A 60948-nucleotide genomic window follows, 5' to 3' on the forward strand; every position below is an offset into this window, starting at 1 on the left:
GCCACTTGAATCTTCTCTGTGGGTGAATGCTTTCAAAACAGCCACAGACCTAAAGTAGTAAAGATTTGTACCTAAGGAGTGTTTCAATAGCTACAGGTTGTCCAAAATCCTTTGGTCTCATCACCAGCTGAGTGTCCATGTGCTAAGCTCCTCTAGCAAGATCATCGTGGTGATGTTGGGATCAGGTGAGCTGGCAAAAATGGTGTGTGTTCAGCAAAATTCAGTGTTTCTTTTTTTCCTGTAGGAATTACTGGCATTTCAAGTACCCACAGTGGCACTGCAAGCCAGACCAGCTGTGCCTGGTTAATTAACTCAGTGCTCAGATGAGGTTGGTTCACAGAAATGGGGTGGAAGGGATGAGTCAAATGAGGTTTTCACCACAATTTGGGAAAAAAAAAAATTGCTGCACTGTAGAATTTTGACCAACGTCTCCCTCAAACCTCCCATGTGTAACACAAGAAGGCTTGAGTGATTTACCCTCTGGTATGACCTCAAAGCAAGCATCGTGCTGACATCGGCATCTGTGTGAGGAGTGAAACAAGAAACCTCGCAAAGGGAAACCAGCTCTCATCAGTCAGTTCCAGCAAGCATCGCAATGAACTTGCTTGATGTCAAAAAGGATGCCACAGCTATAAAACACCTCTTCAGTATTGTCTTGGATTGCATTGCTACTCATGCCTTAGATTACTAGCCTGGAAATACTCAAAAGCAAACACTGTGCATCCCTTCCAGTGTATGTGCTTCCTTCCACACAGCATGACCAGTTTCCCATTTCTTGTCTTGGATCTGCTTCACAGACCTTGTGCCAGAGGCTGACCCAGCTGAAATCTGTGTTTCCAGTTCTGCGGAGAGAATCGCAAGTCTTCAGCTTTTTTTGTTTTCCTGCCTTTCTGGCAGCAGAATACCTTAAAAATCCCTGTTTTCTTAAAACCTTACTAACTCCCAAAGCGACAGGCAGTGGCCCGTGACGGTCAAAACAGCAATGTTTCTTGGAGGATGTTCCACCTGTGGGAGTTAGTTTATTCCCCTGATGCACAAAACGAGATTTTGACTGCCTTCCATATAGCAAATATGCATGCTGCCAGATTGCCATCTTGATTATATCTGTATCAACCTGCTTAAAATACCATTGTCTGCAGTGAAAGTGCAGGATGTGGACCAGATGTTTAAGTTGCACCTGTATGCTCCTGCTTCCAACACAGCAAACTACCTCTGCCTCAAAACCCAGCCCTTTCTCCCCTCCTTTTCTCTTTCTGGCCTCCTGTGTGGGTGGAACTAGGAAGTTTTCTGCCAACTTCTGGGTGTTGTTGTTTTCCTTTAACTTTACTGCAACTTCTGGAAGGCTGGTTCAGGCTCTCTATGTTGCACAATCATTCCCCTAAATCTGAAAGTGGGCTGCTCATTTCAGCATGTCTGTCACTTGGCCTTTTCTCTCTCTGAGAATCAAATAAGCAATATTCCATATTCCTCCTTCTCTGGTGAGCAGAGCTTCTGATGCCCGGCCTAGGGTTAATCGTAGGGTTAACCTAGTCATGAAAAAATATTCTGGGGAAAATGCAGAAGATTTCTCGCTTGGTTGGATCGAGCAATCTTTCTTTTTTAAATTCAGTGTCATGGGCCAGCCAAACAGATCTCTCTTTCACTGTCACTCTCCTGCTGTAGGTCAGCAACATGATGTGCTTCTCGTTCCTTGCAACTTCAGGGCAGAGCAGAGCTGTAATTTGCTCTAGCCCTTTCAGAAAGTCAGCTCTACTTTCCCTTTGCTTCAGCGGTGAGTTAGGGGAAGCTGACCAGCAAGACCCAAAGCACTTCTGCTCTTGCTTTGGCTTGTCAGCAAGTGCATTCTCAGAGGGGGCGAGAGGTGCCTTCCTTCTGCACCATCACTGTTGCAGTGGTGCTCAGAGTGAAGGAATGGACTAGAGAACCTGCCTCTGCAGCCGAAGATGTCCTGGCAGTTGCTGACCCAGTTAGGTACAAGTGACAGCTCCCCTGGGCTCCTGTATCCCAGGGGGAGTCACTGGAGTCACTGAGGCTGGAGATGGGTCAGTTAAAAGTTTCCCTGGTGCCTCTAGTCCATGGTCTGAGACACTCATCTCTTTTCCTGAGGGATTCCCATGGGGAAGGTTGAGGTACTTGACTTGAGGATGCTCCCTCCAAGGGAGGGAGGAAGAGAAGGTACCCAGTTGCTGTCTTATAAGCTCCATGTGGGGCAACATCTGTGTCCCACTGGGGGAGTCAGTGAGCCCAGAACTCTAAGCAGAGGGTATATAGAGGGAAAGAAAAAGCAAGAGGACTAGTAGCAACAATCTGAATGATAAACTCTGGCATCCTGATGCCCTAAGGACACGGGGCTCTCAGCAAGGCTTCTGCATGCTCTGCTCAGCACCTGGAACACAGTGTGGCAGCCCAGCCACACACGGTGCTTGTGCGCACCAGGGCAAGGTCCCCTTGCAGAGCCTAGAAAATGCTGCACAGAGCTGCTCATTTCCAAAATATGTCCTTCACATCACTTTTTACATCACCTGCTGCTCATCAGTTGTTGTTTAAGAGATGACCAGACCCATGCTTGTGTCCTGTCCCAGCTGCTGGTGGCTCCAAGGTGCTGCCAGGTGTCATACTGCAGAGAGGGCTCTCTTCACAGGGAGCGGGGCTGGTAGCTGTAGACTTTAGGTTTCAAACTGCTTCCTAAACTTCTAGGATAAAAGCCACTGGAGAAATGTAAAATATTAGTGGTATTTTAAGAAAGCGTGTGGGTGTGTAGACACAATTAATTTTCCTTTTTATAGGCCTACATGGAATATCTCCATCTCCGACAAAGATGCCTAGATCTGTGGTGTGCTGGCATCCCAGACGAGGGCAACACTCTGTTTGTGTTAACAGAAAATGCCATCGAAATTAACAGTGCACGAACGTTGTTGTGGTCAGACAGTGTCAGCGCAATAAATTACCGTACGTGTGAGAGGCGGCAGGCTGGGAGTCGCTCTGTGCTCCATCCTCCCCGTGCTGAAGCCGCTCGTTCTTCCTTGTTAAATGCACACGGTAGCAGTCATAAGGGATTTTTGTCCTGTTAGTCCCCAAAGATCAGAAAGGAGCTGCTGCAAAGCAGAAATATACTGCGCAGGATTAAACAGCAGAGGGTATGCGTGCTCGCGCACACCCGGGCAGCGTGTCTGCTCTTGTGCTCTGTATTGTTATTGACACACTGCACCTTAATGGCTATAATGTCAATGGGCACTTTGGGACCTTTACTCGTGGATTATTAATGCATTAGACCACAGCTTTTATGGGTTATCATGTCAAGAGCAGTGGGAGTGGATGCCTGCAGTATATGGGCAGAATAAAGATATTTTTTAATCAGAGCTGCGTATACAGCACAGCCCTGTACTAAACCTCAGAAATCCCATTTGCTGCTGTGCCGTACCTGCTCCCAGCATGTGTGATCTCACTGCGGCTTGGAGGGCAGCATGGAAACAATGACAGCGACCAGAGAGGAAAAGGGACTGGAAATACAGTCCGGGGAAAGGAAGGGATGCTTGCTGCTGTAACCAGGCAATTGCGCATTGCTGTCCCAGGCTGGGGGAGATTATTTCCTGGTGCTAGCTGCTGATACCCTGCAACATGAAGATTAATAGGCTCTTTATTTTATTGTTAGAAACTGCAGGTGCTGCTTTTATTTATATAAATGTGTGCTGGCTCCTGGCTGTGGGCTCAGCCCAGGATGAATTCTCCCGTGGGACTTCAGGGAGAGGAACTTTCTCATGCTGCCTCTGCCTGAGAGCCAATGTCACATTGCATTTGAATGTGAGCATGGGATGCCTGTGTGGCCTTTTAATGGAAACTACAGGTACCCAGCACTCATCAGGGGCTAGGTTTTATTGTTTTAAAGGGTGTTTTCTGAATGCAGTGTAATCTGCAGGGGGGAGTGATGCCTGGGTGCAAGCAGTTGCAACCAGACTCTCTGGATGATTTTTTTTCTGGGTAAATCAGGTGTGTATATGTACAAAGTCTTATTTGATGAGATGCTGTGGTTAAATCTGTAGGTGAAGTGAAAAGGCCAGTATAATGAGCACAGACTGCTGTGCTCAGGGCCCTGCGAGCAGCATGGCAGGAGCAAGGACACACTTAGTGTGGTCAGGAATGTCCTCCCTGACATCTCACCAATAAAGGTGCTTCCAGGTTAGGACATCAGAGCAGCAAGTATTGGGCAGCTCAGCCAAACTTACATGAGTGAATATAAATGGGTTTGTTTCTGGCAGGAATTGTCGTCTTCTCACAGTCACTGCTGCTCCATTATGATGAGACCTGGAGAAATTATTCTAACAACCACACTAGCTGTTGGGTGATACAAATAATAATAAGCCAGTGATAGAAACGGAAAAAAAAAAAGTATATCACAAGTTTTCACATCCTAGGAGGAAAAAATATGCCTAATACATGACTAATAGTATGAAGCAAGAAAAGAGAGGCACAGGGGACCAGGGGGATGCTGGTTCTGCAAAGCTGGAGGATGCAAAATGGTGCTGACCCAGGAGGGAGGGTTCTTGTTTGCAAACTGCTGTCCTTGCTCTAAAGGCCAACGTCTTTCATTTTCTCAACTTCTCATTCCCTCAATTTCACATCTCAAGGAGGCAAAGAAATCCCCCAGTTTTCTTGACAGTGCTGAGTGGAATTTGACTTTTCATCATGTCATATCTGGGCCATGGAAAGGCCCCTGCTTTTATTGTGTGACGACATGGAAATTACCAAGTAATTACAGGATTATGCAGCACCCTGTAAATTAAATGTTACCTCTTTACCTTTTATAGAACAAAAAATAACCATGTAATTACCTAGTGAATTAAGCTGTTAAGGTCTCATGGTAATTATACATGGAGTCAAAAGCTCCAAGTTCTTCTGGTAGTTACAAGTAAAGAATTATCTTTCATTTTTAAACATATGTTGCAGTTGGATCCCAAAGCCTGCGCATTTCCATTTTAATAACACTATGGCCTGCCCAAATGAGAAGAGGCATATGTCTCCCATCTGAGTGTGCAAATAGAGTGAACATGTATATATAAAATAGATTGGACATATGCAAAGCTGACCCAGGTTCATACCAGATAAATTATATGGACTGAAATGGAATAGCAACAGAGGTAAAACACGATTAGTCGGATGATAACGTTTAAAATTATGTTTAGTTTCCTAGCACTGGAACTTGTTTTCACGGGAAGCAAGTCAGCATGATGCTATTTTTATTATACACATGTGATTATATTTTGAAAACAGACAATCAAACCAGCCATCGGCAATCTCTGTCCCCTAAAGGGAGGCTGGGGACTTGCAGCGTGTAGGTGGCTTTTGCTGAGCATCAGCACAGAGGGGATCACTTGCTGTGGGTGGGAGAGCCCTGTGAAACAAAACACACTGGTGGTCCCTGTGGATGCTCCTGGCTTGGGTGAAGGGTTTTGCGATGGGGCCAAACAATTTTCAACAGCTCTGGGGCAGAGCTCTCAGGTGTGATGGCTCAGCCTCAGCCCCTTCAGAGGCAGCCGGGGAGAGAAGTTGCATCAAATAGCTGCAAAAGGAGAGGGGTAGAGAAGAGCGAGAGTTTGCTGCCTTGTGGCAGAGCCCAGTCCTGCCAAAAGAACTGCAGCAATGTGTTTTCCTGTGTAAAAATCACTGCCATGTGGCCTAGATCAGCTCAGTGGATGGGAACAGAGCAGCAGTGGGACCAGAGAGCATCCGGCTGCTCCTCGCAAACAAGGAGGAGATGGAGAGGAAAGGTCCTGGGCACCAAACGAGCAAAAAAGGGGGCATCAGACAGGTGATTGCAGGTGCTGAAATAGATGGTCAGGTTTTTATTCAGCATGAGGATCTGCAGCACTTATGTATTGCCGCTCTTGGTCTGTACATCCTCCGCTCTGGTCAGAGCTGTCTGAAAATGCCCTCTCATTCTTTCATTATTTCAAGATTCACATGGGCTTTTTTAACTGTCCCACATAACTTTTTCTTGTTTAATTTTTAACCAGAAAATGAAAGCACACTGAAGCGCTTCAGATTTTCTTCATTTTTTTCTCTTTCCAGGCTTTTAGGAAAAGTGTTCAAAAAAAAAATCCCAATGAACATTAATGATGAAATAATAACCACCTTGAAAGTCCTTTCAGATTGGAAATAGGCATTTTTATATGTTCCGAAACCAGATTCTTTGGCTTTATAATTTTAGATCCCTAAATCTGAAAAATGGGATGTTACAATATGTCTAACACAGTCTGAAAGGTGTAGCTCTTCAAAGAGGCGTTATGTGCACTTACTAATTTCATAGCTTGCTTTGAAATATGTAGCATGTTACATAAGTGTTCACTGTAGTAAGTGTGGAAGAAAACATTGAACCTGGATAGGGAGCTGGGTTTTTCCTTTAATGATGCTTAACACTGACATTTTAACTATTAACATTGTGTCTGTAGTTTCTATTGCAGACCTAACTATTTCACCTACAAGTCATCCCTATTCCAAACAGTAATTGCTCCAGGTACCAAATGAATTGAAGTAATTATCTTCTAACCTTTTTTTTTTTGTATTTTTTCTCATTTTGGTTTCGATATGATTAACAATTCTCTATAGCACCGTGTTTCATCGTATTTAACTCCCGCAGTAATGCTGCATGCTGAATGCAGTGACATGCATTTGCTTCAAAGAGTCATTTATATCCCCTGCAAGCAGGTAGTCTTTCCCATAGAGATGCAGGGCTGTTTTGGCGCAAACAAGCTTTTTTACACGTGTTTGTTGCATGATTTCTTTCACCTTGTGTCCATCAGTGTTACTGCTTTGTAGTTGCTATCCAGTGAATATTAAAAAGCACCCTTTGGGATTATATCGGAAAATGTGCAAAAAAAAAAATCGCGCTCCATCTCATTCCTAGTCTCTTGCGTAACATCCCTTCATCCTGACACAGATTACTGCGAGCATTGTACTCGCCCAGTTCCTCTGCCTTAATAGCCTTACGTCTCATTCGAAGTGAGATCAAAGAGAGAAAAGTACCAAAGGGCTTACATTCAATTAACAGGAAAGGGGCAGGCTTTATACGTGCTCAGCAGAAGCTCTGATTGCACCAAACTGCTGACTACATATCATGTACTATCGCTATCAGCATGTGTAATGCCAGCCTTTTCCCTGCTGTGCTGAAAGGTGGTCTGGAAAGGCAAATGACATTTTTGTGCTCTTCCTGTGCTTCATTGGGATGGATAAAGCTGGAGATACCGATTGCAGAGATGCTCAGGAGGGTGGGGGGCAGAACCCCCCTTTTTTTTTTATTCTGAGAACTCCAGACTAAAAAATTTGTCAGCCCTGACCGATATATTGGACAAGTTGAATTTTTAATGATGTGCTGTTTCCTGCTGCTCTCTTACGCGGATCTCAGAGTTGGAGGCTTAGCCTGCAGCAGTCAGAAGTCCTAGGGCAAAAGCTGAGACTTTTTGACCCTTTCTGTATATTTGGAATGTATCGCAATGAAACAATGCCCCTTGTGTTTCTCAGAACAATCCTTTTCTTCCCCTCTCTGCGTATCTGGCACCAGCAAAATCTGAATGAGCACCTGACAGCTAGCTTGTACCCAGGGATTAGGAGGAAATTGAGGGAAGGGGTCTGCTCCATTGGGGATGCTTTGCACTTTCCTCAAAGAAAATGGGACCAGTCACTGCCACGAAGATGCGATACTGGAAGGAACAGACACCTTACTCACTTTGGCAGCATGGTTTTATGACTTTTCCATTTTACCCCATTAAATGCAGAAGAGAGAGCTGCAGAACTTGGAGCATAAACATCAGGGGGAAAAAATAGAGAGGGAGCATTAAAAAGGTGGAGCATGGATCACTGAGATTTTACTGGTTGAGCACTGCTGAAGTGAGAGAGAACCCATCCCCTATACAGTCAGTGCTCATTGCTGTTGGCTCCAATTACATGGAAACTTCACATTTCCCCATGTTCCACATATGAAGTTTGAGAAAGACTTCAGTCCCTAGTTTGGTGTTACTGCTGGAAATTTTATTTTTTTATAGCTCTGAGAGAGCATGGATCCTTACTGGTAGCTGAACACCCTCTCCGCAAAGCTGATTGCTGAGATAATTTCCAAACAGAGCTGTCTGAGCTTAGGTACAGACTCATAATGCCCTGCTTTACATCCTCTTGACTTGACTTCTAATGCAGAAGTTGCAGAGCAGGAAGCTCCTCACACACACAGGGATTCCGTAGCTGCTCTTCTTGCCAGGAATATTCTCAGCTGCTTTAACCTTTCAGAATTTCCTGCTTTACTGTGGGAGATGACCACTCCACACATTTCTCACAGGTTAACAGTGCTATAAAGAGCTCAGCTGGTCAGTGGAATCAGAAAGCACTGAAAAGGTCAAAGCACGCAAGTACTACAGAGGTTTCCCTCTGATGTGGAGTAGCCTCTGACCTTCACTTAAACCTTATTTTAAATTATTGCAAATTAAGCTGGGCAACTTAACTTGTGCTGTAAAAATCTAAACGAATCTGGAAAAACCTATGCTTTACCATCAATGTCAGGTATGTCCTCCAACACACATCTGCCTGTGAGTCTTTCTTACTCAACTGAGATATACTCAAATAAAGCACCAATAACTTCACTAGTGCTGAGTGACTTACGTGCATTTGTACCACTGCATAGACATTCTCTTGAACAAAAGCACATCCGACTGGAGCTCTTTTCTGCAAGGTGTTTTTTAATCTTCCTGGCTTATACAGGACTTACAGCTGTAATATACGGTGTTTGCATAGCAGTCAGAGCAAGGATTTCAGCACTGTAAGTCCATCTCCTGCTTTCCATCAGACAATCGTCTGCACACTGGTGCTCATGTCAAAGCTTTTGACTTCAGCTGGGCCATATCCAGTCTCCTGGGCTCTAGGGACCAGATGCCCACCAGTGATTAAATGCAATGACAAAACCTAGGAGAGCTCTACAGCAAAGCACCCCATGGCATTCTTCATCTCAAAGCTTCTTGGTCTCATCCATAAGGTGACCCCAGACACAGGGGTGCTGACTAGGAGACCTGTGCTTGGGGTCCTTTGTTGGGCCCCCAACCTCAGAGCAAACCTCCGACTTGTATGTCAGCTCCTCGTTTTTGTGTTCTTTAATGTGCCCTTTGTTTCCTTCTGCTCCCTATGTACCTGACCCTTTCTTATTCCACAGCAACAAACGTGGAAAAAAAATTTGCTGAGGTGCAAACCCAAGAGTTTCTTTTTTTCCAAGCCACATAAATCTATATCCCAACAACTGCAGCTAAAGCAAAGAGACGCCTTCACAGGAACACACCACAAAACAAATTCTTAACTCCAGAAAGAGCCCAGCTTTTCACCAATTTTGTTGATATTGAGATAGGGCAGTGGTGCTGCGGAAATTATGTGCCCTGCAAGCAGCTCAGATTCACTCAGCGCTGTGGTCCAGAGATGGCTGCTCAGTGTCTGATTTACTGGCCAAGAGGATACTCCACTTTCTGAATTCCCATGGAGATGGCCTGATTTCCATAGCAACTGGATTCTCTCTTGCCTTTCCCTTTAACAGGTAGAAACACACTTACATCCTGAAAATGCTAGATTACTCGGAGTATTTATGTACTTTCAGATGCCAGTACACTTTCTGGACGATGTGCTGAAATACAGGCACCTTAATTATGTTTTTGTATCTAGCTTTTGAACTGGCAGTGACATTATCTTCCATCTCCTGCTCTTAAGTTTTGTTGTGATGTGAGCGTGAAGTTTTCCTTTTTGCTTTCTTTCTCCTCTTGTTCTTTATTAATGCTCCGGTTTGCTATTGGACAGGCTGCAAAGCAGAGTGATGGCTGTTGAAGAAAGCTCTTGGGGAAAGGAGGGTATTGATAATACCAAAGAATAACAGTATCCAAAATGCATGTGATTGTATTTCTAGAGAGGGAGGCTGGTTGAATCTCTGCCCCAAAGATGGATTAAAAATGCATGCTATAATTCAGCATGTCAGATAGGAGATCATGTTGGCACTAAGTATATACATTGTTTGTCACCTGTTTGCTGTGACTTTTTAATGGTTTGAGGTTTTGATTTTATATGCTAACTTGAAGTGTCCTCTGTTTAGCTCTGTCCTTCATCCAATGCATCGTCACTGCTCCTCCCTTCTAGACTATGACTTGAATAAGTACAAAGAATAAAATCCACAAGGAGTTGGCTTGACTGGGAAGTTCCTTATAAGCATTGTGGAGGGATTTATAAGGAATAAAAGAGGCTAGACCCTGCAAAACATTTCCCCAAGGATCTTCTGAGAACAGATACAGAACAAGGGGCCATGAAAATAGTTTTTGGGGTAGTAGTAACATAGCACATCGGTCTGGTTCCTCAGGGAAGGGACTTCTGCAGGTATCATGAGCCATGTGTGGGAATTACAGGGTCTGAAATGGCAGGACCAGTACCTTGCTTTGGATGTCTGGGGGACCAGAGAGTTAGACTACTCTGCAAAACACCCCGATTATGTGCAGCCTGGACTGCCTCAGTGACTGGTGCAAGAGCTCCTCTGACAGCACAGTCAAAGGAAGGGGAGCAAGAGGTGATGAGTGCAGATCCTGTCTGCTAGGGTGGCTGCAGTGAGTGAAGGGCATTCCCGGCACGTGAAGCTATTTGTGGGCCCAGCGAGAAGGGCAAAACCCATGGGGAGCAGAGGTCAAGCTGTGCCGTTGCAGAGGTGTCCCCTGTTTAGCCATGAATCACAAGAACACAAGAGGTGTCTGCAGTGGGGATGATTTTCAGAGATGTGCCATTCACCCTGCAGATTGCCCCAGACCTTCCTCTGCCTCACTGCCACCTGTCCCTGAGTGTGCATTGCCCTGGACCCAGGGGACTGGCACTGAAATAGTCAGCTGGAGCAGTCCAAGATGCTACAAGTGCATCGGAAGGTCCTGACAGCACTTTGCCAATTCACTGACCCCATTATGTTCTGAACTGTGGGAGGTTACACCCGAAATCAGCCTAAAATATTGGCTGATTTTCCTGTGACCCCCAGTCTGACCCCACAGCCAGGTTTACATTTTTAAATCTTGCCATCAGTGCCATGTTCACTCGCCTCTGCATCTCCTGCTGGGCTGTTCAGCTGCCAGTAGCGTGTCCCACCTCCCTTTCACATCCCCACCTGCCTGCAGACCCTCACCCACAGTTGTGCAAGGGTTTCCCTGCCTCTTCACCATGAAGCCATCCCTCCTCTCTCCTCCCCTCCTCCTCTCCCCCTTCCCAGCTGATGCTGAGAGCCAGGGAGGAAAGCATAACAAATTGAAATAAATGAGAGTGGTGGAAGAAAGGGGGAGGTGAGGAGTGAGCTGCCAGGCCCCGTCACTTTGAGGGTCCCAGGGGGGAGTGGTGGAGGGCAACAGCAAGGCCAAAGCCTGGTCCTTGGCTGTGTTGGGAGCCTTATTGCCTGTGACCTTCAGAGTGCTTAGTGCTGATGAGGAACATCCAGGAGACCAGAGCGGGGCTGGTTTGGGGGCAGGAAGGGCACACGTGTGTGCAGGAGCATGGGGAGAGCGATGTGAGCTAGGGGCTGCCTTCAGGAAGGGGTGGCAGGGATGGAGGGATCAGCTCAGGGTCCCCATGAGCATCTCGCTCCCTGGGAGCAGCCTGAGGAAACCCGTGATTTGGGCTCCTCAGAGAGATGCCAGCTGAGGGCCCATAGAGGGCACTGATTTGTCAACAGAGAGGAGAGAAAACACACATTTGGGTAGGAAAGACAGGCATGAAGGGCCCAGGCATTCTTCTGTGGCTTCTGTAGGCGGGTTATTTCTGAGTTAATGATGGACTGCTTCTTTTTTTACTTCTCTGGGCTCTCTTGGAAATGCAAACATCACTGGGAGGTGGGAGAGGTGGCTTCCCCTTCCCGTTTGCTAGAGGAGCAGATGGTCCCACAGCTGATTTCTCCTTGCTTCCCTCTGTTGGTAAAAGATACGTAGCCTAGCTCTGAGAATACCATTTCTTGGCAAAGATGTTCCTGAAAAATAGCAGGGAAATTCCCAGTACTGAGCTTTCGTGTTTCTTCAGCCTCCTTTTTTTTCGTTTCTTTAATTCCACCCACAGTGGCAAGGTGCACAGCTGCAGCTGTGTTTAGTTACTTGGAAGCAGCGTGTGGTGCAGCCACAGGACTGCAGGCTCCTGCCCTCTGCCAGGTCCTGCTGCAGCTTTTGGGATCTCTGCCCTTCACCCTACGGCTTCACCAGCCTGCCCTGGGGCTGGTAGAGCAAATCCCTTAGGGCAGCTCAATTAGCACAGCCCGTACTCACTGTGGGGCCATGGCATGCATACATAGGGGTATGGGGAAGAAGACAAAAGGCTCTCACTGTCTTCCCTTCCCCAGCAGCTCTCCTACCTGCTCCCAGCTCATCCCACTCCTCCGGTGCCAGGGAGGAGGCCCATTAGCAGCAGCTCCGCCACGATGTCTCTTTAAAGGAAGTGTCAGGAATAAAGATTTACCTCCAGGTTTAGGAAGACAATTATTGTACGTTAATTAAATATGAAATGACACTTAAGAGCATATCCATTGCCTTAACAGCGACTCTCTGTAATAATAATAATACTTAGCACTTACATAGCTCTCTCCATCTATACAGCGCTTCACAAACATTAACTAATGAATCCTCACCACCTCTGTGTGAAGCTAAAGAGGCTGCTGGCACGACGGGGAGGGGATGTATCAGGGGAATAACCTCCTCTTGGCCTGCTGATGCTGCTGCTTTTCAGGCTGCTGTGGTATTCATTCTCCCTCCTCTGTCAGCCTTCCCTTAATTGTGCTTCAGCCAGGTTGCGTGGAGGAGGAGGACGTCGGCAGCACGGGGAGGTGGTGCCCACGGTCAGCGCTGCAGCAGGAGCTGATGCTCTCCTGGGCTTGTCTGCAGCTGGAGTGCTTAGGCTGTGGCTGTGAGAAACGAGGTTCTGGCTTTGGACATAAACATCTGTAAAATGCAGGAGCCCATACTAGGGCTGAAATAGTTATAGCATCTGACTTTCTGCAAATCACTTCAGGAGAAGCTATGTCTTGCCTTCTGCAGTCTCCCAGCCAGGAAACCTCTCCTGAGCCTCCTTCACCTCCCCAGAATGGGATTTTGAGCTGAAAGACCATCTCTCATGGCCAGTGTACCTCTGCAGGAGCAGACTGCCTCCTGACAGATGTGCTCACACTGCCCTCTCTGAGCTTTCTCCATGCTGGCCCATCCTTCAAGACCACCATTTAATGGAGGAGCTGATAGATGCTACTCTACATCTACATTTCTGTTGTATCTACCTTTTTTTCACTGCAGCTGCCTGTGACTGTATAGTATCTCTCCTGGAAGAATCTGGAGAGAGAAGAGAGAGGTCTCATTCTCTCCACAAGAAGTGGCCTTGACTCTCCAGAGATCCCACCACCGTGCATTTGCAGCACATTCATTCCCCCATCTCCCACAGCAGGCCTGCCCCTGCTCTGAATTTTAGGCTGCAAAGTCCTGTTTTGCCTGTTCTACCAGCATTTTACCATTTTCTTTTTCCCAGGAAACACTGATGGGGCACAATGTCCATGCCTTCTTCCACAACTAGGTTGTCTTACCATAACCACGAGAGCACGGGAAGGAAAGCAGGATGGCAGCAAAGTGGCCAGGGCTGTTCAGAGGGAGGAAAGCAGTTATCTATCCCTTTTCATGGAGGGATTTTCTGCACAATCTGCTTCCAGACTCTTTTTCTTTCTTTTTTTCCTTTTTTGATTTTTTCCCCCCAAGCTCATTCCTCTTAAAAAAGTAATAAATATTCAAAACATAGTTGCTCAGATTAACAGCTATACACCAGCAGTTTCAGCACCTACAAAGCCAATGCCTGTGCATGTCCGCTAAGCAGTTGTCAAACTGCATTGCTTTGTAACATTTAGGGCTGGTTTGGAAGGAGGTCTCAAGGCTACACTGTACAAAACACTCTGTATTAGCCAAGGGGGAAGAAAAAGACAACATGACCTAGAAAATCTTGTCATCTTCAAAGTTTCCTGATTCTACTGCTGTTTATTTAGCACTATGAGCCCACCAGATCTGTTTCCAAGTCATTGAGTTGTTTTTGTCTTCCAGAAAGGTCTTAAGCAAGCCTCTGAGTTTGAACATGCTAATGTTTTCAGACATAGTCCTGTCAGCACCAGTGATTTCAGCTGTGTTCCCAGATAACTCCCTGGTGGGCTTCTTAGGGTTGCATTGAGATATGAAAATGTCACCCGGTGCTCCCTGTAGCTTGGTGCAATATCAAAGATTGCCTCTAATGTTAAACAGAATCTGAATCTTTCTGCATAGATCACAGTTATCTTGGCTTCCTGCATTGAAGAGCCCTTGAGAAGTCAGTGGGAAAATGTATTTTGTGTGTGAGAGCTCACCTGTCTCAGCCCTAAAGCTACAGACCAATGGAAGCCAACCTCAAATAATTTATTTATGCCTCAGTCCTTCCTGTCTCAAAAATTGCCTTCCCCCTGCTTTTGACTTTGTTTTGCAAACCCAGCCTCAGACCTCGGGAGCTTTTGCAAATCAGGTGATGCCAGTAATTCTGGCACCTTCTTTTAGTCTGAGGGAGGTGACGAGGCTGGGTGTGTTTGAGGTCAGGTCTGCAGCAGTGGGATTTTTTGGTGGTTCCTCATGAAAAGCCTCCATGTATGGCATGACTCCATGGGAAACCTGCCCCACATGTGGAGAGGATTGCATGGTGTGCACCTGTTGATTTGCACCTGTAAAAGACAAGAGCAAAATGCACTCAATCCAAGTCATCCAGGGCTCATCCCTCAAACCCCAGGAGGCTCCCCCAGCCCTGGGTGCAGGCTGGCTGGAAGCAGCCGCTCTCCCACTGCCATCCTCACGCCCACATGGTCTGGAGCTGGGCTCTTTCTCCTCCTTCACGAGTTAACAAATTGGCCGTTCCCTGAGAGAGGATAATTTCTTCTTAATGGTAGCCATTTCTCAGCACGTACTTTGGCTGCCAGCTTTTGAAGGTAATTGCATTGTTATTTAGGAAAGTCAAAGGTGCATTCTTCCAGAGAGGCTCTGGCTGCAAGCAGGCATGCAGAGGGCTGGCCAGGAGATGGTTTGGCGCGCTCTTGTTACAGCGAGGTGTCACTGCAGGCAGCCAGAAGACAGGGATGGATGTACATCTCCCTCCCCACTTCCTTTGCCTCCCCAGAGAAGAGTCAGTAGAAGCTTTCCACTGAAAAAAATCAAGATGGGCATTCCAGTGTTGAAAATACACAAGACAAAATGTTCCTTTTCTGATAAGAAAGTGATGTCACAAATGACCTTATTAAAAAAAGGTAAAATGCTTGTTTACTTAAAGCACTTGTTCAAAGAGAGCAAGGAAAAACGTGGCTTTAGGATATTTTTCTTTCTCCTTTCTCTTTCCTCCTAAATGAGATTGAAATACAGTTTCACATTTGCAAGGCCCAATGCCCTTTCTGCCAAGAAATCCATTGACAGTCCAATCAACAGACATGTTCTGGTTACAGGAATCAGGCATCAGTCAAACGCTTGAGAGCCAGATCCAGCAAATGCAGCAGATAATAGTATTGAAAACAGCCGGTGGGGGAGATGAAAAAGTAATTGGAGTATAGGTAGGAGCTGGTATAAGCAGGATGGATCGGCATATTGCTGACACGAGGAAGGGAGGAGGCAGAGGGGGAGAGCTAATGAGAGGGGTCGTTCTAATGATAGAAGTAGTTCAATGTGTCAGGCTTTTGTTTTTCGAGGGCTGAGAGGATTTATTTGTGCGGAGGCAGCCCAGCCCATGGGATTTGTTTGCCACCTACACCGAGAGCAGCTCCCGGAGCTGGTTCAGCCCTGGGACTTTGCAGGATGGGTCCATAGCAAAAGGCCAGGTGGCATCCATGGGAAAGGCAGCAGGGATGGGCTGGCCGTGACGGTGCTGGTGTGGATGTGGGCAGCAGGGGGAGATTTGCAGTGAGGGGCAGAGTGGGGTTGGCGGGCGTACCACGGGGTGAAGGGTTTTGGGAAGCCCCATGCACTGGGGGCTGCAAGCTCCCCAGGGGGACTCGTTACTATGAGCAAAGCAGCGTTGCTCTCTGCATGCTCAGGGGCTGCATCACTAAACACAGTCGTTTCAGTCTCTGCAAGCCCTAAAATTTGCTGATTTCATCCCAAATGTAAAAATCTAGAGAAGACAGGAGTGAAAATGAACAGAATAGAATTTGATTGTATGGACTATATCTCCTAATATATTCCAGAGCCCTTGCTAGTAAAATACCCAGACTCTGATTAGAGCGGTGAGCATGGGAGAATTACTCACTTCCTATGGGTACCATGACGAGCAAATTACCTGAATTCCTTGTAAATCTGCAACCCTCTTTTGGGACTCAGCACTATGGAAATTGCAGGAAGGGGCTGTTGATCTCATACGCTGTGGTATGCACTCCCTCACACTGAGGCTCGGGTGGGTTCTTCCTACATCGCCCTGCCCCATCCAGTTTATTTTTGCATCTCTTTCAGTTCAGTTTCTCTGCCCCACTGCCCCAGGTGCTCAGCTCCATCCCTTGCTGTTTTGGGGGGATGCTCCTACCTGGGCTGTGCTGCATCCAAAGAAAAGGGGGGGGGGGGGGGGGGGGGGGGTGCAGAGGAAGAATTGAACACTCTGTAAAGATGGCACAAAATATTCCAAAGTAATTCAGATCCGACTTGAGCAAGTGATAAATGAGAGCAGCACGGCAGTGACAGGTCAATCAAATATTTATAGAACTTCATCCATTAGCATTGCAGCAGCGGAAGGAGGAATGAAGTCAGGGTTCTCGCAGACCTGCGAGGGGCATGAGTACTGCTCGGCTTCCCCAAAATCTGTCTGCATGTACCTTGTCCTGAAGGTGTTGGGAAAGGCAAAGTGGTGAGACATGCTGAAAAGAGGTCGGGATTATGCAGCACCGTATGTTCGAATAAATTCCTCTGATCTTCTTGGGTGGATTAATTTATTTGCATACTGGTGGAGAGGTCCTTGCACCAAAAAATGGGAAAGCAGAATGGTGTTTATAGGTAGATGTGTGCGTGTGTGTACATGCTGGGAAAGGGCATCAGGTTTTGCAGTTCTCTGGAAAAGCAGTTGTTACAATCAGTGAAATGCCAGAAAAGGTTAAGCCACAACAACTCTAAACCACCCAAGAAACCTTAAGGAGAGAGCAGAGTGGAATCGGAAAGCCTATTTTTAGGATCACATGTTATGATTTGATTAATATTTTAGGAGGCAGTTATCATATGCTAAGAAGCTGAAGGATTATTAGCAGCATCCTAATGTGCCTACTGTCAGGGTTTTAACAAGGGGATCCTAGCCAAATTTCTCCCTCCTCACCTTTGAACAGTCCCGTAAGCTGAGGGTGCAGAGAAGTGACGTGTGGAGGCACTGAAAAGTTCAAAGGGCTGTGTGGAAAGTATTTGTGTGATTTCCACACTTCGATGAACATGCCCTGCTACGGCCCATGCTGAGACAGGAGGCAGCAGCACGTTGCAGACACCAGCAGAGCCAGGCAGCAGCAGGCTGGTGAGGGGAAGAACCACCCTGGGCTCCAAGAGGATGAAAAAGTGTTCGAATTAAGGCTTGCACTGAAGGTTTTTTTCAGCCCGTGGATGAGGTCTGTATGCCTGGTGTGTCTTGCATTCCTTCTCAAGGTTCCCCCACCTCCTTCAGCAATTTGGGAGTCCCGAAGCGCGCTCTGCACATACTGCCTGTGCTTAACTGTGCTGGGTCTGGGACTTGTGCAGTGCCCCTTCTGGTGCTATTCACTCAATTCCTGTGAATTCAGGAGGAATGTGGGAAGGGAAACGAGCCCTTTCTTCTTCCTTCACTGATCTCCTGACAAAGTTTCATTCATCTGGCCTGGAAGCAGTAGGGATGGTGCATGCCGGAGGCAACCACTCAGCCAGGGGGATGAGGCAGAGCCCGGCACTTGCAAAGAGCCCATTTGCTGGAAATTGATGATCCAAAGTTGCATGGGGAATTTGTATGAATGGAAGGAAAGACAGCCAGTAATTGGGATCGGTGGGTGAAGTGTCAGCAAACAGAAGAAAGGGATACTTCGGTGACAGTGATAAATGCTAGCAGCTTTTGGTCTCATCTGGAGGAGCGAATTGGAGCAAAGACTTCGTAAGAAAAGGAAGGAGTGAAAAGACAGCAACCTGATGGATGTTACAGTGGAAAAGGGCTCAGAAAACAAAAGTTCAGCAGAGCATTTTTAGGGCAGTGATCAGTGGCAAGCCACAGAGGTCCTTCCCCGAGGCTGAGAGGGTCACCGTTGGTTACATCCCCAGAAATAAGTCACCAGGCTAGAAGGGGGATCTTCTCAACAGCCCTTCCCTTCCCACACTTGGTCATTTCCCAACCCACCCTTGTCCTCTGCTGATGGGACTCCCTCACCTGCCACCTTGCAGCACCCACAGCATCACGGCTGCTGGTACATTGAGCCACCAGACCCCATGTCTGCAGCTGCAGATCTCCTGGCAGCTGCCGTGGGGCTCTCCCAGTTGAGCAGCATGGGCTGAGTGAAGCCTCTGAGCCTTCCACGGGTGCAGGAGCCCGAGAGCTGCAGCTGGGTGTCTGGGGCCAAGGGAAGAGGCAGCCTTGCAAGCACGGGCTCTTGGCAGGCGCTGGCCCACTGACCGCTCAGGGCTGGTTTATTTTTGTCAGCCAGCCCAGCAGATATGACTCAGGGAGGAATTTGCCTACAAACCAAGCATGTGCAATAACAAGATGCCATTTCCAGAGTCATTTCTCTGACCCTCACCAGCGTTTCAAAACACGTCTCGAATGCAATTGGCACCTTAGTGCTGCCAATTTTAGAAACGTTTTGCTTTGGAGGAAGGACTCGAGCACAGAGGTGATTATCCCTCCCCTTCTGGCAGCTTCAGGACTTGTGCGGCTTGCAGGGAATGTCAGAGATGAACAGCATGTAAAAGAGCTCCAGCAAATGCTCTCTCCCAGAGCACCGGGACGTGCCTCTGTCCTGCTCCTTTAGACTATTGAGGATCTTTGCCCCTTACAAGAGACAAGACCCTGGCTGAGGTAGCACAGACATCCATCTAACATGCCTGGAGACAGCAGCACCAGCGGCAGAGAGAGGGACTGATCCTGCTGTCAGCGGTGCCAGCAGAGTCAATGGGAGTCGATGTTTACTTCTGTAACACAGACTGGCGCAGACACTGATAAATGTTATGAATTTTAAAAATTGAGATTCACATTAGGTTTCTTTAACTCGTTTTAGATTTTCTGCTTAGCTTTATTAAGTGGCTTTTAAAAGCAGTTTAGCCGCTCTGGTTCACACTGCTGCAGCCCTGCCTGTCTCACCCTGGGAATAACACAGAGCCCGGGGAGGTGCAGGGAGCTGGGAAGGTACTGGGCAAGGAGTGGTGTGTCGGGTGGTCAGTTGGGTGGTAGCACTGAAGGAGAGTGGGGTAAAGGTGGGAGCAGAAGGTGAGGGATGGTCCTTCTTCCCTCCGTGTGCCTTCCTCAGGCTGGTCCCTCAGTCCTACCTGGGTGTCATGATGAACCCACAGGTGGGTTAGGTTTTGTGCTGTGCATTTCTCATTATCTCCCTCCCCAGCAGTTCTTCATATCCCCCTACTCATGCAAGCCTCTTCCTCCATTATACCAAAGTGCTTTGCCATTCTAGGGCCAGAAAGAGCAAGCCATAGTTTTGCTTTCTAGTCTATAGGTTAGGTTTGCAACCTCTAATCTTCCCAGCTTCTGTCAAGAGAATATCTCATCAGGCATCATGCAAAGATGCAAATCCAGGGATATTTCCTCTCCCCTCAAACACAGGCAGAGGAGTACTGCTGCAGAGGTTTGGCTTTCTGGGTCCAGAAGGACCATACAGACAGGCAAGCCTAGGCACTTTCAGGCAGCAGATCTCAGGCTGATCTCCTGCACATTAGTGTAAACCAGGAGTAACCCCAGTGGAGTGAACTCAGCTTCCTTCTGACTTTTTGAGGCCTGATCCAGCTTCCCCTGAAGTCAGTGAGAAGATGCCAGCTAACTCTTGGATCAATCCCTGCTCGCCTTGCTGTAATAACCATAAGCTGCAGGAAAACAATACGCATCTCCCCTGTTCCATCCCAAAGTCTGCCTGCCACCTGCCATTTCATTTTGCATGACACAATTATCATTTTTAATAATGTCACTGCATTTTCTTGGCTAAAGAGCCTCTGGAGACCCAGTCTGAAAGAAAAGCTTCCCCATCTCCTCTTCTCCATGCCTGCAGGTGTATCTGTATCATAGCAAGCCCTTCCTAAGCATCTCTTCAAAGACACTCACAGCTTCGTCTCCTGTAATCTAGATGCACTTTTGACATCGCTAAATAATTATGCAATTACACAGTAAACTGGTGGTGGGAGATATGCGAGTGGCAAATCTCTGTTCTGGTGATTAAAAACAGCTACCTTGCCTATTGTGAGAGGCAGCAGAGCTCTGACTGCCTGAAAACTGAAGCAAGGGGACCCGGTATGGACAGGAGAGTAATGCTGATTTGTGGGAGATGAACCTTTGAGATAGAGATTTACTCACTTGGGATTTACTTTTTAAAAGATGACACAACTCCTCTGCTAGGGAGGGGAACAGGGCCAGGCAAATAAATGCCTGAGCTGCTACAAGCAACCAAAGGTGACCAAGTGCTACAGGACGAGGGTTTGCCTCAAGGGACTTAACCTTCTTCCCCTATTAGCATTTTATTTTTTTGTCCATTGATTACAACGGAAAGGAAGAGATGGAAAACTCATGTAATTCCCAGTCCTTGGGGCTGTGGCCTGGATAGTAAGTGCCATCTAATCTAATAAGGATGCTTTGCAGGCTGGTTCATTTGGGTTGTCCTCTATCCTTTGGGAGCCTTGTCTGGACAAGGAGTACAGAAAGGAATTAAAACTCCCTTCCAAAAAAAAAAAATAAATCCATTCAGCTGATTTTTCTGCTCTCTTTTGAACAGTGACCAGCTGTTTCCCAAGAGCTGGGGGACACCTGGTGACAACAGACTGACTTCACACAGGGATGCTTGTGCCACTTTGTGGGAAGATTGCCCAGCAGCAAGGGGCATAACCGGCCAAAGCCAGTGAGTGTCTCAAGGGCACTCCTCCCCACCACTGCTTTTCACCTCCTGTTAGGTTTCCTCAAGCCCCAGCTCTCAGGGAAGAGAAGAGAGCTGGCTGCAAACGCAGGCTGACATTCCAAGTGGTGGTGGCAGGTGGGAAATGGATCCATTATATCCCAAGATGAGGCATCTTCCCATCCAAATCTACTCACTGGCACAGATAGCCCCGGAATGCTGTTTAGATGGGGGATTTTATTCAGATGGCATAGGAAACTTATTTTTTCTTGAATTTAATTTTAATTAATTGTGCTGCCAGGGGTGAGCTGAAATGGTTCTGTTTTTAATTTTTTCTCCCCACAGTGGATGTCCTTAAACTCCTTCCTATAATGATAAGGTTGTAGCTTGCAAAAAGCCAGTCTGGATTTATTATTCTGCCTCTTCCCTTGTCCCTTCTAATCCTAGAGAGAACATTGCAGTGACTGCTGGTTAGAAAATTAGTTAAGTGAACTGTATACTGTATTCTCTGCCTATATCACTCCTTATTAGGGAGAAAAGATAATACTCTTCCCCCTCTCCTGTCCGCTCACCCTGTATTTCATCTACAGCTCATGTAGGGAACATTTCAATTGACTACTGCAGCCTGCTTGCCAAATGATGCACAACTCAAAGCCCTTAGGATAACTCTGGACTTTTGGTGCAAAGTGCCAAGAGTGCGATGACATCTGCAGAGCAAGATGGGGGAGGTATTTGCCACTGATGCACGGATGCTAGCAAAACAAGCCTGTTGGAGTAGATTCTGCACTAGGCAAGCAGCAGTCACCTGCTTCATGTCTGAGCACTGCCCCTGCAAGCAGTATTTCAGATGTTTGTAACAAAGCACTGCGGTTTCCCTTTGGGTCCCTATGGGTGGAGTCCTCTAACCAAATGTGCTCAATTTGGTGGGTCCCAAAGCAGAGTAGTGTCTTGGTGGCGGGCTCTGCCCCATGTAGACAGCCCCTCTATTCAGGAAAGACATGGAAAAAGATGTTTTCCCCTGTCTGCAGCCTGGCAGCATGATTTCTTGTCATTAGGGTATTGCCCACTGTGAAGTGCTCCTCCTCTAGATGGTTTATGCGTCATGTTTGGAGATCAAACCCATAGGAGGGCTGCGGATGGGGAAATGTACATGGCAGTTGACCTCTTTAGCAAAGTGTGGACAAGACACCCTATAGCCTGTTTAAAAATATTGTCAGAATTAAACTGTATGTGTAGCGGGTAGAGAGCCAGAAACGTCCTTGTAAAACATTATTGCTATGCAGTTAATAGTGGATTTTGCTTGTCCGTATGGACCAGTTAAGGGAAGGAATTTTCCCGAACTAAGTCAATTTATTGCGCAGGGGCCATTTTAAAGGAATATATGACAAAGGGATAGATGAGCCTGTTATGAGAATAAACTCCCAGAGAACTAAAAGGACAGCCCCAAGGAAGGCCAACCTGATAAGAATGGAGAGCTATTAAATGAAGATACTCTTTGTGCTCCAAATCCAAATATATCTCATGCAAGAGTAGAGCTTTCTAAAACAAATCCCTGTGACAGATGAAGGATTTAGGCACAGCCAGGTTGTCTGTTTAATGAATTCCCAGCATTTACCCCATCAAGGGAGGAGGACCCAAACACTGCTGTTCAGAACCTTTTTCATGTGGATTAGAGCAGCCACAAATGACAGAAAACTAATTTTGCCTTGTTACCCTCCTTCACAGCTCATCTGTCCTACTTTTTACTTATAAAAGAATGAGTAATTCAAACCAAAAAAAAAGGCTCCAATATTTATAGATGCTCTGGTCTCTTTTGGGCTCAGTGAATATATGTGAGCCATGAGCCTAATTGCATATTTTAGGCACATATGTAATTCTTCAAATGTTTCAGAAAAGCCTTGCCTCAGCAGTGAGGAAGGAGGCTCAAAATGAAGTCATAGACCCTTTCCCATATCAGGCCACAACCTATCCTGCAGGGAACCCTTCTTGCCTTATTCCTCCATCAAGCCTTGCCTGTGGACAAAGCTTCAAGAAGTGGTGGAAAAAATAGGCATAGTGGATTGTCTGATACAGCAGAAAAAGCAGCAAGGCACAGGTCAGTCCACTAGGGTGTTGTTTGGGCTGCAAGGAGTGTCAGCCACCTTTCAGGTGGTAACAAACCGTACAGTGAAAGACCACGTGTCATGCTGCAGTCAGTTACTGCTTGCTTTGTTTGGAAGGTGGGTACTGAAGCACGGCTCATGGAACATTTAACAGCTGACCTCCACTCGCTGCAGATGCCTGGCCTCATGGCTAGCCCCGAACAGTTCACAAGAAACAAAACCATAGGCATTTTTGTAGGGTTTATTTAATGAACTGATCCACCTGAGGGTTGACAGAGAAGCCCTTTTTGTCTTAGCTCGGAATGGGAGCCCTTGGTGCCTCTATCGCTAGAAGCAGCCACAAGACATCGGTGGGGTTTTGTGCTTGACCCAGCTCCTTGAGCTGTCCCCTCTGCCCTGGCTGTGCAAAAGAGACTCCAAAGAGACTGATCTGGCCATAAAACCATAACAAATGCTTTAGTCCCATATGCAAAAGTCTCCATGTGTACCCAGCACTGTGCAACCCAGACTCCCACAGCAATTTCTGGTGCAAAGATCCACCCACCCTCCAGCTCATCACCCTGCAGCCATGGGAGACTGACTGCAGGGGTGAGCATCCCACCACCACAGCTCCTCCAGGAGCTGGCACCTACCAGCGATGATGTCTTTGTTTGCTGGCTACCTGCCCTGCAGGATCTGCACCTCATGCCGCGACCACCTGGGAGGAGACAGATGCTCAAGGAGGGGTAGGTTTCCCTTAGCTCTCCTGTCCTATCAGGTCTGTGAAGATGTTTCTGATATCTCTATATCTGAACTGGCTTCAAATGCCTATTTTTGGTGCCTGAGTGTCACCCCGGGAATCACTGGAGAATGAATGAAACTCCCCTTGGGATTCACAGAGGAAAAATGCATTGGGGAACCTACTGCGCTATGTCCAGATCCAGATCAGATTTGCAGAGCAGCCCAACTGTCTGTCTTCATCCCTGACCTTGTTTCCTTCCCCTTGGCACCAAGCAGTCCTCTTTCACAGGCTAAATAGCACAGGAGATACTGGGACTAGGTGTTAGCAGCCATCCAAGTGAAGAGTTACTTTAAATCCAGGCTGACTTTCTGACTGCTCCTCCCTTTCTCCTGAGCCACCAGCTATGGAAATTTTTCATCTCTGATGGAGCAGATTAGCTACTGGAAATGTCAGAGAGAGGCTACAGATGGCTGCACTGTGGGGAAATATTTCCTTGCTAGTCCTGAAAGCTGCTGAACACCGGACCCCAGGAGAGAAGCTCCACAGTCCATTGCATAAAGTGCCTTGGCCTGTGAGGCTGATAATGCTGAAACACCCCAATGTGCTCTGTTTGGTGAGATCCGCTAACAGCAGCGACTCAAACCTACAGACAGCTTCGTGGAGGGAGGCGGGGCGGTGTTCTTTTTTATTTTTCCTACTTCCATTTCTTTCTTCTTTAATTTTGGTAATGGATCAGAGTCAAATGAACAACATCTGGCAATTAGCACATCCCTTGCCTGGCTCCGATCTGCCACTAAGTTCTGAGTGTTTGCCTTTATTTTTAAATGGGTGGCTGTCAGAGAGAATTAAATGGTGCCTAAAGAAGCATACAGACGTTATAATTAAAGGCACGCCAACCTTGACAGGTAGCTGGGAGTGGAGTTCAGAATTTCAACTTTTCATGGGAAAGGGGGCTGTCAGCACGCGCATGTGCTGTTGAACTCCATGTGTTTCCCCCAGCTGATCTATCCCCAGGTGCTTTTTATACACCCGTACTTGCAATTAATTGTCTCTTTGTCTGCTCCATTTCAGCAGCACTCCATCCCGGTATTGCAAAAAAAAAGAGCATACTTTAAATCTAGGAATAAAACTGGCATCCATTAGCTGTGATTGCGTGTGCTTCTGTGGGGCTTTGCTGCTAACAAGGATAGAAATGATTTAATGGAAAACAGAACAGAGAGCATAAACCTGCCAGCACACGGAGCATCCTGAAGCCACGTAGTCTGTAACCCAGGGCAAATGCCTTCCAGCTAGGAATGAGATGCCTGGAGCTCTGGGCACTTTACTGCCAGGCCATACCATTATAAACATGGTCTTACTTTGCTCCAGGTTTTCTTGTTCCACTCCTAATTCAAACAGGGCCAAATCCTCCTCCCTTCCACATAGACCCATCCGACCCACAATCCCAGACGACTCTTTTAAGGGATAAAGGAAGTGTGGAAACTGGAAACTGGGTTCATGTGCTGCCTGCTCAGCTTTGACCTGGCGCTGAAAGGAGGGCAAACATCACCGTAATGGGATCTAACCTGGCCTCACACCCCTACTCAGAGGATTGCAGCTCTGGGGTTGTCAGTCCAGCATCTTTCCTGTAGTAGGCTTAGGGCTATGATTCACAGGCCCTGGAGGTGGCAGACTCTGGTGCCCTGTTGGCCTTGGGGCCATTCTGGCCTCACAGAGGAGGGCAGAGCTGGTGGGAAGGGCTGTGCTGCCCTATGCTATCAATAACTGCAAATTCGGATATTACACCAGGCAGCACCAGTGGGCAGAGTGCAGCCTATCCACACCTTTCCTTTCTAAATCTGCACCTGAGATGATCGATGATTGCTCTGCAGCCTCTGCTGCAGCCTCGATGAGCCTCTGCAGGCTCAACCTGTAGTTGTTTTTTTTACCAGATCTAGTTGCCACAATATCCCAAACAAGGTAGCTTCAGGACAGCAATGCTGACAATTTGACTCTTAGGTTTTCAAGCAAAGATTCAAACAAACTCACTCCACCAATCCTTCGCAGTACTTGCTTTGCATTCCCTGTTAGTGTTTAGCAACAAACTTGTGGACATGCCTCCAGCTGCCCACCCATCCTGGTGGAAACCCAAGGTGAATTTGGCACAACATCAGATAGCATCCTACAGAAGAGGGGAGCAGCGCAGCATGGTAAAGGAACCATAAGGCCGATGATCACTTGAAGTTGGCTGCAGAATGCCTTGCTTACAACTGTTAGCAGTGCTTCAGTGCTGGGGAAGCCTCGAGGAATTACCCACAGCCCCCAGGCACCTGGCCCAGCACCCCCATACTGGTCTGAGAGCACCCATGGGAGTCATGGCACGAGTCTGCCTGACCTGGGGCAGCCAGGAGGCTGTGGCAGACTGCTTTGGCACTGGCAATGGGTACAGAGAGCAACAGTGAGGGCTCGAAGCCAGGCTGATCGGTGGCATTGTGCTGGGAAATAACCCACCTCCCTGCTTTCTTGCAGCAAAAATGTCTGCAGATGAAAAATGACAGAAGGAAGGAAAACCTGGAGGAAAACACTAGAGGGATGTAATTCTCTCTCCCTGTCCCACACCTCCCACCCTACTCTACTTTCCTCATCCTGCTTCCAATAGGTATTTTTTCATCCCCCCCCCCTTCCCTGCTCTCCTCCCCAATCCCTCTCCCTGTCTCTGATGGATGGAACCATTAGTGGAATCACTGTAAATAATGTGTAAAGTTAGAAGTTACAACAAGGTATCTCATTAAAGCCGCTTCACTCATCTTACTTCCCAATTAATGTTTAAGGCTTCGCTGGAATGCGGTGACAATATGTCACAGCATATCATCGTGGCAGGCGACAGGAAGTTAATAACCCACTGGCCCTTAAAGGAGCCTTTAATGTCAGCTGCAGAGGAGTAAACAACGCTGGTTTCTCCCCCCCAAAAGTCTGCCCCCACCCCCCTTTTTTCTTTCTCCTCTTTTAATTCTCTGCAGGAATGAAAGAGTTTGTGCTGAAATAACATCATTATCTCGCAAAGCCATCTTCCTGCAGAGGCAGAGCACAAAAGGTGTTGCCCAAGGGACTCTGGGATTTTCGGCGCTGTGGCAAAGTTGCTCCAACTCCCCACCCCGAAAATTCGAGAACCCACGGAGTGCTTGCCTTCACCGCTCTTTCCGCCTCCGCTTGGGGCCTCTTTCCTTTTTTAATAAAAGAAACTCCCTCATCCTTCTTTTCTTAGCAGCAATTTCTACCCCCTTCCCACACCTTCAAGCCCCTAAACACAACTTCACAGCATCAGCGTAGTCAAAAGTTTCCTTTCATGTGTAACGGTTTTATCTACTATTATTGTAACTTTCTTTGACTACGCTGCTTTCTGGGGGACGAGTCATCTTTGCCTTTCATTCCTCTGAGCATCTGTTCATTTTGAGTGCAGTCGCAGCTCTTTACCCTCCTGTTGCCACGTGATGGGGCTTGAGCTCTCCTGGACACCACTTGTCTCAGGCTCCAGATGGGATCCAACCCCAGCAGCTCCTCAGGGCAACTCCTCTGGTTTGTCCCAGACCTGCCAAAACTGGACCAGAGCTCCTGAGTTCAGAGGAGGTGGTGTGGCATTGGTGTCAGTAGCCCAATTCCCCCTGGGGATGTAAAGATTCGCTAATCACACTGTGATACAACATAAATGGCCCATTATTGGAAAACCGTTTTGTAGATGTATTTCTCCCATGAGGAAGAAGAACAAAAAAGTTAAAAAAATTCTAGAATAAGTATCTGGGACCTGGTGACCTGCATCCGAAGCCCTGTTCAGATCTAGGACCTTGTCCCTACACCTCACTGGGACACCTGTATACGTGACTAATTCAACCACCCCTTCCTGCCTCCCCACACTGCGGGAAGTGTAACAGATTGGAAGTTCACATAGTGCTTTGGGATCGTCAAATAAAGGCACTGCAGACTGTAAATGTGCTCAGTTCCTTCCTCTCTTCTCCAGCTCAAATACATTATTGATTTGCTCATTTACCAGGGGCCACTTGTCAAAAGTATAACAGCATTAGCAGCACTTGATGTAATAGGGGAATGGAGAGGTCTGTGATTAAGTTTAGACAGCCTTGTTTGACTTAGTTAATTGGTTAAATATATTCAGTTACATGTGATGCTTCAGATTTTCGGCTCCAATAAGGTATAATATTAATTTTAATTAAAGCTCAACAGAGTTGGCCAAATATTTCTATTTTCTGAGTATTTTTCTTAATCATATAATTCATATTCTGCTATTACAGGGATTGTGGTAGCAACTGAGGCCTGGAACCTTTTTGTTTGACCATTTTCATGTAAAAGATGAAGTAGGTAGTCTGCCATAGAGATGTGAATTTATTAAAATCTTTCTATTCTGAAAAAGAAATGGAGAGGAATTAGTTAAAATTCCCCTCCACTTCAAGACAAGATTAATCTATGTCTTTCCAGAGAGATGATTTTCTGCCTTTTCTTAAAAATCTAAAATTCACATGAAAGCCATAGCTGCAAGAACTTGTACTTCCTCCTAAATTTGCCAGGAGCCTTCATATCGCCTGTCAACCCTAGGCACTCCCTGGTTTGGTGTTTCCTTTCTGAAGATTGGCATCCATCACAACAGGAGGGTCAAACAGCATCCTACAGGCTCCTTTAGCCAAGCATCCCAAAAAGTGGGACTCTTACCATAAATCCCTGAGTGTCTACAGAGCTCTCATAGTTCCCACCTTATGAAGGATATAGGACGCTGAGCCCCACCTCCTTCAGTTCAGCATTCCTCAGGGAAGGGGATATTTCTGCCAGGGACATGCCGGCATGAAGTTGGATTTGCCAAGAGATTTCCAAGTTGCCAAGAAATTTCAAGAAATTTAAATTTCAAGAAATTGAAATTGAAAAAATTCCAAGAATTCTTTTCTCAGCTCTTTCCTGGAGAGACTTCAGGCTGGCTTGCCTAATATCTATTGTCCCTGGGCCATAAAGGTCTCCATCCAAAGCACAGCTGGAATTTTACGAGGAAATGTGCAAGTCCCAGTAACACTACCAGACTGGTATAACTGGAGCAGATTCACCTGACCTCCTCGGCATAGCAAGGCATCCAGCAGGTGTTCAGAAGGGGGGGGGAGGAGGCTACCTCCGATGAACCTTGTTGACGTAATAATTACAAGAGTGGATATTGCCTTCCTAATGACAGCAATTGAAAGTGCAAATACAGCCGCAGCGCATTAAAAATAGCCCACTGCTCCCATGAAGCAGCAGCTGCATTTGAGGACTTTTCCCAGTGCAGAGCTCACAGGACCGCCCCCCCCCCCCCGGCTTTCCTGCCAGCTCCCCACCCCTCTGCTTTGCATTTCAATTATTTTTCCTTCTCTCTCTCAAAATGCAGACTGAAAGATCTGAAAGAAGAAAGATGGAAGGCAATTCTTGTACTGCCTACCAGCCATGTCTGGATTTCTTTATATTACAGGCGGTCAATTAAAAAGACGTGATATTTTTCTTTTACAGTATTGGGATCCAGCTCTGCAAGCCTTTAATTATCTTCATAGGTGGAGCCAGGACTGGGAGAGGGTGGAAACAGCATCTTTTCTTTCAGCTGATCCATCCCTGAGAGGATTCAGCTCAGGTATTTTGAGCCTCGTGATAAAAAAAATAACCCATTTTTACATGTTTTTCCTCCTCATCCCTACCGTAAGACCATTAAGGTTCTGATCTCCTGACATCCACAGGACCTAAATGTCACATACATATATCAGCATTTTGTTAAATGAGGGCCCCAGCTTGGCCCAATGGTCACACCTTATCTAAAATGTGACCTCATAAATGTTCCTTAGAGCATCTGTACATGGCATCTGTACCTGACATCCCTGACATGGCTGATAACCGTCAGCACCAATGTGTGCTGGTGCACTTCTGACTATATTTAATGACACAGCCCAGCGTGACTTTCTATCACCTATTGATTGCACATCTACCCCTTAGAGACAACACGGAGGGTGCCTGTAGGGGAAGATGCTGTGGTCTTTTTCTCCCCAGAGCTCTGGCAGGAATACCCCAGGTCTAGATGGCATAGCTCCGTATCTGCTTAGATCTTCCTCTAATCCACATTGGAGAACCCCATCTCCCCAGGAAGGATGGTTGAATGGGCAGTCTCCAACAAGAAACAGAGGAGAAGACAACGAAATCCATTACACTGTGTGAAGGATTCATTGAAAGCTGCTGCCTGGGCTGTGCAAGGGCTAGCAGAATAGTACTGGTACTGCTGTTGAGCACATATGGGAATGGGATAATGCATAAAAGCAGGCTGCAACTCCCAGTGTATCAGCCCAAAGGAAGAATCCTGACATCTCATTCTTGTTCGGGGTGTCAGAGAACCTAGGGTTATGTTCTCAGGGGAGTCAGCTGTGGGGCCAGAGTGGAGCGAGATATAATTATGGAATAATGCCTGTTCTTCTCCCACCACTCCCCCCTTTCTAAATGAACTGTCATGTCACTAAAACTGTTTCTGTGTTCCACAATCAGTCCACTTAACGGTAACAAAGCAGTGCAGATCTATCAAACTCACAATGAGCTCCACTAATGACCGCTGAAATTACCAAAGCCATCCTGCTTCCCAGCACCCTGGCCCTATCTCCGCCTCTCTTCAATCATTGTTCTGCCTGGCCCACAGGGAAAGGATTGTGTCAGAGGGCATGTGAGGCCACATCCAGCCACCTGGCATGTCACCCTCATGCCTTGCAAAACTATTCTTCCTGGAGCAAAGTGCTGAGGCTGTCGGGTTTATGCCTTCCTCGCTGCAAGGGGGATGCTGGGGAGGGCTCTGGGCATTTACTGGAGGTACCAAGGGGAAACCATCAGAGCTAGAGCCAGCAGTGAAATACCAGCAGAGTGCATTGTTCCTGGTCCCTGATTATGCATTAAGCTGCATTGCTAAGCACATCTTTTTTTTTTTTTTTTTTTTCTTTTTTTTTTTTGTAACTGCTCCTCGGAAGTGCAATCTCGCTGCTATTCAGATACAATGTGGCTTCTATTCTCTCTCCCAGTTTTAATTATGTGTCCGCCACTGCTTCTTCTCCAAGCTGGCGGGCTCTGAGATTCATAATTTCAGCCTGACACCATAGTAACCACTTAGTTTGATTCAAGACTCTAATGTCATCACTGGCTGGTCTTGAATAGAGCAGGGAGAGAGGGTGTAATTTGAAGGCAGCATCACATAGAAACTGCAATTATTTCTCCCTTTCGGAGGGAAATGTAAACAAAAGGTCATCGCTGGTCAGTGCTCTTCATTTCCATCCACACACACACTGACAAGCTGACTTTTTTGTTTATTATTTATTTCCTCACCCACCCACATGCCTCCACACCAACACCAGGAGCAGCAGCCAGTGTTGGTTATCACCCCTGCGTAGGGATGTGACTACATCCCTCAGAGAATCCCTCTGGTATTTAAAAATGGCCCCAGATGGCTTGTAAAATCACCTCGGGGTCCCAAGAAGACCCTGAAGAGGACTGTCTCCATGGGCATGCAGACTTTATGGCCTTCTGCAGCCAGATGCTGCAGCAACCAGCACATGCTGATAGATAGCCCTGGCCTCTGGGTTGTCTATAGAGGCAAGGATCAAGGATAAATAACCCTGTCCTTGCAAGACAGGGGGTTAAAATCTCTTCTCTCTCTTTTCCCTTTCTTCCATGCAGATCCCATGTAAAATTTCCTATATCTTTTCCCCCAAATATAAATATGTGTATCTTTTCTGGAGACCAGACTCTGTGGCTCCAGAGTGACCCTAAGAGCTGTTTTGTCCTCCACCAGCTCAGAGGGCTGCCTTGGACTCACTCACACAGACTTAAAACAAAAGACCCACAGGGCAACAATGCCACCATCAACCCAGTTATTATCCCATGGACTGTGGTTTGCCATGTCTCTGGACACAGCCTGTCTCTGATCCCACTGGGGACGGCAGAGACACATAAGACGGATATCAGCAAGACAGATGGATGTGTGCACACAGCGAAATGCAATTCACTCGGTAGCATTCGCTGCAAATCCCGCTGCAATAAATGAAGCTCTCCTGCCCTCCCCCAATGGCTCAGTGATAGAAAGGAGTTAAGTGAAAATAAATGCTCATATCAAATCACAGGTATTGATTTTCTGAGCTGGTAAATGAAGGCGCTTTATCTCCGATGGGAGATTGAATGTCTGTGTGCCATGCTTTGCTCCATTTTCATAAAAAGGAAGGCATGGTGGAATTATTTTACCTGGCTTCTCATAAAGTGTAAAGGGAGCAGATTCTCGTGTCAATGACAAGAGGTATCAATCAGGAAAAATGCCATGAAGACAATGGAGCCGTTGAGGATTGTCAATGGAATAACAAGCCTGGGAGGCTGTGCTTGGACATTGACTCGTCCTTCAGCAAGTGTCTTTCCACATCTCTGTGGTCGCTGTCCCCTGCCAGTAACCTCTTCTCCATGGTTTACTTTTTGTTTGCTAGAAGTTAAGCTTACATCTACATCAGTTAATTCTGCTGTCTGGTTTAAGATGAGAACAAGGGTTTCACTGCTACTTGTGCCAGTTTTGAGCTCTAATGAGTTCTGAGCAGGATGTGATATTGAAATTATAGGTACATTACATTTAATAATCCGCAGAAAAACCTTAAAGGGAGTTGTCCATGGCCTTGAGGAGTGGTTTGGAAGATCAAAGCTGACTGATGCAAAGTAATTCACGTAGGCAGGAGAAGTCGCACTCTCTAAGGTCCTTTGGAAACGCAACCTCTTTTTGACCGGGTTCATCTACACAGGCATGCCTTGAAATGAAAAAGCTAAACTTCTGCGCCTGAGATCTGCAGATCTGTGTCCAAACCTTCCATCTTATCTGGCAGTTACCCATCTTATCAGGCAATTTTCTGGCACTAGCAATCCATCTCTGCAGCCGTCCACCCATTTCACTATGCAGCCAGACCTGATGTACATTTCTGTTGATATTTTTTCAAAGTAGAAAAGATCAAACATATAAAAATAGATGCAAAGAAGCAAGTCATTAAAAAGCAGACCCCATGCCTCTGCAGCAGCCATGGGATTCTTCTGGTATAAAACTGTGCTGCTGAGCACACTTTCACTGCCTGCCCTTCATGGCCCTGCACACCAGGCAGATGTGAGAGGATCCAGCTTAACCCCGTGACAGGGAGAGAAGAAACAGCAGGTGGATTTCAGCCAGAAGAGACTTTTGCATGGGGGACATTAAGAGACACTTTGTGTTCCTGACTTGGAGCCTGGCTACCTTTTATATCCCCCTGGTATTAAGCAGACAGACAACTCCTGAGTGCAGAATCTTAATTCACAGGGATATAACCACTGATCTTAAACTTTGAGGCTTGTCTGTGTTGATGTGAAGGGACTTGGCATGAAGTTCAGAGTTCCAGAGAGGCGATCCACAATGACATGGCCTGAAGCTATTGCTCTCTCCACCCCTAGACTGGCAATTTCTACTGACCTCTGAGGGAGCAAAACCAAGCCCTAGTCCATCAGTTCAGTGGAGAAAAGATTGTGTGTCCTGTCATGGGTTTCCCAGCACCGATATGGAATAAAAAAATAGTCTGGTTGTTGATGCCTATTTTCACTGCATGGGAACATATATGGAGGACAATAAGAGAAAAAATTGGCTCTTGATTATAAATGGTTCAATCTGAGATGTGGGAAGTGCCAGTATGGGTCTAAAGAAGCAAATTCACACTGCTGGGAAGAAAACCCACAGTACATGGGAAGCATGAACATGACCCTGTAAGGGAATGTTAGCCTGATGCTAGGTGGTCTTTGCTGTGCAGTTGTAATGCAGCACTATGATGATAAAAGAAATCATTTTGTGACAGCATCCTCTGAAATTTACTTTATTATTTCCTGGTACAGCCCTTCTCAAGGCAGACTGTGAGCATAGTCCAGTAGTCCAGATCTGCTCAGGGAGGTGGTCACTTGAAATAAGTGGGTAGAACAAGACATTCTTTTATAGATCTCGGTTGAAGCAGTCAAGTCACTTTTGCCAGAGCCATGGGGTAAATAGGTGAGATTTTCTTTTTATTGCCAGTGGGAGGGTTGAACATAAGGCATTAGCATTCTATTTTGGTAGGATTTCTATTTTCATTATGACAATTGTTTCAAGTTGCCAAGATTTGTTATCCTCTCTTTGCATCCGTTTCTTTGGGTGGGTGGTGGGTTAGTTTGGCTGGTTGGTTTATTTTTTTCTTTGAGGGGGAGATTTGTTGTTTTTGTTGTTGTTTGTTTTGGGGGGAGGGTGGAATGAAGGAAGAGGACAGGTTGCTTTTTTTTATTACTTCCCCACCCACATGTCTAAGGTCTCTTTTCCAATAATGTTCTTACTGCAAGAAGTGGAAACGTTGCCCTGTACAACCTCTCTATAGAGTGCGAACATCAATCCTCTCTTATTAAGCTGAAGCTAAAATGCTCATAGACAAACCGTTAAAAAGAAGAAAGCATCTATGCTGTGGTGGAAAAGGTAAAATGCAGTAATTGTCCAAACCTTTCAAGGAAGAATATCTCAGTAGGGAAGGGAGGACCTTTTTCTTTTTTGTGGCAAATTGCCAGAAGACTCCCAAGAAAGCTTACTTCACCAAGAGATATTTATTTTTAGGCACAAAATCACCTTTATCACCCTTCATTTCTGCAATTTTTTTCCAAATGCAGAGAGAAGAAAATACCTTTTCCCACCCAGCTTTGTGCACATGCTATCCCTCTCTAATGTTGCTGCTCTTTTTGAGTACTTTCCGAATCTGATTTATTTGCAGTCTCTGAAAGAAAAAAGAAAAAAAAAAAAAAAGGAAAAGAAAAGGTATTCCCTGTCATGTCTATGTGGGCAACAAGAACTAGAGCATGTGTAGACATATAGGGTGGATTAATCTGATTAAATTCAGGCCTCTAAGTCTAAACTAGTCACCCAAAGCTCCTTTCTTACAGTAGACAGACATCTCATCGATATACAGTCAATGGAACCAGAGGTGCAATTTATCTCATTGCAAAGTAGATGCCCAAAGTAGGTCACATGAATCACACCCCTAAGAGCCTATTTCCCCCTGTTGACTAAAGAGGGATCCTAGCATGACCAAACCATTTGTAGATACCTTTTTTTTTTTCTTTTTTTCTTTTTTCTTTTTTTCCTGCTGTGCTGTACCTTGTGACTTCAGGTCATTCTCTGTTTCCGTGGTTCCATTTCCTACGCATAGCACTGAAATAATGGTTTCTTCCTTCCCCCTGTTCAGGATCATTTCCTGAACCAAGTGCTAGGCAATGAAGGGTGAAGACATAAAAATATGGCCCAGTGAGTTGTTGATCTCTAGACCTTATGCACAACCTTAGTCTGGATAAAAATAAACATGAAGGTCTGAAGGCTGGAGAGGTATCTGAACTTGGTCAGGAGTAAGAAATGGGTTGACTGGGTATTTTGGTGGGGAAAATGCCTTTTTCCTCTCTCTGCCATGAGATGTTTTAAATGACCTTTAGAAAAAATGCATCTGGGAACTCAAGCAAGACAGCATGAAAACAGAGCTGTGAAATGCACACCAGCCAGCTCAGGTCTAACCAGAAATCTTCCAAAGCAGAATCCAAAAGTCAGACGTGAGATTTTGATGCCTAGTGAAGATAACTTTTTAAAGCATAAGAAAGAAGACTGTTGCAGGCAGAACAAGTCAGCGCTTCTCATGAATCCAGAAAGAGGGTCTATATATTATTTAAAGCATCCAATTTATTGAACAGCTCAAACAGGTTCTCTGTACAGCAGTCAGAGCTGATGAGGGCTCACAGAAAACTTTACAAAGCATTCTGCTTTCAGCCAGTTCTTCAGCCGGAGGAAGTTTTACTCCCTTGCCTGGATCATTTGCATGAAGAAAGGTCTTTGCTTCTGTCACCTCTTCCCTGCCTCAGAGCAGAACTTCTGGTGATAGCAACACAGTCACCTGTGCCACTTCTGAAAGAGGTGTTGTAGAGCTTCATGGCCCTAGGCCAGCACCTTCAGATGCATTGATGACTCTACTGGCAACATCATAGCACAGGTGTATCAGAGAGAGCAGAAAAAGATGAACCTTTAATAACTTCTATTCTGAGATCTGTTGGAACTGGAATAACAGCCTCGCTAGAAGGCAAGTGCTCCCTCCCACGTGTTTGAAGAGAGAATTGTGTTTTAAATTCTTTGCAGTACCCAGCCAGCAAACTGCCCATCTGGGCATCAAAATGACACATCTGCCACAAAACGAGGTTGAAGTCCACGTGTTTCCAAATAAAACCCACACAGGCAGGGCTCTAAGAAGCTGTGAAACTCAGAAGTAAAGCAAACTTTCTCACCCTTCAAATAATCTTGGGTCTTAGGATTTCAGCCTGTGCTTGGATAAAAACTTGCATCTGTGGTTGAGGTACCTAAACAAGCTTTTCCTTCGTTAGTAGCAATCCTTTGCCTCTCCTGGATTTTCTCACATCTGAGTCACAAAGTGATGTGTTTATATTGGAAATGTGTGTGAGCAGATCTTCCTTAACTAGCAGGGGACTGGAGAGAAACAGCTGAACAAGTACATGCTCGTACATGCAGAGACACACACACAATGGACCTAACACAGCTAGTTATAAATCTAATAAACTGGCAAGCACTACGATCCTTATGCTGCCCATAAATAATTCACTGCCAAGATGCTTGTAGGAACAGCACCTTCTGGATAGTCCATGGGAAATTCTAACGGGTACCGAGCCCTGCTGACTCTAGTTATTAATCCTGTTTATTGCTGCAGTGCCAAAGGGCCAACACAGAATGAGCCCCCTTTGGGCTAAGAACTGTATAAACACAGACTCTTGAGTTTAAAAGGACTTTGGGAGGAGAAATCACTGGTATAATGATGTTAGCCCAAGCCCCAGGACTGTCAAGATTCAAAATTTCTTTCCTCTCCAAGAAACAGCAATAGCTTTTAGGCAAAACTCTTTGCTTTATGTTAGAAATAGACGCAAGTTGCTGAGTCTGGAGTCTGACAAGCATGTGAATGTCTCCAGCTCTAAAGGATCTAGATGGGTTGTGCTATTTAGGGTGGTCTCTTTACAGCATAACTTACCCCACTGGGAGAAAGGGACAGAGAAGGGGGGAGATTTTGCCTCTTCCTGCTGGGAATGCTTTGTTTCAGAAATATAATTTCCCTGCCAAAAGGTATGTGTTCTCCAAGAGAAGAACTGCTCTACACTACAAATTTGGAGAAGTCCCAGACCTGGTGGCTTTCCCATGTTTCTTCACCAAAGCATTTCTAGGGAAGTACAGGGACCAGTTTCTGTGCCCTCCCACACTCTGGGTATATTTTCCAGAAAGAGCCAGGGAGGAAAACCAGGGGAGCAGGTAGTTTCTGTAACAGTGGTGGTAGGTGAAACAAATCAGCCTTGTTTCAAGGGGCGGCTGAACAGCCGTTAGGCCATCACCAACTTTGAGCTGTGGTCTAAAGGTAAGAATCTAAAAAAATTCCCATTATCTTGTGAGCCAGCCTGTCCCTTTCCATTGTGACTTATAAATATGCCTTGGTAGAAACCGAGTTTTCAATGGGTTGTTGTTGAAAACATTCACTTCAAGGGGTCCCCTTTGCTCCCCAGCAAAGAGCAGCGAGATAGGATTCAGCAGAGGCAGCTGTAATCTCCCCTCCACCACTCACTCTATTGCAGCTTAGAAATGGCATTTCAATTGCCTTAGCTGTAAAGAAGGGGAGAGCTACTGCTCTACAAAGCTCTCTGAGATCTACCAGTAAATGCTCCCAGTCAGTGCTGATCGATATTATTGATTTTTGTTTTTTAAATCCTGAATCACAGTCTTGATTTTTCTACAGGCATGACTGAGGTGAGGTGGCTCTGTAGTTCCCTGAGCAAGGCCCCTTGCTGTAACTTCTACTGGCCATGCAGCACAGAGTGGGTGTTTGGCCTCCTACCTGAATCGCTCACATCATCGTAGGCTACCAGAAGGGTCCTGCTCATACTCCACCTGCAAACCAACCTGTTTATGCTTTCCCCCTGCCTATTTGTAATGGAACAGACTGCTTACGCTGGTTTTACACCAGCTTTCAGAAAGTCAGTAATACTTCCAAGCTTAAGCATGGGGATTGAATGCATTTGGGGAGACCCCCAGAACTCAGGGTTGGGAGCCTTTTTAAAACAAGTTTAATAGGGATGCTTCTTCCCCACACAGCAGAAGCAGCAAATAAAAGTGGAGGTGGTGGTACCAGTGGGCCGGGGGCAGTCACAGGAGCTCTGGTGATCAAAATGTGATGAATAACTCTAGGCTGTGCCTTGAATCTAATTCTAGGGACTGTGGCTGTGGACTGCAGCCACCGAGGTGAAATTCCCTGAAATTAGACGTTTATACATATGTGTATAATACAATCTTGTAAGCCATAAAGCTAAAGTTGGTCCTACTTCTTCCAAGGTGCGTTTCCCAATAATGCCTTAAATGAAGTGTCTCAAATAAGGATTTAATTTAGACTCAATAAGGAGAGTTATTGCTCCATAATGAAATAGAAAGTAGTTATTGCAAACACATTTAGCGAGGTTTAAAAGCCTCGTAATAGATATGTAGAAGCTGTGGCCTGGCTAGGAAAGTTCAGTGAATATCTTCTTAATCTTACATGGGTATTTTCTTTTTTGCTCGGTACACAATTACTATTTCATTAAATTTGTTATTAAACAGCAGCTATGGATGGGAAAATACACCTCGTTCTCCAACATTGGCTGTTATAGCCACCCCTCCAAATGGCTACCAGTAGTGTCATTTGGAGTTAAATTCAGTGCTGCTGCCCCTTCCATGGCCCATTAAATGTACAAAACTGAGGCTGATGTGAGGAACTGGAGACCTGGTAGGATCAGGTTTGGGATGCAGGGTGCTGATTTTTCATGAGCTGCTTAGGAAAGACTTATGACCTGAAATATGGTCTGAAGCAGCCTCATAGGAGCTGATTTGCTTTGGACCAGAACAGGATTACCTGTGGGGTGGTGCTCAGCTTTGAGGATCCTGTGCACCCAAGAAAAATAGAAGGGGACTTGGTTTGGGTCAGGGAGTCTTCCACAAGACCAAGGGAGCAACAGTCTTTGAGAGAGACGTGATTCCTCTCCTTGTGCTCAGCCACCTGCCCCTGGGGCTCACCACCAGTACTGTCCCCTCTCTAAACATAAATGCTGCTGCCAGAGTAGTTCTTGGGGAATCCTGCCTCCTGTTATTTGTAGAAGTTTCTAACACAGAGCTGCTTTCCCCAAGACCTCCTCCTGCCTAATAAGCATTAACCACAGCTAGACCATCCCAACCCGGGGCAAAATGAAGAGCTTGGGCCTGAAGATAGCGGGTGCAATAGAAGGTGCAGGTAGAAAGCAAAATCAATGACTTTAAGGGGAGAACTACAATCACACCCCATGCTGTCACAAGAAAGCCATGCCCCAGCTAACAGAGGAAAGAATCACACTCTCTTTCCACCAGCCAATGACTTAAATTGATCTAATGCACGAAGTCATCCTAGCTAATCCTAATTTTATAGGGTCTAATGGCCATCACTTAGCTGTGATCACACTTTACCCAGTGTGTGAAAGAGACACAGACTGAGTTAGGGTGGATGCGAAGGCAAGTGAGAGATTATCTGCTTTACAGCTGTAGAAAATGAGGCACAAAAGGGGGGGAATAAACCCGCCCTGATTGAGTAAGGCAGTCCAGCAGCACATCACAAACTGCACGAATGGATCCTGAGCAATTACAGAGATCTCTGCTCTGTATTGGTTTTAAAGATTGCTCTCCCTGTAATCTGTCTTTTAGGATCTAAATGGCCTGTGACAAAAGGCTTCTGATTAAGCACTTCTTTTGCTTTGTTACACTTCAGGGTGAAACTGGTGCTCCTGAAAATAAAATAACTGAATAAAGATGAGAAGGAGAGCTGGTTGATTGCAAACTCCCGGTGCGGGAGGCTCTTCAACATCAGGTCCACGTCGGTCCTGCCACTTCAACATCCCACAGACCACTCTGAACATGTGTCTTCTCTCACCATTCTCTGACGAATATCCAAGTATTGGGACTAATAAAACCCTGCAGTATTGTACACGTTGCACCCAAGGCACCCTCACAAGCTCATCCTGGAACAGCCAAGTTCCTTTCCAAAACTCGCTGAAGTGAGAAGCATCAGAGCAAAATGGGGCATAAAGATTTCTTCACTTTTGTCTGCTTACACCATGGTTTCTGCTTAAACAGCAGCCTAAATGATAGCAGTTTTCATCCAGAGAGAGCCTGGATTTAACTCCTTTTTAAATGCACAGGCTGTAGTACATGCAACATCACCACGCACCACGCAAAACTCTTCACTTGACACTTCACACACGTAAATTTTTTGCCTCTCAAGAGTCCCAGTGTCACATAGACTAAATTAAAGATGTCATTTTTTATTTTTTTTATTTTTTTAAAACAAGGACTGTCAGGGCAAATTATTGCTTCAAATTTATTGGAATTTTACCCACAATTCATTCTGGGTCAAATGTAACATTCTACTCAACCAGAAACAAAACATTTCTTTTATGTTTGGAGAAGCATATTAAACATCTATAAAGCATCTGAGTGTATTTCTAAACTTAGATATTTTTTTTTTCTTCTTTGAGGAAAGTTTTTCAGGTATTCTAAAACTGAACCCATTCATCAAAGCACAGAAAGCTGAAAAATTATCTGGCTGGCCTATTCCTGCAATTCAACAGAAAATGCTCACAGTGAATCTCTCCACCTTTACTATGAAATTTACACTATATTAACTAAATTAAATCTACATTATATTAAAATTATTTTTCCAGTGGAATTTTACAAAATTTAGAAGAGACCAAAAAATTATTTTTCTTTAAAAAACATCCAGTAATTAGTCTTATAGGGCAGAGGGAACAAGCAAATAAAACTGACTAAAATCAACACTAACAAACACAGCAATGTTGTTTCCACTTGGGGAAAGGGAAGATATAATCCAACAACACGGTGCACATGGTGCACATCATCTTTCCCTTTTAGCAAGCCCAGTGGTTGCTATTACATCAGCACAGACATGCTTTTCAGCCATTACAACTTGTACTGCTCCACAGACATTTAGCCCTACAGGGCACAAACAGCCTTAGCTTACAGTTCTGTTTTTGCTTTCCCGTAGGACAGGTGAGATGCTGCATCACACAAATATGGCACAAGGAAGCTGTATCTCTGCTGACCGATGTGAAAGAGGCTCTCCAGGCACATGCATGGCTGGTATGTGAGATACTCCTCTTCCTTGTGAGATGGCTATCACGCCCCATTAAATTGGAGAGGTTTGTGTGTTTTTTTGCAGATGCCATCCAGCCTGCATACAAAATAACACTGGTCAAGGTGGAAGATAACAAGCCTGCACATTTCTCATGACTGCTTTTGAGGTTTGTTGGCAAATCGGCAGTGGAGGGGAAGCAGCAGAGGGAGTTATGTCCCAGGGCCCTCTTTCCCAGCATCAGGCACAAGCACTGGGGCCAGCGAGGAGGTAAATGTCACCATGGTTTGTCACAAGGAAGAATCGGGACAAAATGCTCAGCTTGGTGAGCAACGGAAGCAAGCCATTATGCCATACATGGCAGAATTAATTAATCTTTCTAATTCTGCCACTGAACAAGAGAGTCCTGGTTCCCAAGGTCACTGAGAAGGGGAAGCTGGGTTGCAGAGCATTGCTGGTGCAATACAGTCATGTCATGATCCAGAGAAGAGGTATTTCACAGGCTGGGACAAGAATTTCTCCTTCATTTTGGAGGGAAATTTTCACAAGCCCTGGGTCCATTAGCAGTCCAAATGTACGTATGTTTTCCATGGCTCCACCCAGTTCTTATCCAGGGAGCTGAATGTGACATTTCACTACTAAAGTGGTCAGGGTCTGGACCATTTGTTTCTTCCAATTGGCTCCTGAATTCAACAGCCAGGACGGGAGGCCAGAAACATCACATTTTGCAGCAGACCAAGACCCTGTACCTGATGGGCTAAATCCTGCTCTTATTTGCTCTCTTTTGTATACATACTGATAAGGAGTAGAAATGCTCTTCAGGAATAGCAGGCAAAAGCAGGGGAATATCTGGAGAAACTCCACAGTTTTCAAGCTTGTACATTGCTGTTCTGAGGCAGAAAACAAGTGAATCTCCTCCTGGCCCCAGAGCCCTGAAGAGGTGAAAATGTCTCTACAGATGTCAGAACAACTCTCTTCCTTCAAGTCTCCAAGAGGTCTCAAAAGGCTGCTTCATTCCCTGAAACAAAAGGGCAGTTGGTACTCCTGATATTTTAGACTATAACTAGAAGATTCATTTCTTGTCTCCTTCCCAGCATCTATCCCCATGCTTTCTTTTGCAATTCCATTGTCTAATTTGCAAGAATGCACCCCATGAACACTTTTCCTTTGACCTCTGCCCCATCCCAGCCCCATCCCTCATTAGAAGCACAACGACATCCAAAGGAAGTGTCCCATGAACAGAAGTGGGAGACAGATGGAGTTTCTCATTTGGGGTGACAGGTTCTGTGGATAATGATTTCAATGAGGGAGATAAACAGCAGTAGGAAACCTGCAGGTTCAGTGGCTCAGGTCCTGTCCTGTCAGCCTTTGAGTAAACAGCAAAAGATAACCACAAAGTGACTGGGAAAAAAAAAAAACATCAAATAAAACAGGATGCATGCTTGGTTGGTAAACTCATTTCTTAAAACTTCAACAAGGTTTAAAAAGGAACACATAAATTTGGTGTATCAACAAGAATCGTTTCCAATGCTTGTGATCCAGAGGGGCCCAGTACACAGAAGAAGTGGATAATTATAATGAACTGAATTGTCCAAGTTGGGCCTGCAGAGCACATCTCATGACCCACCCTGCTCAAGGTGTCCAAATCCCTCTTGCCCTGGGAAGCTATAGCACAAACCTGTGGATGTTGCAGTCACAAGAGCCCCAGGCTGAGGCATCACAGCCCCTTGAGCCCAGCTCCACTGCAGAAAACACCTGTGGAGGGCTGACTCCTCGCTCCTTCCAGCACGTAAATGCCTTCAGCCGCATCTCTGGGGAGAAACCAAACCGTCAGCAAAGTAAATTGCTTTTTGGATTGCTTCTTGTCCCACTGTGAGAGCTTCACTTTAGGAGCTATCGTGGGAAGGGATGGCACAGTTAGGTGAAAACCCCACATCCCAGAGGCTGCTCCAGGGGCTTGGTATATTAATAAACCAATACCTTGAGGCTGATGCAGGAATGCAGGGCGGCCGCTGCTTCTTCAGGAGGCTAGTTGTCTGCTGGAGCAGTGGGAGAGAAAGACCTATTTTATACCTAGATAATAATAATAATAATAATAATAATAATAAAGGGAGACAAATAAATAAATAAATAAAGAGTGCTTGATAAATGCATTATTAGCTGTAGTGGGAGCAATTACAGGAAGAATGGGAAGTGACAGCTGCAGGCCCCAGATAGCCAAGGCACAAAAGGGGAGTTTTAGACAAATGTCCTCCAGATAATGGGTTTGCTTCTTGTCTAGTTTGGGGGAGGGAGCTGGCAGATATGGGAGGCATTAACAGGCTGTGCCACACGTCGGGAACAGAGATGCTGCCGTACCAACTCTCTGCAGGCATAATTTAGCTTTTTTTTTCCCCAGTGCATCTGACTTCATATTTGTTTAAAGCAATGTGTCTTCCACTGTCTTCACCCCCTCTGCAGTGAGCTATTCCCATAATGAGAGGGAAAAGAAGGCCCTGGAGTTAGCTGTTTTAAAAGTTTATCCATTTTCAGGACTGGAAAATTTGATGATAAGATTGTGAGGTGACCTCTGGAAATGGGGTCACAGCCTGTGAGAGCATCTGTGCTGGGGTGCAGCGGAAAGTTGATCACAGTAACCCCGCTGAGACAGTCTAGAGACTGCTATCTGGAGGAAGAGGTGCCTTCTTCCAGATATCTCTGGAAGGCTAAGACACAGAGACAAAGCAGCTCAATGGGGATCATTCTGCTCTAGACATTGCACCAGATATTCAAGCCAGGGTGGTTGTGAGCTCACTAAACAAGCTCTTTCCTCCTTACTGCTCCCACCAAGGATGGAAAAAGAAAAGCAAATCACTGTCATTTTTTCCTTCTGGCCAGCTCTATCCAGGGCCCATAAGTCTGCGATTCGGAGTCCTACCCTTTCATGTGAGGCACACACCTTTTGTTGCTTTAACCCACGGCGCTTTTCTGGTCACACAATAATGAAAGAATTCTGCCATTTCAGGAGCATTGGAAAACGCAGGTGATGGAAGGCAGAGGGAGCATGACTCCCCTGTACAGCAATGTGCTCCACAATAACAGCACGAGAACCAGCTGCAATTTGGTGGGGATGGTGACACAGAGGTCAGACAAGCTGTATTGTAATTTGCGTCCAGGAAAATGCAACCAGACATGACCAGGCAACAAAGGCTCACTATTCCAGTTATTACAAACAAAGAGCATGCAGCGGGAAATCATAGAGGCCTCTCTACAAGACCCCTGTGCCTTCAGCTTAGCTCCCTCTCAGCCTAATTACGTGGCCTTGTTTGCATTAGTTATTGTCTATGGGCTCTCCCATGTCCCCTTCTCACTGAGTGTCACTCGGAGCCATTAACACAAATTGCACAACCATACTAGGGATTCCCCTAGGGCACACATAAACTTTCCACACCAAATACGATCAGTCCAGCCTGAGGCAGCACCCAGGAGGGGAGATTTCAGCTTAAATGGTTAGAAGTTCGAAAAGTTGTAAGCAACAGAAAGTGGGGGTCTAATAATAGGAAGTGTTAGGCAGCCTTAATAGAAAGCACATTACCAGGCTTGTGCTCTGCATATAATGTATCTTCTCCAAGTTAATTGCTCATCAGTTCAGTACATAAACAAAGACTGATGCTGTGACTGTGCAAGCGGCAGGGCTCATTCCCCAGTGAGCTTCTTGCTGCTAAAAGAAAGGCTTGCTCCAAACACCACGTCCTACCTGCCCATGATAGCAAAGCGCCTGGGAGATCAGCTGCCTACAAACCCAGGAGGTCCTCCTGGACCTAAGGAGCTGGGGCTCTGTCACCCTGTGAAGGCTGCTCTCTGTCCTGCTGCCGACAAACGTGTCCAGATGAAGTAGGGTTACTGTGATGCCTCCTCATCTTAAATGCATTCCCTTCCTCACCCCCAAGAAGGCTTACAGGCAGCTTTTTGTTTAATTTCAGCTCCTGCCTGGTGTTCTGGAAACCTGACAGATTTGCTTTTCCAAAAGAAGATACCTACAGGCACTGGGACAGAACTCCTGGCCCTTTTAGTACCGAGTTACATGAGCAAGGAGGCAGCGGAGGGCAGGGAGCTTTGTGGGGTTTGGATGTGCCCAAGGGACAGGGAGCAAAGTCAGCAGTTTCTCTGCCTATGTGTAGGAATATGGATAGGTCTAAAGCTGGATGTGCTCTGAGGCAAGAGCAGCCAGGAGGCAGGATGGGTATGGATTGGATGGTGATCCAACAGGGCTGTGAGGGGGTCATAGAAGTTACTGACAAGAGCAGGAACCTGATGTTCACCAAACAGGGACAGCGAGGTCATGATTTGCAACTAGCCTCAATGAGTCTCACAGTCTGCACCAAGCCTGTGGACACCACATAGCACTAAAGGCTGAATTTGGATGGCTTGGTAAACATCGTATTAGCATCCCAGTCTGTCTCTGCTGGAAAAGAGCTCCTTAACGCTTGGCTTGGAAACACTTTCTGAAGCATCCGTAAGAGTTATCCACAAGAAATGCCTGAAATCTGGGATTCCCAATCGCATGAATGACTGGTCTCACCTGGAATCATACGGCAGGAGGCGTAATGAAGTGCTGGTCTCTGGCAGCAAATAGGTCTAGACAGATCGCCGACTGCTTCTAAACAGCAGAGAACGAATGGCCAGAGGTGAAAATTGTCTGCTCTTGGGAGTCCGCTGTTTGCAATCATCTCAGTGCCCAAGAAGGTAGCATAAGTTATCCCATGGCAAAAGATATTCTAATTTGCCTTTGGCTCAGCCTGCAAGACTGTAATCAGTGCTGCTAATCTTTAATAAAAGGGGTTCACAGGAGTCTTTGTTTATAATGACATGGTGGGTGATAGCTCTTTCTTGTTATAATCCCCTCTCAGAAAGCATCTGATGGGGAAAATGTCTCCCCTGACAGTTTGCTTAAATTTTCATTTGCCAAAACGCTGAATAAACTTCTTGTTTGTCTAATGGAACTAGAAAGAATTGTGACACTTTTATTGTTTGTTTACTTCCTCACTAGGGCACCAGCTAAATTGAAGATGTCATCACACAGCACTGAGTATCAAGCTTCTTAATTTAACTGATTGGTTTGCAAACAAGGGTCTCCAAAGCACCACTGAGCCACACAGGCTTTGCGGTGACCACAGACGGAAAAAACATCAATGAACTACAGGCAGGAGAAGCAATGCACTAGGGAGGTAATCCCAGAAAAGCTGCTGCTTTTACAAGGTATTGCACAGAAGCACTGGTCAAACGTCGTCTGTAAAAGCAGCAGAGAGAAGACAAAGAGAGCAATACATTTTCCTATAAATCCTACATAATTAGCAGCTGCTACTGGATTAATGCTAGCACTAATTCTGAAGGGGGAGGGGGGGCGATTTCTTGCCTGAATTCCCTCTATTATTCACTCTTTTTATTCCCTTACTACCAGGAGGAGAGTTACTCTGGCTTTACACCACACCAAGCGAGGACGGACTGCAGCATTCAGGATGCAGACAGAGGAGCAGTCCCCCATGGATCGGTGAGATTTTCAGACAGATCAAATGTTGAGCTTCAGGTAATTGGCAGAGATCCTTTAATGTCTGAGTTTAACACTCACCTACTAGAAGAGAACACAATTAGGCAATGAGATGTGGAAGAGTCTGAAGTGCCAGGTATAATAATTCAGCTGTAGTAGGCTGTTCAGCAGAAAGCTGAAGGCTGAGAGCTGTCAATTACACCAGGGGTGAATTAATACAACCAAATTCATGCACTGAAGCATCTTATTATTGCTATGATCACATTTTATTATGAAGCAGTTTGGGTGAGGTTATTTTTTTTTAATTTATTTATCTATGTTAATTTTGTACAGAGGCAAATAAGTTATGAGTTGGGAATTGTATTAATTTCACTGCTTGGAAATATTTTAATAGCCGATTAGGTCGCTTGTTAGTTGTGTGTTTTTTTTTTCCTTTCTTTCTTTCTTCTTTTTCTGCTCATTATGAAATTAGTGTTATGTACAACAAGCACCATGGGGTAGCAAAGCATAACCCCTCTTGGTCCCCATCCTACACAAAATTTACTAGTAACCCTCCAAACTCAACTTCCATACTGACATTTCCTTACCTCCCCCATGTACATTGGAAGGGCTGGACTCTCTAGGGCAAACAGAAAAGGATTTCACAGTCCAGAGGGAAATCTCTCCATCCTCCCCAAGACAAATAAACTATATTACTGAAAGCGCGAGGAAGCTCAGCAATCAGAATTTAGGATCTAAGAAAATTGTGACTTGGCCACATCCTGCAAATAATGTCACATACAGAGGGCATGGCTGCGCTGCACCATCCCAGCCTGCTGCAAGCAGTGCTGCTTTTGGGGAACCAGACAGGTTGGGGGGAACCATGCAGTTAAGGGAAGGCACTCACGTGTCTTCTGCTTCCAGGGTAAGGTATCTAACCTGGCTGAAAGTCAACAATGTTTAAAGACCAGCTGCCCTGAGATGATACCAAGAGAGGCGTTGCCCATCCCATCCCAAGAAACAGAGATGGCTGGGTATTTGCCACTTTTACACCTTGGACTGAAAGTCTCAGGCAGTCTGGAGACATTAATTAGTTCTTTATATTGAAAGAACAGGGTTCTAAGGTTTTCCTCCTCCGCTTGCATAGCATGGGCGAGATGAGATTTGTGGTCCCACCCATGCAGGAGCACCTGGGGTTAGAGCAGCAGGGTGCTCACCTCGAGGGCTTGGGCACAGCCAAGAAGGGGAAGATTGGCTGAGGAGAGCTGGGATATGGCAGATAAAAGTCTCATGCATACGTAGCCCAAATCTAAATGAAAACATGCTGAGTTTACGTGGGATTTGGGTTGAACTGGTTTGGGGACAGGCAGAGGGCAGGAAGATGGGATGTGGGCAGATCTGGGCATGGCAAGAGGTAGAAAAGAGTGGGAGAGAAAAGCATTTAAGTGCCCCAAAGTGAGAGACAGGGCCACTCCATTGCCTCAGCCACTGATATTTCTGCACAAGCTCAGGGAATCCAGCTGCTAACATCAGAAGCTCAGAAACTTGGAGGAATCCTACAGTAACATTTTTCTTTGGCTTAATTACCGAAATAGACAAATTGGAAATTGGCCCATCATGAAGATAAATAGCAATAAAAAAAAATGCAGTTGAGAAAACTGTTCCTTCTAAATTATAATTAACCACCCACCGGCAGCTACCTGGCAGAGGTGAGAGGGGAGGCTGCGAGCAGCCCCTCGGCTCGGCCGGCAGCGCTTCCCGTGATGCTCCTCGTTACTGCACCTCCGGGGCACTTAATGCCCCATTTTGCTTTCAGTGCAATTATAAAAGGCCACTTACATTTGCCACCCCCCTTCTTTGTCTCCCCACCCCAAGATCTCTAATAGTCTAAATTATCAGCAAATTGCCTATTTGATAAGGGCAAGCCATTTTGCATTGAGAGCTGAACTATTTCCCACTTCTGGGGGATAATATTAGGCAAATAACAAGCATCATTCTTTTGACATGTACAATTATTTGCCAAGTGTATGTTTGAATAGCCTGCTCCTTTGTGTGACAGGGTCCGTTCCCCATTAGCATACTTGACAGATGAATATGCTGGGTCCTTGTGGAAAACCTGGCAGTAACCATGGTGATTGGGAGACAATGTTTTGAGTGAGGGATGTATTATCAATTTCAACTGGAAGTAAAAAAGTGTATCGCTAACGAGCTGATCTGCAATCCAGGAGAAATACATTGTTCCCAGGTAATTAAGCCAATCTTGGTACCAGTTTTAAACTCACATAAATTAGAGGCAGAGGTATCTACCTATTTTGTTGCTTCTCTGTTTCCCGATGGAGGTTTTTCTCCTTGATTTTTAATTAAAGTTCTCTGTGAAAGAACTGAAATGTGATTTTCTTTGTGCTAAGAAGTTCTGGGGGCAAAGTAGATAGCCAGGACAGTCCCTGTCTTTGGGTGTATCAGGGAGGGGTGAGCGGCTGGCCTTGCTAAACGAGGCTCCCAGGGCAGTTTCTCTCTCTTGTCCACCACCTTTTGGGTTACCCTGGCTTTATTCTGAGCTTTCTCTTTGGAACTGTGGAAGGAGACGTTGCCCTCATATCCAGAGAAAGCAGGCAGCTAAGCAGTGACTTGTGGACGTCTCTTCTGACCTTGCTGAACCTTGCACTTAATGTCCAGGCTCTGCTAGCTCCTGGGCATGTCACAGCTGCCCCCACTTAGAGGAAGGTGCAGCCTGAATCCAGGAGAGCCCCACTGATTGCCTCCACTGGCTGCTCCCTGAATAAAATGATGCCCCTCCTACACCCAGTGGGGCAAACCCCAACCTTGCAGGGCCAAGGAGAGAGGGAAGAAGAGAGGTGAGCATTTCTATTTGCTGAGCAGAGGGGGAATGCCTCTTGTCCCCACCTTGGGAAGGTGATTTCATGTCCAGAGGAGCTCTGATGTTTACACTGGGTCCCAGCCCCTCCTGTGTGCACAGATTTCCTGGTCAGGGTCCTGTGGGAAGAGGCAGACAGACACCACCACCCACTCAGGGCTACCTGGTGCATCGAAAGAGACAGCTCTGGATGCAGCACTGAATCCATCACAGGGAGGAGAGACGTCCTTATGCCTTCATTTGATTAGAGAGGCTGCTCACATGCCTTTCCCCCTTGGGAAAGACAGACTAAATAACCTCTGCATAGCAATGCTTTGCCTCGAATCTTGCCCATTTAAATCTATACAGAATAGGTGAACAGCATCTCCATTTTGTCCTGGTAGTTATTTTCCATCAGCTCTGCCTGGGGATAGATGGACACAAGACCCAGGCAGGGAGCAACAAGACCAGTGTTTTCCTCATGCTCTGCTAAGAGAACTGAGCGACCTGTTTGAAACTCCTGCCCAGTCCCTCCATGGACCCCTTGAATCTCTGTAACACATAACCTCACTTTACTGAAAAAAAGTAGATTACAGAGACAAGGTTACTATTAGCAGTATGATTAGCAACATATTCTCTACAGTCCTTCATTAGCAGGAATGTCCCTGCCTTTTTAGACTCAAATTTGCCCTCATTTTCCACACACCTGGTGCTCTCTTGCTTTTACTATTGTAAAATATTGACATGGAAAAAGCTGAATCAGGAACCTGAGGTCAGAGAAGGTGATTTGCACTGGAGTAATGAATCCTACTGCCTCCCAGAGTTCCCTTTCTTGCTTTTTCCTTGTTCCTGGTTCTTTTTCAGGCAAATGTTTGATTTATTTTCCCCCCCTCCACCCCCAGCCTCTGTTCCCTCCATTCTCCCTGTTTTGGACTTTGGCAGGTTGAGAGCTACAATTAGAGCCAGTGTTTATGGTGCTGGCCATATGGCTCGCGATGCAAAACAGCAGCTGCATGGGAATCTCGAGAGGAGCCCTCCCCAAGGTCACGGTGCAGAAGGGAGCGCGTGCCCACCCAGGTGGGACACAGGAGCCTGCCACCACTTGATCTATGACCACGCACGTACTGATCGAGCACCTCTGATGCAAACTAATGCCAGAGCAGCTGCAAAGCACCAATCGTGTCGCAAAAACATCCACTTTGCAGAGCATCAGGGACATGGGAACGTCAGCGGCTTCTGCCTCCTTCCAGAGACCAGCTGCAAGTTCCTGAAAACAAGGAGGGAGATGAGCCAAAGTCACCCAGAAGCTTACAGTGCCTTAAATGCAAGCTCTAGGTCAGCACTGGGATGAAGATTTCCCTTTCACTGGGGGGTCGTCTAGAGGGATTTTGTCTGGGTACCACTCATGGAGAGCCACGTGAGGTAGGGGCTCTCACAGCAGCAAACATCTTGCTGTCCCGAATCAGGGCACTTTCTGCCCATTCTGTTTCTGCAGTGACCCTCCCCTTTCCATCCCAAAGATATGTGAAAACATGACCACCACTGTGGCCCCTCGTCTGATTGATAGTCTTAGCTGTGTCATCCACGAACACAAGGTAAAAAATCCCATTACTGCAATCACAAATGCATTACACCCATATCTAAAGAGCAGAGATTCATTCCAGATTAGGTAGATTTTTTTTTTCTTAAGGAGGGATAGTGTTTAAATCACAATTTTTCTATAGAAATAGCCATGTAAAAAGCAACCTGAGCATCTTCTGCACCCAGATGCCTTTCAGGAAACCTACACCAAACTAGCCAAGCTGGGATTTCCTTCGGCTCTCTTGTGACATTACCAGATACGCTTTTAAAGATGTCACATGCATAAAAGAGCAAGTATGTGACCTGACTGAAGCAGGCATTTCCCAGGCTGTTTATCACCCTCCAATAAATGAATGAGAGCATTTGATGCTTACAGGCTCTAACCAGCCCAGAAGGTCACTCTCTGGGACTGCGCCAACTGCCCTGTTCTTCCCAGAGAGCAGAAAAGTACATGTCCCAGAGTCTGACACACGGGCCAGTGAGCTGCTCATCATCATGCAGGAAGCCAGCGAGCTCTCCATATCACATCACAGAGCCCATCTCTGAAATGCACCCGTTGCTGCACTTCCAGGATGTCCCCATTTAACAGTGTGGCAACACCACACAGCAGTGTGGGGACTGAGGAAGGCTACTTGCCTGTCTGAAGCCACTGAAAGAAGTTAGTCCAATGCTTGTCTTTCTGCAGGACACAGCCCCCCAGCCCTTGCCAGTCTGACCGGGACCTCAGGCTTTAAATCTCACCCAAAAAACATTAGGCAAGATCTTGTCTGCCTGTGTTAAGGATTGCTCCCTTAAACCAAATCTGTATGTGAAGGTGTTGGAGAGGTTTCCCTGCTGAGCACTCCAATCCCAAAGTTGTTATCTATAGTACCATGTTCAGTCTCCATATGGTGCTCACAAAGAGTAAAAGAAATGGGTAGAGGATGGTACATATACAATGTCTCATAATATTATGCAAAAGGTTTTATCAATGGGTCTTCAGAAGATTAAAATAGGTGAAAGGAGGCTGAATCTGCAAAAATTAAAGTAAGTTATAGAAATGTTAGGTGAGAGAGCATGGAGGAAGAAAATACTATTTTGCATTACCTTGTGATGCCCCAATGTCCAGTCACAAAAATAAACAAATAAAACAGGTTCTGGATGGTGGCTAAAAGTGAAGAGAAAGGCAGAGGAGCTGGTGGGGCAGAGGTCTTTTCTGGGATCAGACATTCCCTCACATGTAGACAGAATGCTTAAACAGTGGACATCTTCCTGTGAGTCTTTAACAACCCCTAATTTAGGTTTTACACTATGTATTGCTATGTACATGGCTGCAGAGAGCAATTGAAACCATCTTAATGAGGTACTTGGGCTCCTTATATAGCCCATGAAGAGAGCTGGTGACTGACAAACAGCTGAGAAAGCCTGGGAGCTATCAGAGCTGCTCTGTAGAAAACACAAAGCACAGCATAGCATGAACTTTTTCCCTTCAGGCAGGAAATAATTGCCTGCCTTCCCAAACCAGGGCACTTCTGTGCCTATGTGTCAGTGGATAGAGAAGTTCTGGGCTAAGCGAAGCAGAAAATAGGAATTAAACATCTCCAAGGTTTGTCAGCACAAGGATGGAGGTTTTCTGGATTGCTCCCTAGGGTGCAAACACCCCTCACACTTTGCTGGCCAACCTCACCCATAGCTGGCTCTGCAACAGTTTGTTAGTGAGAAAACCCAAATCAGGTAGTGAATTCAAGGTCTTGGGGCCAGAATTGCTTGGGACCTCACTGTTACCTGCATCCCCCTGCTCTGAGAGTGACAAACTGGGAGATGAGGGGAAGAAATGACCAACCTGATTTACAACTGTGATAACTGTACCTGGTCAAGGTGCCTACCTGGCTGTGTCCCTCAGTGGAGATGCTATTTTGGACCTTTCCACATGTCCCCCTATGAGGCAGGGGCTCAGGTCTGCAAGGCACCGAGCCAGAGTCACGTCCCATCCCACAACACAGGTTTCTCTGGGCTGCAGCAGCTAACCGTTTCCAGAGAGCTCCAGAGTGAGTGTTACTATTAGACATAGACCTACAGACACATTAAAACATAATGAAGTGTCTTAATCACCCTTTACAAGCTAAATTTATCACAGGGAACCCTATAAAATGAAAGTGAAAGAGCAATTCCGCAACCACCCTTACCCAAGATAGATAGAGAGATATTATTTGTTGTTAATGAATGGCAAATTCATTGCTGTCTCATCCCCATGAATGAAATATGTGGGGATGCAGAGAGAGGGCTCCGGGCTGCACAGAGGACATTTTGCAATCAGCTCACGGCACCTATTTAAACTGCCTGGAAGCTCGGTTACGCTGATGCTCTAATGCCCAGACGCAGGCGTGCCTGCCTCAAAATCCTCTGCTAACCAGGGGCTCGGCAGCTTCCTGGCCCCTCCAGACTTGATTGCCTCAATCAGCAGGATTTTCCTTCACAGAGCCTGGGGGTAGAGGGCAATGATTTCTGCAGCTTCTTTAATGAAGCCAAGACATCTCAGCCTAAGTGATATCTTTCCCTGTGTAATTAAGTATTTGGCAGTGGCTAACTATCTGGGGTAAGTACCCCCAGGTACACAGCGCCTGCAGCACCAGGGGTACAGTGATAGGAGGCACTGCAATGCTGCTGTCCCCGAGTGGGTACATCCCCACCAGCCCTTCTGGCCTTTCTTCTCCTGGCTCCTCTCCCCAGCAGGATCCCTCACACCCCAGCAAACCCCAGCCCAGCCTTCAACACTGCCCTGAAGAGCATGGCTGTGATGAAAAGACCAAGAGGCTGAGGATGGCTGTGGCCTTAATGACAGCGAGGCCTTGTGCTGTGAATGCAGACAAACCCGCAGGCCAAGCAGAAGGACTTTCAGATCCACCTGAAGCCTCCAAAGGCTTTGGGGCTGAGGGAGCACCCAGATATCTCTTAAGCTGAGCAGAAGCCCTTGCCACCAACTCTCACCAAAGGCATGTCCTTCCCTGCTCCTCGATCCCTTGCAGCACACACACACAACATGTTACACCGCAGCTTGCCCCGCACGAGGCCAGGCATCCCTGATCAGCTCCAGTGAGACACCAGAGAGCAGGCAATCCTGCCTCCCTTCATGCCATCATCCCTGCCTCTGCAGCACCCAGCCTTTCCCCAAGAACTGCTGTGTTTGGCCATGAGCCACAGCCCTTGGTGCTTCTCTACATGCAGGGGGAGTAAGTTTAAACAATTGGCTTTCAAGCCAAGACCCACCAACCTTGCAGTCTCCACTTCCCATCTTGTGTGTGCCCTTTCTGTGTGCTCTTCTACTTCTTTGGTCACAAACTTAAACCGATGTGCTCTAAAATACCAAATCTCTTCTCTTTGTCTGCTCTAGCCCTGGCCAATGCAAAGGTGAGCTGTTCTTCACAGGGCTAATTTCTACACAAAGCAGCGGGGGCAGGATGCACTCTCAAAGGGTAAGTGTTTTAGGACTGTTCCAATGGGCATTTTAGGAAGGCTCAAAGCACAGCTGGAAAGGTCCAGCTCCCTGCTTTACTACTGATTCACTGCAGGAGCATGGATAAATAAATCATTTCACCTCTTTCTGCCCCCATATAAAAAGAACTGATGATGCCTTTCCTTTGTCAAGCACCATGAGATCTCAGGGTAAAACACACTCAGAGTTTTATTAATTTTTCTTTGTGGCTCTTGTTATTAGGGCCATCCGTGTGGTCATGCACCTTTGAAGTAAATATCAGCAGGAAATAGAAAAAGAGAGCTCCCTACCATCCAGGGATCAGACAGTCCCATCGATTGCAAACACACAGCCTCATTTAAATGAGTGGGTGCTGTGCACACACAGCAGCTGGGATGTTCTGCTCCCAGCACAGCTCAGCTGTATGTCCTGAGCAACCTCCTGGACGCACGTCCAATCAAAGTGACAGTGTGGGAAAAAATCCTTCTTTCTACATTTGCAGTTCTGCCATCATCAAAAGGCATAGCATGACCTTCCTGCCAGCAGACGCTGGCTAAGCAGTGTGTTTTCCTTGAGGGTCTCATATATCGTCCTCTTCCGAAACATGGCCGCGGCAGGTAACTGTTTGTTAGGCTGTGTGCTGTGCACCTACTGGAAGATTGTACAAATACAGCGTCTTCATGTCCTTGAAGAGCATATAAATAAATAGGCTCTTACCTTGACTGCAGGCTGCAGCGTTAGTCAACACTCAAGCAGTTCATTTGTAAATTTGTACACAATGGAATCCAAGACACTTGAAAAAGCAGCAGAATGTACCTTTTTTGTGTGCAAGTGGATTTAGTGCTTGAGCAAACTGCCAGACTAATAGGCGAGGAGACCGAGGGTTCATATTTACCCACGGCGACACGGCTCAGGCAGCCGTGGTGCTCATGCTCCCTCCTTTCCCATCCCAACAATGCCTCCAGAGCCTCTCAGGGGGGTGGAGGGACGTGGGCAGCCCTCTCCACTCAGAAGCTGGTTATATTGCAACGTGACTATGTCCATCCCTGGGACACAATTCTTCACTGGGCCTTGCAACCTGAGGAATGGCAGGACCAGGTCCATCCTGTGTCCCCTTCCTACCTCCCTCCTTCAGCTTGGCTTCTGAACAGAAAAAACTTACTGTCTGTTTTGTCAGTTCTTGGTACTCAGCAGATCTGAAAAGCAGGTCCAAGACAGTGCATGGGAACTGGATGTCAAAATGCAACATTTCTCTGCTGATTGCTTGTTTTTTATGCATTGTGGTTATAATTTTTTTTTTTTTTTTCCCTAGCTCTTATTAGCCTTATAGTTGAATGACAATTTAATCTTCATCAACCGTCTCCACTCTACCATTTCAGTAATTTATATAATCTATGGTCTTGCCACTTTGAGTTATTTAATTTTATACAGGATTTTGGAAAGATGTTTGTCCTGCGCGATGTACCTTGTTATCCTGCAATGTATTTCTCTGCTGTGATTTCTGGCAGTCTTGTTGTACAGGAAGGCAAGGGACAAACAAAGAAAGGCCTTTGCCTTGTCATCCATGTGAAGCAAGCCCAGACGGATTGGTCTTGTGTAGTGAGCTATCATCTCTCGACTCAGCTTCACTGTGTGGGATCCTGTGTTATTGCTGAGGACCAAGGACAGGCTCTGCGCAGATGCCTCTGAAGGAAGAATTAAAAACCATCACACGCTTAGTGAGGCTAAATGAGTATTCAAATTGGCTAATAAAAAAGTAATGAGGAATGCCTGCAGCCCTGAGCCACCTAAAGAAAATCAACAAATGCCAGCTACAATGCAAACACTTTCCACGGTAGGCAGTGGGGATTTCAAAACAAGGCAGGGGAGGGCTTGTGGGGACAACAGAGGGAAACGACAGCAGCTGCTGGAGGAAGCACAGGGGAAAATCATGAGGGAAATTTTCACTAAAGGCAAAGACACAGCCGCTCTGGGGAGCTCACAGACAAAACAGGGCACAGAGCCAGACTGCAGCCTCATCCTCCCCAGGGCAGCCCCAGGAAAACCTCACCTGGGTATTGTACAGTCTCCTTGGGAACTGAGCAATGTCCTGCCAAGGACATCTTCAGGTTGGGATTCAGGTTCTCCAAAGTCACCCCCAGGCTGCTGGGGAGATGCTCGGCCACTGTGCATGGTTTCACAAATCATAGGGACATGCACCCACTGCATCACTGTGATCCTATAGCATGGCCCAGTTTGGGATGCTTCTGCTGGGGCTCATCATCCCTAGGAATCAGGGGATTTGGCCCACATGAGGCTCCCTTCCAGGGAACAACTCTCCCTACCTTTCAGATTTCATCTCTGGTGTTTCCTGTCTCCTTCCATAGATGGTGAGAGCTTCAATTCCACATTGGATGCTGAAATACATAAAGCTGGTGAAATGTGTGCTACTCGAGGGAAAACATCGCTGTGCACAGCGCTGGAATAGTCTGCTGAGCCTCCACCTCCCTCGGCCATCCCGGTGGGATGAAGGAGAGGAGGAGGCAGCGGCAGATAGGTGTCTCTCAGGAGTGTGTGAAGAGAACTATATTAGCGATTGTGAAACGCTGAGGTACCCTAGGGACCATATAAGTATCTATGACAAGACAGAAAGAATAATTAGCTCGACAGCTGTGGGTACCGATCACGAGCATTTTTTAACAGTATCCTGTCATGTTTTGGTCTATTACTACAGTCCAATGAGGTATGATGCCATTTTTCCTGCTGATGGCTTCCCTTCCAGGAAGCATCGATGTGCACATACCTTTCAGTAGGTATCTTGAGGGCCCATGGCACATTCTGTCCCTCATTTAAAACTCAAGGCACCTTTTAAAAAATGACAAGCCAAAGAACTTGAGCCTAACAGACCGGTGGGAATAAAGACTGACTCTGCGGGTGCCACAGTGTTAGAGTGTAAATGAGCTCAGAAACAGGCCAAGCAAGCTTTAAAATGCATACTTAAGTGGGTAACGAGATTTCCTGGCCTTCCAGGCTCAAAATCTTTCCCTCAGCAGGTTCTCTTATGTTATTTATCTCTTCTGCACAAGAACAGTGGCTTAGAAGAGCAGCTGAACTTCAGAATGTGAAAGAACAAGGGTGAAAAAGTTGAACAATGTGTCAGCTCCAGAGCCCCCGGAGATAAAACTGGGGTGAAAGTTTCCAGACTTGTGCTTGCATGTTCCCTACACACCTCTGTAATACTCTCCAGAACAATACCCTCCTCCTCACAAGAAGCTTTGAGAGCCAGTCCAGTAAAGGAGAGACAAGCAACATTGGCTTTTGTAACACAGACAGGAATGACAAAAAAAAAAAAAAAAAAAAAAAAAAAAAAAAAAAAGGAGTATGAAATAAGAAAATCCTGGAGGAGAGCCAGGGAGTGTGTTTTCCAGAAATATATAATCTGTAATTGGGCTAATTCTGATGTATTTGTGTCTCCGATTCTTTGTTTCCCTGTTGTCTGTATAACTCTTGATTGGAACATTCGATGTTGCTTTTGTGAGTTCCTAAATCCAATCCTCTCTGATGATGTACATGAATGTGCATCTGATGGATGTTTTCCAGCACCTTTTTGTTGCCTCAATTAGGGGATAATGAACAAGAATTGTTCCTATTTGTAAAACATCTCCTGCTATTTCCTGCTTCCCAATTGGTTGGACAATGTGTCTTAATTAAACACAAAGCCTTGCAACATCATTCAGGGGAGAGAGACCAAGATTGCAAAGAGAGGAAGAAAAGGAGGAGAAAGGGAGAGGTGAGGGGATTTTGTACTTTTGGTGACTTCCCTGAGGAGGCATATTTGATTTGTTGCAGTGATGGTCACACCTTGTAGTTTTCTCTGTCTGATTCTGGGGGAATGGATAAGGACAACGGAGCAATCTCCATTCAGATCCACAACTCTATAGAATACCAAAATCAATGCCTCAGGGAATAAGAAATGAGATGCAGAGCCTTTCATTTTTAGTCACCAGACAAAATCCAGTCCATCTCCCAAGGTGCAAAGGGAAATAACCATCATCAGATGCCTGCTAGGTCCTGTGTAACATAAGCTTGCAGACAGCACATAAGTAAGTAAAATAAAATAAAATAAAATAAAATAAAATAAAATAAAATAAAATAAAATAAAGGATAACACACTATGTGTGTCCCAGCAGAGATATGCAGGAAAGATGAGGTTACAAATTTTTACTAACCTCATCATTTCGGGTTGATATATACCTGGGTGGGGGTGAAGCTGTCTTTGCAGTGCCTCTGCTGCTGTGTGAAAGGAGAGCGGGCATGCCATGCCATCTTTCACCAGCACGCAGTTCATTTGATTATATGATTTTCAGCTCAAATCCATCCAGATCTGCAGAAAAGCATATACCATGAAATTTCGTGTTTTAGCCCAATTAAGATCGTTATGGAGTGCCATTTATTCTGCCTACAAAAAAGCAGCCTTGGCCTGATCTTTAGCCTCTAAGAGTGCCGCCACCCAACCAAACACGTCTGTTTCATCCCCTCTGTTTAAACCCCAGGGTGGGTTTCTGCTCGGCTTGTGCTCCTCTGAGGCCAGGTCCGTGGCTGCTCGCCCTGCCACACGTGCTGTCTCCAGTGAACAGCGAGGTGTGACACTTGTGGGCAGGCTTGGGCTGTGCACCGCCATCGGATCCCATTCCCAGCTCATACTTGCAGCCTCTGCCAAATTCTCTCATCCACAAAGGACGAGGGGCAACCGCAGGAAATCCTCACCCTGCCCGGGTAGCCTGGCCCCTGCTTTAAGTAGAGCCATATGTTTAATGCTTAACACACGATGCTGTCAGTGGAGGAAGGCGATAGGAGTCTTTGGAGCCTGTGTTACACATGCAAATATCATCTGTGAAAGGCGGCTCTGTCTCCCTTAACACTGCTTGTAATCCTGATGTCATCCTCTTCACTCACACGGTGTTTATTTTGTCACTGTGCATCTCAGCACAAGACTAAAACCATGCGGGGCAGCAGTGCTGTGCATGTGTCCCGAAGCCAAATCTTCATCCCCACAGAATACACGTGTTTAAATATAGAAATTGGGAGGCATGACAGAAAGATGAGGGAATTGCATCTGGTCTTTGTCATCTTCATGTAACTCTGCAGTGGCATCTGTGAGTTGAGAGCAGCTCCAGCTGAAATAACTGGCCAACCCTTCCTGTCTGCTGGGATATCCTGGGCAAACCCATGCCCCGAGCTGTGCTGTTTCTTTAGATTTGCTCCAAGGAAGCTGGGAGCTAAACTTGGATCTGTGCAGCAAAAATATTTCTTTAGCTCTAGTGTACCTAATCCATCTGTAGCTGAGAATGAGGAGGCACTGGGAGAGGTTAAACTCCATGACTTAGTGTGGATAAAAGAAGGCGTGTTAACCCATCTGGATCCTGACACATTTTTTGGTACACAAAATAAAGAGTAGGAGCATAAGCATCTCCCATTACTCTGCCTCAAAGCCACGATCTGCAAGCACCTTGCCAGATAAGAAAGAGCAGATGAATTTCCATGGTCCCCTCAAAGCCCCAGCTTCTCTGAAGCTGCCAGTGAAAGGATGGGCCACTTTGTTCTCTCTGTTGATACCATGTAAAATGTGCTTAGGTGCTCTAGAGATGGAAGCTCCTGTAACAAGGAGATAAGCTCGAGGTACTGGCAGCTCTGGTGATAGGGATGGGGATGTTTGAGTGCTGGACACAATACTGAGGCTCTCAGGAAGACATCAAATGGGCTGATAAGGATATTCCCCATCCATGTGGAGCTGAGACCCAGTGGCCAGACTTTTATCTTTCCCCCAGATGGGCTCCTCACTCTCCTTTGTGAGAGAAAAAAAAAAAAAAAAAAAACTTTGTGCTTAGACTAAGGAAAATAAAAGGAGCCAAACATACCCAGGATGCTGCTTCCTCAGGAGGGGCCATGCCAGCTCTGCGCTCTTTCCCCATATCCCCCCCCCTTTCCTTCTTAACACCCCATCTTCTCCTGGCTCCTCCTCTCCTGTCCCTGTTCTCCTGCCTGTGCTTTGCCTCAAGAGTCAACAAAGCCAGTGACTTCCTACGCAGGAGCACAGATGCTGAGTGCACAGGAGGTGCCATAGGGTTCTTCCTTTTTTTCCACTGTAACTTAAAAAAAAATATATAAAAAATCTGCTAGCCACTCAATAATTAATGCTTCTGAGCACTGATTCAGCATGTCAGGAAGAGAATTTTGCACTCTTATTGTAGTCTTTTGTAATTGAATCTTATGCTGTTATATTAGTGTGGCCCCAGGTGAGTATGCAATAGCTGAGGGGGGAAAAAAAGGTAAGATAAAGGAATTACAATAGAGCCAAGCTAATGTGAGAACAAGGCAATGTCTTCTGTGCCTCAAGGTGTTAAGTTAATCTCT

At 46.2% G+C, this 60948-nt stretch overlaps 2 long non-coding RNA genes across 6 annotated transcripts in view; one reads left to right on the forward strand and one right to left on the reverse strand.

The window, feature by feature from the left end:
* LOC140003639 (uncharacterized) overlaps positions 1–2565 on the forward strand; it is a 9220-nt gene extending 6655 nt beyond the window's left edge. Inside the window, exon 2 of the long non-coding RNA XR_011812607.1 lies at positions 245–2565. This is a non-coding gene — a long non-coding RNA (uncharacterized lncRNA). The remainder of the gene's footprint in view (positions 1–244) is intronic.
* A 37810-nt stretch (positions 2566–40375) lies between these two features.
* On the reverse strand, positions 40376–48488 carry LOC106018823 (uncharacterized). 5 transcript variants are annotated; one of them, XR_005269204.2, is made up of 4 exons: positions 48370–48488; positions 43144–43202; positions 42842–42974; positions 40376–42181 (listed from the first exon to the last, which is right to left on the reverse strand). It is a non-coding gene; the product is annotated as an uncharacterized lncRNA (long non-coding RNA). The 5 variants fall into 5 exon arrangements; XR_001193213.5 differs by having other exon boundaries at positions 43144–43236; positions 48370–48475; XR_003500341.3 differs by having other exon boundaries at positions 48360–48474.
* Positions 48489–60948: the final 12460 nt, after the last annotated feature.

Source organism: Anas platyrhynchos, chromosome 13 (assembly GCF_047663525.1).
Source record: "Anas platyrhynchos isolate ZD024472 breed Pekin duck chromosome 13, IASCAAS_PekinDuck_T2T, whole genome shotgun sequence".
NCBI lineage: Eukaryota > Metazoa > Chordata > Aves > Anseriformes > Anatidae > Anas > Anas platyrhynchos.